Genomic DNA, 50,592 nt, shown 5'->3' with positions numbered 1-50,592 from the left:
CGTCTTGAGCAGTGACATGGCGTTGTACCGGAATCTTACCGGACACAGCGAGATTTTCTTTCGTACGCGGCGAAGGTCGGGCTGGCTGGAATGGACCATTCAACCGTTATTACTTTTCATTGTCACAGAGCAGAGCAGAGAATTCCAAGAACATCTTTCAAGGGTGCTTTACACCTGAACGTCACATGATTTGCAGATCTCACTTTAAAAACCTTCTTTTTATTTGTTCTGCATAAGCATTATTAGTGAAACATTTTGTCCTTAGACAGATCATGTGCTTCAATATTGGATTTTGGATAAAGAACTAGTAACAAAAATGGCGAAATTTTGATTTCGATCAGGAAAGAAAGGAAACATTGATTTACAAAATAATGCGACATCGGCATCAACATAAAAAGATGAGATACAAAGATGTGTATGAAAAACATCATGGTTCTGGTAATTACAATTCAGATTAACATTTACTTTTGAGTTTTAGAAATAGTTTAACATTATTCCTTAATTTATTTAAATTTAAGTTTTACACTAGAATTCAGCAGCCACAAATTTTCAGATGGAAAATTAAAAAAACAGTGCTTGAGCACTTCTGCACTACAAACAAATTTATCCGGAAAAACGGTTGAGTAAACTTAGAGAAAGTATTTACAGTATTGAGGTATAAATGTTTATAAAATATCACAGATTCTCTTTAAACTCTTGCGCTGTATATGTATTCTCATATGGTACTTTTCGAGTAATGTTGTGTTAAAGGGTTTAATCCTTTTTTTGTTTCGATAAACTATTATGAACCGAAAAAAACGATCCAGCACAGACTCCTTACCACCCACTTCTGTGAGGTGTTAAAGTGGGTGTTGCACTTCGTGTACGATAAGCCGTAAATTCCACTTCATCCACTCGGCCCATACTAATCGAAAGGGGGTTTGCTGCCGTTTGCCGGGGAAAAGCAGCGGACCCAACCAGCAGGCCCAAAAGTGATGGCCATAAAACTTAACCGAACGAGTCCGGTGCCGAACCGGTGAGGACCATAAATCATTCGCTATTCTGCGGCGAGCGTTACCATTCGTGTGTGTAAGACATTCAGCCCGCTTCCTGCCCCTGAAGGAGGTGCTTCATATTCGTTCGTTTTGCGGGGGGAAGGGAGATGGGAGGGAATATTGCAGAAAAGGAATAACAAACAAAAGCAAACGGCACAAAACGGCGGCAATTACACGCGGTCCCACACATGCCCAACACGCTGAAACCGAGTCGTTGAGTCAGTGTTTGGGTAATTCCTACAAGGAAGGAAAAAAAGAAGATTATCTTAGCCAAGTGATGTCGTGTCACAGGCAGGTCCTTTGGCCAGACGGTTGCCCCTGACAAAATTGCGCCAAAATCGTGCAACGACAAGCATCTCATCATCTGCCTCTATTGCCCTCCGTGAGCACGCGAGAATGGGCTAGCAGCACGTGGCAGATGCCGAGCGCATTCGAGAGAGAATGTCCCGATTATTTGAAGATATGATTTTTTTTCCTTTTGCTGTTATTGCGGTAAATAAACATCCTCCTCCTCCTTCGATTGTGGCCGACTCAGCGCGCGCACACCGACCACTGCCCTCTACTACCACCGCAGGCCACGGGCTACTAGCGTGCATAATTCGAGAGAAAACCACGAGCAGTCTTCGAGTGCATTCATTCACTCTGCTCTCCGGTCTTTCCTTTTTGTTTTGCTGTCCATCGGAGACGCAATCCCAACGAACACGGCTTGCTACGTATAAACGTTTTCCTTCTGTTTATTTTTCATTTTCGCGAAGGGTAGCATCTTCGGGCCGCATTCCCTAGCCCTTCCACCCCTGGCGCGGTTACCTTTGCAAAAGCGTGAACGTCGTGTTTCGGTTCGCTCGTACGTTCAGTTCAATCTGGTGCTCCGGCACGGACGCATCTCGTTTGGCGCGCAAACAGCATCCGTCACGTTTCCGTTACGCCCGGTTAGCCGTTACGTTACGACGCGCTCGAGATTTCACGAGATTCACATTTTGTTGTTCGGTTCGGTAGAAAACCGCTGCGTTGCCTCACGATCCCGCAGCAAGTGGTTTGGCAAGTTTGGCTTGCGTGGAACCAAACGTGGTTGATTCAAATCACCAATATTACCCGTTCGATAGGGGGTAGGGGATGAGTGTTTTGGGTGAAAGGGTGTTTAGTCCGGCCTAGACCTCCCCTTCGTAGGCCAGTGTACCGGCAGTGATGGACATCAATCAGTATTATGTTTAATTAGTGCGAGGACAGCTGTTCGCGTGTTTGTGAACTCAGCCCGAACGGGCGTGATCTATCTTTGCGTCCTTAGCTTGTTGGTCAAGTGGTGCTGGTTGGCTAAGGGAGGCCCCCAGAGCGAAATACTCTCAATATCGGTCAACAGCAGAGCCGGCGTAAGTTTCGGTCTTGTGGTGATTTTTATCTTTCTCTTCATCGGGTTTCATGGTTCGGGGTTGAAAGGTAACGAACGTTACCAGTTCACCCTTCAACTGAAACCCATACTCGAACGCCACCGTCGAGCACGTGTTCGAAGCATCCGAGAATGCGTTGAAAAGTGAACGAGCCAAAAAGCGGTGGTGGGCTACTTAGATAACATTGCCTAGGAAAGCCAAGTGCTGCAGCATTCCGTCGCATCGGTTGCGGACGGAAAACTTTGTGCGAAAGTTTGTGCCCCTCTTGAAAGCAGGTAAGCCACAGGCAGACACGAGGGGAGTCATTTCGTAATCTCGCAAACCAAGTGAGCAGGCATGTGTGTGAAAATCTGCATCACCGAGCGCCAATATTCGAAGGGCACCGGCCGTTCCGAGGCCGTTTATCAACTGTTGAGCGTCATGCGGATGTTTTCTCCAATTCCGAACCTCAAGCTTGTTCGAAGGGTTCGAGTTTCGGCATCGACAGCTTGCATATTTTCCTACACGCCCCGTGCAGCAGTGAACCACGGACGGTTGAGTTGGGGGGAAACAAGAATAAGAAAATTAAACACTTGCGAGTTGCAAACTTTCGTGTGAAGAAAAAGGCGTTGATTTATTCCTACCATGTGTGCGTGTGTGTGTATGATTGCACTTACCAGAGCATCTCCTTTTGTGAGCTCTCATATCGACGGTGGTCAAGGCTTGGAAATGGTATCCGTAGATTTCTTTCTTTTGTTTTCCTCTCCGCCTTTTCCCATTCCATCTTCACGAGCTCAATAAAAAGCAAAAACGTGGTAACATACACGTGCGCCTTTGATGCGGTGCGCCAAAGCGGTGCCCGAACGGTGGGAAGTACCGTGCAGGCTTGCCTCGGGCGTATAAATCATGTTTTCGACTCACCGGTCAAACTTGTGAACTGCGGAACGCAAACATGCCGTATAAGCGTGGCCGATGCGGATCGACAGCTTCCGGGTGCCCCGAAGGCTGCTGCACTGGGAAGCACAGGAAATGAAGAGGAAATACGGCTTTGCGGTAGATTGGTTGGCTCAATTGGCAACGCTGGGGCAGCTTGAGTTCAACCGTGTGACGTGCGATGGAGGCGCCTGGTGTTTGTTGCCAGTTTTCCATACCAGCCACCGGGCGTCTCCATAGGAATATTGAAGTAAATTAAAAGTTACAAAAACATAATAAAAGAAAACAGTAACGTGAATTTATTAGGTAAACTTGCATTTTATTGATTTGTTTTTTTTTCTACCAACTGTTGTTTAAAGGTAAATCAAGTAAACGGATGACCTATAGGAAGTGAGAAAATTCAATCGCTCATTTAAGATAGTTAAGATTTCGGTAACGTAATTGTGCATGTATTTGAGTTTCTTCCGTACATCTATTACTTTATACATTTCAAGTTATTATACATTTTTGTAGATTTAGTGGTACAAAATCAAATTGAAAATATAAAACTAAAAGCAAGATTAAAACTGTGTGTTGTGATTTAAATAATACGGCAATTTTGCACTATCGTGTAATTAATTGGTTGATTGACATCCCCTCCACCCCCTTTTACCCCTCTCAAGGATTCAAACCGCATAAGCCATAGACAAAGAATAAAATTGAAAGCAAAATAGCAATTTTAATCGAGACAAAACTACGGATTATCGAAAATTCTTTATTGCTTAGTGTTATTGCACTTATCGCAAACTATAGAACGAAACGCATTAAAAGATCATTTTGAACCAGCACTCGAATGGCTCAGCATAATTATTTTCTTATTCCTATTATGAGTATTTCATGTTAGTTCGCTGCTGATGACAATGCTCAACTCGTAGATCATTAACCAATCACCGGGCGCCTCCATTCGATTATTGGTGCACATGGAATCCTATGGGATTAAACAATATTTCGAGCAAAAATTAGCACATGGTATTTTTTATTACTTCCCGCATAACCATGCATTGATTATTTAATTTTAACGATTTGCTATACACGAGATGTACAAGTTAAATTTAGCGCAATTGTTATGTTTTTCCCATATGGTAGCAATAAAAACTCCATTCTATAAATATTCCACGAAGGAATCTCGGTTAAGCTTTGCTCCAAGCGATCCGGCTCGCAAATCGAAACAAGTGTTTCGCTTGGAATCCACTGTTTATCCGCAACAGCTAGGCGTAGGAGAATAATTACCGCTGCAACTAAACGTAGCTAAACATCGGCTCGTTGAGGGGCTGGGCAACTATAATGTTTTCAAATTTAAACAGATGGATGCGATATTCTTTTATTGCCGAACGGGCCGCATTCGAGCCCGGTGGTTGTTTATCCCACATTCCGGTGTTTGCAATGACGTGGTGCGTACAAAACTGCAGAATAGGAAATCTCTAATCCATCAGCCAATTCAGTTCCCTCCCCCTGGGTCAAGGGGGACCACAAGGCATCTGGTGGTTAAGCTACCCAGTGCAAGGTAGTATTTATTTGCACGCCACAGGAGTTTCTTCAAAACCAGAAACGAATCCCATCAAATGCCATATCCCATCCGGGACCGGATCTTGGAAGCTGTTTTTGAAAACGCTGACATTCAAAACCACCGACCAACCGCTCGACCAACTGGGACGAATAAAGTTTCATCCAAGTCCAAGTCGGTTTGTGGCTCCCGCACTGATGCTAGGATGCTGAACGACAAGAACAACTGAATCTGCACCGGATCGGATCATCGGGAATGGGAAAAATACGGACCGCCAGATGGTACTTTCCACTGAAAACGGCAAACCCAACGTCGAGCACCGAACGAGTTTGGTTTGTGCAGGAAGGCGGAACAAACAAATCATAAAACGTGCGACATGAATTGCAAATGTCAACCGGAACTGTGGCCAACTGTTGCACTGAAGTCGGGAGGTGTTTGTCCCCAAGCTCCACCCCACACAGTTGAACAATTTCTTATTTTCTTACCTACTTATTCTGACGGAAAAAAAGACTAGAATATGAAAAAAAGGTAACACGGTTCCGCGATCCAAACGCTTCGGCGATTCGGGTGCCGTTCGGTTATCTGGCTAATTAGCCTTTCGGCCACAGTTCATCGTCAAATTAAAGTCAAAAATATCCGCCCGCCCGCAACGCGACGACATTTGATTTACCATCTAAGTATAGAAACCTTCCTTTTTTTTTGTTATGTACGATGAAATCTGTCACTTGAACTCGGGCTTGTAAATTTCACAGCCTTGCCGCAAGGAATGCGAACAAGCAAAAGCGATCACCGATAGAACATCTGACGATGCGTTCGAATTTGATCTACCCTGTCTTTTAACTCTTTTCTGCGGCATTCGCCGAATTAAAATAGAACTACCGAAAAATGATTAAAAGACGAAAGTGTTTCCCACTGATCAGCGAGAATTAATGTGTTATAAAAAGATTTCTAAACACACAAGGTAAACGATCACTACACGGTCAACACTTGATCAACCTATCGTTCCTGTTTGTTTTTCTTCTTCGTCCAAACGCTTCCGTCAGCATCTTTCGTTTTCTTTCCTTCTTCTACGTCGAACGCACAAAGTGTGGTAGCGACGCTCGAAATAATTTTCATTCATAAATTTTGTGTCGGGGTTTTCCGCAATCCACACACCGGGTCGCGGTTTGCTTTGGCGTGGGGGTCTTGGTCGTTTGGTTCGTCGTTTGAAGGCCGTTTCGCTTTCGTTTCCGTCCAGTTCGGGGTGGCGGCCAAAACCGCCATGAACGACGCTTCCACACTTTCCCGTTTCCCGCGTGGGACGATTGGAATTGCCACCAGCACTTCTCCTCGCCACGATCCTCGATCTCCCATCATCATCGTCAGCATCATCTTGGAAGGATCATCCGTTGGTAATCTGAGACTACGATCTGGAATGGCAATCCTCCCCTCGGGGTCGAACATTTGCAACGGCGGCGATCGGGCTAAATAGCAAAGAAGTCTTCCTCCGTCGAACAAACACAGCTGTAAAGGAACTGGGCGGCCCAGCGTTGAACAAATAAATAAGGAACCCTCTCCACACGCTGCCGCCCGCCATGGTACGAAATAAACGAACTGCCAGGTTTTTGGCCGGCTAATGAAACAAATTGAAAAATGAACCGAAACATGTGTTTTGAGTATCTGGATGTATGTTTGCTACCCGTAAGCCCCTGGGGGTAGTTTTTTTTTGTTTTGCTTTTGTCGGCGTTGGCAATAATGAAAAAAAAAAACGGAAAGTAGCCTCAGGGAATTGATGGCGATGAGAGATTTCGTTCAATCTTCGCACTCATCAACTTTACACCGGGATCCGAATTTATTGCGATCAAATTGGAAAAGAACCGAATCTTCATGATGCACACAGGGAGACAAACGCACAAGACCACTCAAAGGTGCTTACACAGTGCAATTAGCTATTCTTTACCTTATTATCTAACCACCGGCAAACTCCCTGCGCCCGGGCGGCCTGAACCGAAGGGGAAAGCCATTTATATTTATTTATAGGATAATTGGTTTGAAATACAGTCCCTTTAAGATTGGGGCCCTTGTTGCCCCTTTCGAGAGGGAGGGGTCCGGCAAGACGTTGAATGACCACAACAGCTGAGTTCGTCATAAAACGCTCGCTCGGGACACACAAACGCCACCCGCGACGAATGCCAGCGTTTTTTTTGGTTTCCATTCTTCTCTTCCCGCCGCGTTTCCATTCTTCTGTTCTTAATGTTTATGTGTGCATATTTGCGGGCGCGTTGCAGTTGCAAAATACCAACCCCCCCCCCCCCCCCCCCCCCTTCGCTGTCGACCGAGTTTCAAACGAAAGGGCGACCTTTGCGAGACGGAGAAATTATGAGCCTTTGTCGTGCGGTGCTCGTATCGGGGGAAAAGTAAAGTACCGTAGGAACTTTAGAAGTTATTATGCTTGGGAGGATAAGTACATTTCGGTGTAATGAACTAAGACAATCTTTTGAACAGGGTTTACAGGGTGGTAATTTTACTTATGTAGAGAAAAACGAGTGGAACTGTTCCTTTCAAGTGAATAACATGTTTAGAAATAATAATGTTAACACTACTCGAATTCCTCTTGCCGTAACGTGCCGTGTGGGCTATAAATTTAGTTCTATTTAATAAAATCACCCCCAAATGGGCAGTGTCCATCGGAGCGGGTGGATGAATTATGATTCCGCTCGAATTTAGTGAGGATTTTGTTATTCGTTTTCATCCCTCGTGCTGTGCTGCCAAAGAAGAAATATTGAACCGTAACAGCGTTTTCTGCCACTCGCGATTACTTATGACGATGATGCGGTCTGTGGCCGTCGCCGCGGGTGGGGCGGAAGTCCACGATGACGAAGATGGGTCGGTTAGTAATTAAACCACTGTAGACTTCGCGTGGCCACCGACGCCGAAGACACACATGCGTCTATGTTTCGCGTGATGGTGTTTGGCCTGCTTTGCCATTTGTTGGCTGTGAATAATCGTCCCAGGCCGCCGCCAAAACAAGAGGGTGGGGTTTGTCTGTTTCTCTTTTATTTTTTAATCTTGAGTAAGGGACTTTCCTAGACCCTCGCCATCCTTGACACGATTGAATTGGACATCCGCGACGGTATATGCAAACGGTTCTTATGCTGTCTGAGTTGGGCTAAGATCCACCTGTGAGATGTGAGGTGAGCCGTGTGTGTGTGTGTGTTGGAGGTTGGTCGGGGGGGGGGTGGTCTCCTCCCCTCACACCGCGCTTCGGCTTTCATCTTGTGCCACCACCCAGCGCTTCCCGTTCGTAAATCCAAATTAACGATATTAGATTTGCTCTACCATTTGTTGGCGATATTTTTATTTGACCGCCTGAGAGCGGTCCCTCGGCGGCGCTTCGTGTGTGGTGTGGGCCGCCAACGACGCCGTTCCTTTTTCTCAACTTTATTCGCTTCTCATCCCAGCAAGTGATAGAGATTCCCCGTTTGACATTTAACGCCCATTTTGTTCTGTTTGTTTTTACACGTTTTCGAGGCGTACGTCATGGTCGTTATTAAACTATTTCTTGTTCCGTAAAAAACAACGCTTGACATTATTCATTGCAACATTGTAAGACCATAACGCTTGATGAAAGTTCTTACAATCCATAAATAAAAAAGGGGTTTTTTTTAATTTAATTTCCTGGTATTTTAAAATTACTTCCCTTTATTTGAACTTGAACGAAAAACAACAACTTGAATATTTAATACTTCGGAATCTGTACAATATGCATGAAACATTTTCGTAAAAGCTAACTTAGAAGGAGCACTTACAACTCGGAGCTGTAGCTGTTGTTTTATGTTGATTTTTATTTAATTTTAAACTATTTTTACCTTAAGCAATGATGCAATTATTCTTATTGCATGGTGCGATCTGCTTCATGCAGTTTTTTGCAACCCAAACACCAAAAGTTAGCTACCATTAACGTTTGCAACAAATACCAATTGCAATTGACTGTGCATCGGAATAGTACATTTTATAGAGGTGATCTTCTGATAAATTATGAAATATTATGAATATTAATATTACAGTTAAATTTAAACAACGAAACTAAACAACGTAATTATTGTAGGAGTGCCAAATAATTTTTTTCAGAATAATTATAAAATAACTATCAAGCATCCCAAGTACATGCAATACGATATCAAGTAAAAATAAATATCAAACAACTGGGTACAACCCCGTTTCGAACAGCACTGGGTAGGAATGATTTACAGCTTCGGAAAGTGATGGGATTTATTTTAAAATAAACCGTAATCCAAGGGATTCTCGAAGGTCTTATGCCTTCGCTGCCGATGCGATCGGTTCATTCGTTCATAATGGCGTGTAACAATATCTGCTTCATTGCTCCCCCTTACCTCTTACTTCCATATTTTCCCTCGCAGCTCCTCACGATTGTCCGCTCGGGCTTGACTTGCAACAGCAGTTCGATCATTCCGCTGCGCTTATGCAACTGCCAATCGGATCGAGCACAAGCGCGCTACCGAATCGCGGACACGTAACGATCTGCGACCGTGTACGTGTCCTCGGCCAAAAACGGGAAGCCAATGGTCCCCGCCTTGCCGCATCGCCGGCGATGCTCCCATTTTGTGACCGTTCAACCCGTTACTCATCTGTCCATCCGACCGACCAGAAGCTCCAATAACGCTCAAAAATGGGGATTTGGCAGTGGGTTCGGTGCGGGAAGAAGAAAGAAAACCCGTACCAATCGCCACTCTGTCGGTCCGGTTGCCGATGCGGTCAGCACAGCATTGCAGCTACTACACTTGGATTGAAGATTAAGTTGAAGGGTTCTTTCTTATGCCACCATTCTTTCCTTTCCAGCGTTTTCTCTCGTGCTGAAGAAACGAAACAGTTACTAAAGCCATCAAGAACGAAGTCCTCCTTTTCGCTGGAAGATGGCTCGTGCTCAATCATTCGGTCGCTATGATCTGTATTATTTTGAAAAAGGAATATTTAAAAAAGGGGGCCAATTGATGCCCCAGCTCAAGGAAAAGTATCCCCCGGGGATGGGGAGTATGCGAGATATGTTGCAGTAATTTTTGTTTTCTATTATTTGGGAAACGGAACGGCGCCAAGAAATCGCTCGCGATGTGGCGTCTTCGAAGGGTTTGCCAGTTGATAGGGGAAGATTTTTTCATTCTAATGATATGTTCGTGAGCTGTTGTGAGTTGTATCGATGCCAACATGCAGAAGCTGGTAAAAACTTAATAACGCCGATGTAGTTCGGGGTCAACTGTGAAGAAGGCAATTTATTTACTGCTTGATTATAGAACAGCGTTTTCTTTTTTATATCCCAGTTTGGAATGATCTCATCATGAATAAATCAATACACGTTAATTTATCTTAAAGTGATAACACATTATTAAATAGACTCATGTGAATTGTATTTGATCAACATTCTGCTTTTTTGAGCAATGCTTCTTTTTATCTCCATCACACATGTTCACGAGATATCCAAAATTGTGCTCATCAGCTTTATGGCCTAGAGCATGTCCATGTCTTGGCTCGTTGAGTTATCACCCAATTTCAACCGCGATGATAAGCAGAACCTTCCCTACCTTCCTTTCGACAAGCAAATAGTGCTGACATTTGAATTGATTATCTCCCCGCATCCAACTGGCATCGTCAGCTCCTATCGTTGCCGTTGTCTTTCCACTTGAAGTGACTCTTGTTTGTAAGTTTATGGTCAAGTTCCACCTTGGCTCGCAGAGGGGAGTTGGTAGCGATATATTTTCTTGCTGCTTTTTTTCCTTTTCTTTCGTCACTATCATAGGTATCATGCAACTCCACGATTGCATGCCGATAGCCGTGAGAATTGGGCCTGCAATCGTGGCCTGCAAACGCAACTCCATTTAGTTCCATTAAATCTGCTCAACCGTGCACCGTGCGGTTGTGGGATGGGATGGAAATTTTCCTTTCCTTTCCTTTCCTATCCGGGGGTGGTTTTCTTTGACCACGATTCGAATTTTGAAGCGTTTTGAAAGGTCTCAAGTGGAAATCAGTTCGGGCCTTCGGAACCGCATCGACCAGCAGGGGCTAATTGAAGGGGCCCGCCCGGCCTCCGGATAGGGAAACTTGAAGGGAAGTTTGTGTGTTTATTGCAATGCTAACAAATGGCGAATACATCCGCGAACCTGCCAACATTTCGTCCGTGAGCATTGCGCGCTAGCAAATGGGTAACAGGGATGGAGACGAAATAGAGGCAGTCATGTGGGGGGAGGGAGTACAAAAAAGGGTAAGGTTACACGGGAATTGATTGTTATAAATAAACCAACTAAACCGAACCCGTTCTTGGCGCGCGATTTTACTCCCACCGCGCACAGTGAATCGGTAGTGGGAAAGTGTTCCAATATGCCCCATAAAGGGATAGCCAAATTGTGCAATTTTGAAAATAAATAGAGCTTTGGTTGTGAATTTAGCAAATCTGTTTTATGTAAAAAAAACGGTGGGTCAGTTCACACCCTTACCACATTATCTTCAGAATAGGCTTTAGGACATTGTCATGTTCGTAGTGTAAATACGGTTTTGTGTTCATATCGCCTATTACTATTCCAATATTAAATATTAAATTTTCCCTAACATCGTAACAATGAAATTTTGGTTCTTATACCGCCTGTGTTATAACCACTTTTCATTCCTTTTTTTGCAGTGTTTCACCTGGATGTAACAAATTAGCCACCAGCCAGGCGAAGGCTAGGGCAACAAAGGGCAACACTCCAGCGCGGGACGGGTGTGGTGTACTAGTTTTTCTTTTCTTTTTAAATTAAATTTCAAATCATTCCTGCTCACCAAACGTACGATGGACTACGATTGCTGACATAAAACGAGCAAAAAAGGTGAGCGCTCGTAACGGAGCACGGAATAGGGACGACCCAGGCCATGCGCTCGACGATGACGGTGAAAAAGGACGAGCGGCACGAAGATGACATAAATTGGAAAATGTCAACCGAGCAACAGGTGACACCGGCCCCACCGACGGGGGGTGACGGTCGGGTGTTGGAGGGAGTGGTTGGGGCGCCACCAGCAGAAGAACCAGGAACAGCCGGTGTTGACAACCACGACGACGACGACGACGACGACGACGTCGACGACGATGCTGCTGCTCCGTTGGCCGTTGATGGCGAGAATAATCCAATAAAATCGTTGCGAAGGCAACGGCACTGTGATACTGGGCCCGCGGTGGCCAGCACTACTAGCACATCAATCACTGCTTCTACAATGCCAATTGCCAGCGACACGCCCGATCGGCACCGTTTGCGGCGAGTCGCAGCGATCGGATACGACGACGACGACGACGAAGACGGTTGTGGCGACGATCAACGGACCCCGGAGGGGGGAGGGTCGGTGCGGCGGGCGACGGTTTGCGTGAGTGATGGTAAAAATAGTCCCGGGCACGATACGACAAATAACAACCGATTCGATCCCCGCCGCATGCCAAGAAATTCTGGCGCCCCCGGGGACGGTGGTGGCGGGGACGCGGGTGGACGGGATACCATGGACGCGTTGGAGCAGAAGCAGCATAAAACGATCAACGCGCGGCGCCGGTGGAAGCTGCTGGCGAAGGCACTCCGGCACGACTCGAGCGAGGACGATCAGCTTCTCAAGTTCAACCTAATCGAGGCGGACCGGGCGGGCGACGAGAAGGATGAGAATGTGTACGTCTACCGGTTGTACGATCGGTACCGGTTGAAGATACGGCTGATCGGCCCGGAACGGCCCTGGACGGCGAGCGAGCTGATCGGGTTCAACAACACGGGCAACATCTGCGTGTGGCCCTCGGAGGAGGCGCTGGCGTACTACGTGCTCTCCCGCCTGGCGCAGTTCGAGGGAACGCGGGTGCTAGAGCTCGGTGGAGGCATGACGTGCCTGGCCGGGCTGGTGCTGGCCAAGTACGGCCAGCCGGCGTTCGTGCACGTGACCGACGGGAACGAGCTGTCGGTGGAGAACGTCCGCAAGTCGCTGGTGCTGAACAAGTTTAACTGCACGATCAAGTCATCCGTGCTCAAGTGGGAGCAGACGGGGGTGCTGGGGCCCCAGCCCGGCGACCACCGGTACCAGTTTATCCTGTCCGCCGACTGCCTATTCTTCGACGAGTCCCGTTCGCAGCTGATCGACGCCATCTGGATGCTGCTGGCCGACGAAGGTGTCGCACTCATCACAGCTCCCCGGCGGGGCCACACTCTCAGCCAATTTCTGGACGAATGCGTCGCCCGCGGTTTCCACTACGAGCTGCTGCAGTGCTATAACGAAGCCATCTGGGCCCGGCACCTCGAGCTGAAGCTGTCCGAGGGCTACGACGAGAACATCCACTATCCGCTGCTGGTGAAGATGTACAAGTATGCGCACGGGCCGGTGTTGCACCGGTTGTGAAGCACGCGCAAGACCCATTTTTCCAACAAGGAGACACCCTCTCTCCCGTTCCAGCATACCGCTACCTATCTAGTGTCTAGTTGTAACCAATTCCAGAGCGTCCTCAACACACACCATAACTCACGCACAAGCCAAAGAAACCGGAAACAGGATCTCGGACCAACATACCACCCTCATTAGCCCCTGCTCGTCATCGTACTTCTTTCCCAACTTTATGCAGATGCAAAACAGTTTTCTAGAACGAGAAAGAGGATGTGCTAGTTTCTTAAGTCACTACGTCCACTTTGTGCCAATTTGCTAGATGTAATTTAATTTAAAGTTCATCCCGTTGCATCTAACGTGGAATCCGGTAGGTAGTACTAGCCCTTAACAACACCACCCACCTGCCGTTTTCTGAGCTTTAACACAGAACAAACATACATTATATTGATGGAAACATGTTCTCGATATGAACATCATAAGAAGTCGAATACTTGTTAGGAATGAACTAGAATTAATTTTTGGCCATTTCAAAATGCAGTAAACGAACATAAAAGTCAGTTACAAGGTACGAATAACTATTACTGAACAAAGAACAATTAGTTAAATTGCAGTACAAAATTAGGTGAATCTGCTAGTCAGAAATTTTTCCTCATAGTGGAAATTTGGCTTTTGTCGGATTACAATATGGAAAGAAAAGGTAACCAATCCAGTGTTACAAGTTGCGTTCAAATAGCTCTACATACAATAAACATTGGGTTTTATTCGAAATCTGTAAATTTGTTCGAAAGACAAGTACCAAAAAGGGAAATCGCCAGACGAGCGTATGTAGAAGATATGAGCATATGTGGAAGTGTTTCATTTAAAAGATATTGTGCCATTGATAGGAAATGTTGTAGACAGGTATGGAAGCCTTCGAAAAGTATTTGTACGTTACGACAGTTGTTCACATAGACGCGAGTTCAGGTTGGTTAGATAGAAAAAAATGTTATTCTTATTAATTGCCAAAGCAAAACAGAAATGTTGTATCTTCCAAAGGAACCTTTCCTTATATAAACCATAATTAAATGTTATGTTAATAAGACGAATTGGGGTGAAAAGCCAAACACGGAAACCGTAGAGAAAAAAGTATTCGCTCGAATGATGTGTGTCGGTTGTAATCAGGCACACAATTTGTGATAAGCGTGTGGGTTTAGCCATCCTACATAAATTGCCCACAGCACGCCATTCGAAACTATAGTTAGCTTAAACAACCAATTAAACGCCCCCGTTGGCAGAGTTAACCCGCCGTCCCACTGGGTCGTTTTCGATGAGCTCCGTGGACCGGGAGGATGGCGGCATGTTTAGTCTGTTCTATCACGCGCGTGCAACCAACCATCCACGACACACGACGCATCGGGAGGTTGCGGGAGCGTATTAACCCCGATTTACGGGCTCCGGTCGGGAATTAGCGGCGTGTTGTTACAGCCTTTATTAATGAAACGTTAAGCCAATCATGTACAGGAACGTTGTTTATTTGGAAATTGTAGTTTTGAATGGAAGATTTGCCATTCAGTAACTGGCAGCGTAGTTTGCGTTCGACACACATGACCATCTAAATAGGGCTCCTTTATGACGGTAGTACAGCTAAATTTAGGATATATGTAATCAATTTAAATTTAAACCAATTAGGCCAAATTATTGTAATTCTAGTCATGGCTTACTAGTTTCCAAGAATAAGGAATTATTCTTAAATTAAATTTAAACTCTCCCAACATATTTTGAAAGTACGCCGTATACATATTCCGTATCATACATTGTTAGTGAATGAGCAAGTGAGACAGAACAGGTTGTTATTAAATTCGTTTGCAAACGGGATTATTTTTGTCACAGTTTTGATTGTTCCCCTACGGCACGTCGAAAGATAGTTATTAATTCCACAAAGAACAGTATCACAATCCTCCATTTGTAAACGCTTTCCGAGAAGAACCATCGTTTTGATTCGTAAGGTTAAACGCACCGTCTAAGACATGCTAGTTCATAAAAATGAAAAGATTCTCAAAAAAAGGCCACCATCGAGAGAAATGAAAGTAAAAGGAAACTCATGTTTATTTGAATGCGTAAATAAATAAAAAATACACCGAATGTAATGCTTGTTGTGATGAAACTGATGACATTTTCCTGACCATTGGGAACCGCTCAGTACGGGTGCAACCGCTGTGCCGGATGCATCTGGCTATGATGATAGGCAGGTTGTGGTGGAGGAGGCGGTGGCGGATGTGTCGGATGTGATGATGGGTGTGGCAACATTCCCAGCCCTACTCCAAGCGAACTGGAGCCTAATCCATGGGGCGCTAGAGCGATTGGCGTTTGTATTTGGGGCTGGTGGGGCGGCAGCAGGACCCCCGGAGGAACGACCGCGATTGAGCTGGACGGTACCACCGGTCCGTGGATTCGCATGTGCCCGTTGAGCGTGTCGACCGTGGCGAACACCTTGTGGCACTCGGGACATTTATAGCTTTCGTTGGATCGATCATTGAGATGAATTTTACGCTTGTGCGCCACCATGTCACGATTGCGGCTGAAGCTTTTGGCACAGATATCACAGTGGTAGTTCTTGATGCCCGAATGGGAGATCATGTGCCGCGTGAGGTCACCGGACGTGATGAAACCTTTGTTGCAGGACGGGCACACGTGGTCGCGCTCGTTGGTATGGATTTTCTTGTGCGCCTGAAAGTTTCCCAGGGCCGAAAACTGTTTGCTGCAGATTTCGCACTGATACGGTCGCTCTCCGGTATGCGTCCGAATGTGTATTGAGAGATTGTGTTTCTGGGCAAACCGACGAGTGCAGTAATTGCAGGCAAATGGTTTCTCCCCAGAATGTGTTCTGGAAATATTTCTACATATTATCATATATCAACATATACGGACAATTGTAGAATTGTCAAACGGTTTTTACCGTAAATGCATTTGCAACTGGGCAGCACATTTAAAGGTTTTGTGGCATTGGTAGCACGTCTGAGGAATTTTGGGCATCGGTTTCGGTCCTCGTTTTTTCCGCTCTTCAGGAAGTTTAGGTTTGTATCGTTTCCTACTGCCGTATTTTCTAAACGAAAAATCACGGAAGAGTATTATTACTTATATGACCATAATGTTGCGACTGTACACTTACTTTTTGGAACTTTTCTGGCCATCTCCCTTCTCCTCTGTGCCTGCTAGAAGCCACGATTCTTCAGTCATCGTTTCTTTATCCAACACGTTGCTGTACACACCGGTCATGAGTCCGATGTACTGGCGCAGTCTCATATCGGAATTTTCACACTGTTGTTTGAGATGAAATGCAACACCTAGCCGGTACATACAGTTATTGCAGATGGTACTGGGAAGGCCATCGTTCTTGGACACCTGCAAATGTGTGATGGTTTTGGGATTCTTTCTGGCAAAACATGATGAAACCGAAACCATCTGTATCCCTTCATACCTTTATGTTCGCACACATCACCAACATGTTTGCGGGAGCCATCGCAACCAGCTCGGTGCTGAAGATAGACGTGAAAACTCCTTCTTCCAGGCAAACCCGACAAAGTCTGCTAATGTTGTAATCCATTGTTTTGGGGAAAAAGTTCACAATTTAAGAAAAGTACAGCGAAAAGGTAAATTAATTCGATTACTGATGGGACCGCGGTTTGTTTACATTTCGTTTCGTGTTTGTGGCTAGAGTGGTGTGCCATTCGAAGGAAAACATAAGTCCGATCTGATCTCGTAAAGTATATGATTCACTGGCCATTGTATAGAGATTTTTAAATAAAGATAAACTTTTCAGTTTAATTACGTATTTCAAAATGCATTAGATTTGAAAACCAGTTGTTTTTTAAGATTGTTATATAAAGCATAGTTTAAATCTGGTTTGTGGTTCCGATCCGAACCCAGGAATCACTACCATGTAACGCTCTATTCAAACGACTGTCATAAACTGGAAAATGAAGGGGAAATTGAAAACCCTTTTTTGAAAAAACGAAAAAATTGCCTCATGGCGTTACCGCGTGGTCATAGTAACCGCTTCACACAGTTATTTATCACCGACGCTTACAATTTGCAGCTTCGCCGAAGGGTAGACATCGAAATTTGATACCAGGAAAAATGAACCCAGAAAGTGATCAAAATAGTATCAGCGTCCAGGCGGATGCTTTTAACGAATCCATTGCCGACCGGGTCGGTGTACTAGAAACGGATCACCCGCTGTTGGAAAGATTCCAGGCGGCTCTGAAGGCTCACCTGGTGAAGGTTAAAGATCAGTTGGAGGAGGAGGTGGCCGAGCTGAACCATCGTCTGGAGCAAAATGAAAAGGAATCCGAAGAGGTCGGCGCAGAACTGTACGATTTGCAGGAGGAAATCGATAACCAGAAGGAGCTTCTCGAAATTTACGGTAAAGAAATTTTGGAACTCTCCATTCGGCGTCAGGAGGAAGAAAAGCAAGCAGCCAAGTACCGGAAGGAGTACGAAGAGCACATGGTGACGATGAAGGAGTTTCACAGAACCCACAAGGAGCACCTGATGGAGCTGGAAAATCTGACCGTGCTGGAGAGTGAGTTCGCCAAATGGGCACAGGAGATCAAGGACGAGATTGCGGTGGCGAAACGGGTCGCTAGCAAGGACGCGAAAGATCGTCTCGCCGCGGCAGACGAGAAACGAAAGATGGATTTGCTCGTGCTCAACCTCGGCAACGAGGTCAAACGGAAGGACCACGAGTTAGAAGCGATCGAGGATCAAATCAAGGAGCAGGATGAAAAACGGGAGACGATTTGCCGCAGCCTTGCCGACGCCAATTCCGATCTCGAGGCGTTGCAGCACGAGCACAAGCGTGTATCCCAGGCATGGGGTGAAGTAATAGTGGCCATTCAGCAACGCGACCGGGTGCTGGTTAAGACCAAAGACGAACTGGAATCGATTTACGAGGAACATAAAGTGATTAGAAGCAAAACGGAAATCACCAAAAAGGCAGCCGCGAAGGAAATGGAGCAGAACGAAAAGTTGGCCGGATTCAAGAATCGCATCCAGGGCGATATCTTTTCACTGGAGAAGCAGGTACGCAAAGAGCAGGAGGACGAGGACAAGCTGAAGCGTGATCTCGACCACTACGCCCTGATTCTGGAGCAAACGGAAGCGGACATACTGAAAGCGCAGCAGGAAGGTTTGTTGATCGAGAATCACCTGAAGTCTCTTCGGCAAACGCTGGAGAAACAGAACCGCAAGAAGTTCGAGCTGGAGGAACAGATCCTTGAACTGCTGCAAGACCAGCTGACCACCGACAAGGCGGGGCAGTCGCAAGGAAAGCTTCTGCAGAGTACGAAAGAAAAGCGGGACGAACTTGACATCTCCATGACGAGCACGGAGAACCAGCTGTCGGAGGTGTTGTTGGAGTTGGAAAAATGGCGTGCAATCGTAGAAAACTCCAAGGAAGTCCTTAAGGAGGCAAAGGTAAGTCGACACGCTGGAGTGTATTGGGTGTGAATTATTCAATAAGCTTTTTCTGCTACCGGTTTCCTGTAGGAAGAACACGACAAAATGGATGCAGAGGCGAACAAGGTCAACGAAGATATCAAGCTGGTAAAGGAAACAATTGCGGCGAAGCTGCGCAAAATAGACACGCTGAACCGCGAACTGGAGCAGTTGATCACCAAAGCGGGCGGCCAGGAGATGAATCCGGACGAGTTGAAGCTGCTCGACGTCCAGCAAGACATCGTCGAGATGGACGGTAAGATCAAGGAGGCCGAAGCGTCATGGTTGAAGCTTCAATCGAGCGTAAAAGCGTTATCGGAGAAACGCTCGCAGCAGCTGGATGAGATTAATTACTCCAGAAAGAGTAAGTATACGGATGGAATCGGCATGTGTGCGTGTTTTGCGATAATCTTACCCCTCTCCTGCCCCTTCCAGAGCTGCTGCTCGCGGAACAGAAAGCGATCAAGATCGAGTCCCAGCTCGAGGAGGTGATGAATGAAAACCGGGAGATTGTGCGTTCACTAGCGGCTCTCAACACTCGGCTCGATAACGCCAGCCTGGATCTGTTCAAGACGCGCCGGGTGCACGAGAAAGAGGAACAGGAATGCGAGGTGGCGCACCATCAGGCGACGGAACGGCTGCGGGAAGCCGAGATGGCTGTGCTGAATCTGGAGCAGGAACTGAAGGACCTCGGCAAGGAGATCGACGAGTGCAAGCAGGAGGTACTGGAGAAACACCGCGAGGCACTGTCGTGGGAAACGAAGTGTAAAATGTCGGCCGAGGCTAAAAAGTTCCGCGACGAGGAAACAACACAAAACAGCGAGATCGGCATCATGAAGGCGGAAATTCATCGTATGCAGGTCCGCTTTGGGCAGCTGAAACGCCTGCAGGAGAAGCTGGTACATGACCTAGAGAACACGGTCCAGCACCGGGAAAACATCTTTGAGTCGGTCAACGCACGGGAGAAGGTGTTTGGAGGGAAGTTTAAGACTCGCTCCACCATGCAGCACAAGATCAACGAGTTGAAAAATAAAATGAAGGTCGTTTTTTCGGTAAGTGACGTCAACGTGATACACCCACCCCAAAAAAACTCTTCGTATTAATGCGTCTATTTGAATATCTTGCCATATCGCAGGAAATTTCCCAGGCGGAAAAGAGTCTTATCGAGATCGATACCGCCCAGAAGCTGCTGCAGGCTGAGATAGAAAACAAGAAGCACCAGATCGAGGAGGAAAAGCTGCAGACGAACCTCATCCGGGCGGAAACGGAACAGGCGTCGTTACTGAAGCAGGAAAATTTGGACTACATCGTCCGTCATCAGTACCGTGCGCGGCGCTATCGAGCCCTCGCGAACGCACAGCAACTTCCAAAGTTTCGCAACGAAATACTTATTCAGGCGGACTTGCAGCGTCAGCGAGAGGTGAACGAGAACATCGTGGCGGTAGTAGAAACGCTTCAGCAGGACTTTCCAGTGCAGAAGTTTAACCTCAATAAGATTCTTCAGTCGTTGAAGTGATAGAACTCGGGGGAAGTGGACAGGATTAGATTAACTCGTGTGTTCGTGTGAAAACTTGAAGTTTCGTATATGTGTGGCATTAAATAATCATATATTTTTACACATTTCTTGCTTCGTACGATGCGCAGTATGCTAGCCTAGTGGGTTGCTTTGTACACGAGTCTTCTTTGGTGGCCAAAGGCGGCCCGGGGAAACAAAACGGCCCCCCTGTTTAGTCGCCTAAGAACGGGTACCGATTGCTGGTGTCTTCCTCGTCGTTGGTGAGCAGATATTCGTTCAGCTTGGCGTAGTACCGAGTCCGTTCTTCCGGCACATGATCGTACAGGTCGTCCGTTAGTTCACCCATTTCGGCGCAGCAGACCGCTTCACTGAACGCACCGAGGGAGCGCAGAAACCGGTAGGTGTTCTGTTTGATGTGCTGCAGGTCTAGGTGATGGTCGGATGTTCGCTTGTGACCGGAGGGCATCGTCACGGAGTGTCCGGACGAAACGAGAGGTTGTTGCTGATGCGACTGCTGCTGCTGTACGGAAGCGATTAGCAGCTGATGTGGCTCGATGGATGTCGTGGCCCCGAGTTCGACTACGCTCGGATCGTCGAAGAACTTCATCGTGTAGGAGACAACAAGGAAACAAACGGCGTTCATAGGGAAGGCACGTAGGAGGGTGGAGGCGAGACCACGCGACAAGAATGATAGGCCCTCGGCGGCGTAACTTTTCTTGACACAGTCAACCAACCCGCTGTACTGCGGCTTGCCGGAAATTCCATCCGCCTGGAGGCGAGACTTCACGACATCCATAGGGAACGTCACCAACCAGGAGAAGGTTCCTGCCAGTCCACCGGCCATGAGGATGACAAACGGCGAAGGGTTTGCCACCGCCCGCACCATGTACTCGTAGGCCACGAAGTAGCTGGAGAACCCTGTCGGATAGCGAACGCGTTAGAGGTCTATCGTCCGAGGACATTACAGGTAATCATGCTTCCTACCTGGCATATCCCGAGCTGCTGTTATGCCCAACCCTCGGAAGATCCCTCGAAAGCCTTCCCGGCGCCAGATATGCCGGGTACAGTCCAGCGGTCCACTGAACCGCTGTGCCGCCTTCGGAAGGTTATCCTGCAGCTGCAGTCTCGTTTTGACCAGTTCCATCGGTGAGCAGACGAAACTTTGCGCCAATCCAGCGGCCGTTCCGGCGGCGAAGTGTGACATCAACGAGTTCGGATCGGACGTACGCCGCTGGATGTTACCGTACACACCGAACACGATCGCGTTCACCACGGCGACGCCCGCCATCGGGCTAGACATGCCCCGGTACAGCCCATGGATACCCTCGCGGACGACGATCTTCCGGAAGCAGTCGTAGGTACCGCGGTACAGTGGATTTTTGTGGTTTTGCGTTTGCAGGTGCACCTTAACCGTGTCGAACGGGAACCCGACCAGAACACCGGCGCAACCTGCGAGAGGGAAACGGGGTGTTTAAAGGCGTCGCTGATAATCACATCAGTACGATCGAAGATAAGATAATCGAATCGGATGATAAGATTACGTGAGTTATGGGACTGTTGTGGAAGCTGTTTTGCAACTGCTGGAATCGATTTGGATTTTAATCCTCGACGGGGCTTTGGGACGAACCTAAAGATGGCGATCACAACCGGGCGAGATGTTGACAAACTTCAACCGATCAACACCACGTTGTCAAGCCCGCTCCATGGGGGGGGGGGTTATCATCTTGAAGCATAAATAACGGATTCGCCCGTTTGTCCGTTAATGATCCGGTTTGGTGAAAGTGATAAGTAAACCGAGGGGGCTTGCGCGTTTATAGACACGGAACCCCATTCTTCTGCCATTATCATCTCGCACACCCTAGCACCGGCGATAGCACCGGTTGACCTATCCCGATTTGGATGTGATTACGGCTCCTGAATGGCTTTGTTTGTGTCGTTTCGGCTGCGGGACTATCGGAAATCAACCACCGGCGGAGGGTTTCCGAAAAATGGTACGATGTGAAAAGGGCCTCCGGAGTTATCAAAGTCGCTCGACGTAAACGTGAACATCACGCTAGGCCGGAGTGGGGCGCTAGTTGAACTTATGTCTAATGCACGTGCACAAGATGCGATCACATGTGCATTGGGAGGGAGTAGACTTACCGCCTAAGCAACCGGCAGCAAAGTCCAAAGCCATCGTCTACTGGGATGCTGACTGAAAATGTTCGGAAAAAGTGTTCACGAGCACGTTGGAAGGATGGCAAGAGTAGAGAGCAAAGGCGCTAGAGTAAGGAAAGGCAGGGAGATTTGGTATAATGTTAGGGGAGGGAAAAAAACGTTGGCGGGGAACAAAAATGGTGGTTCAATCGATGAGTTGACAGTTTCGTTGGCAGTTTGATTGTGCGGAAGATTCGACCAAGATGTAGTAGTTCCCTCCGCTTGTAGTAGTTGAACTTCGATAGTACAACAGTTCAATCGCGATCAGCCTGAGGATGTTGGGCGGCGATCTGGAAGGAAAAAGAAAAACATCGCAAAATCGCGTAAAAAAGGCATTAAAACGGAACGAAGCTGATCAATGTACAAAGCAAACTGAACAGATTATCAGCGGACCTGAACTGACGCAGCGTTTACTTATTGATAGTCGGTTTGGGGTTTTACATTTTCTCTCGTGATTAACGTTACATGGATCGCTCGCCGGGATCCGTTAGTGGTAGTGGTAGTGCGCCTTCGAGACGCATTCGCCAAGAACTTGGCCGATCTACACATGAATTGCGTTGTAGTTGATAACCACATCCTTGTTTTCTTTGCAACGACGGGGCCCATGTAAAGGGGCTGTCGCTTCCTGCTTTCGCTCGCTTCTTCAACGCACACGGCGTGCCAAACGATCTTTAGCTGATACGCCAGAGATCGGGAGAGGTGTGTGTTGCCGAGGGCATCATACAGATATTTGTTTTTGTTTGCCCCTTAAACAATCGGTATGACTTCGGGGAAGGTATTGGAGGAAGTTTTCGGCTCGTCTCCTGACCTCTCCCTTTCTGGTGGGGTCATTTACGCAAATATTTTTACTGATTAGAGCATCGCCTTCGTAGTGTTCCAGACGGTCCGGAAAAATACGATCGCCGGGAGCAGAGTCGGGAGTAGGAAGATTTTGGCTCGTGTTGTTTTGATAGTTCATTATATTTTTGAATGTTCTAGATGGTGCCTGAATTCAAACGTAACCTGTGTTTTGCGTATCAGGACTAGAAAAACGCATGCATCCATCCATCATGATGTGGTTTGGAGCCTTCACTTTGTGAACTAATACTATCGTAAATCATGACATGTTAAGTATGACACATAGCTAACACAGTTGTATTTCATACAGGAACCACGTGCAAAATCACTCAACTCCAACAAAAGTATGTTGCGAAAGCGTCATTCTATCGAGCATTTGTGGAGGCACTCCCGTTTGTTCGCCTTAAGGGATAACCTCCGTGAGCCTGCGCATGCTGATAAGCGCGAGTAATTGCGATTCAATAAAATCCAATATTTGCTTACTTGCTGCGGAAATAAAAAAAAACGTCTTCAAATCACTACCCACTGGGATGATCTATCACGCCATCGGACAATTTCACTAATTTCCGTAACATATGAAAAGTTTCGAACTTACCACAAGGATGGAAATTTTAAGCTGCGAAACTTGGGCTATACCGAGGCGAACTCAGTGTCATGAACTGTCTATAACGGGTATCGAGTCGAATGTGTCGTATTTGAGCACTAGCATTCTTGAGCAGCTTTCAGAACTCGTCCGCTACTCTAAAGTTTGCAACTTCACCGGTTAGCCTGAAACTCGACGTTTTTCACTTTCAGTAGCACTTTTTGGTTAGTTCTCTCTAGAGCCTGAAAACCACACACTGTTATGACGGTCTTATTTTGGAGGAGCTTCCGTTGGCTTCGTTCTTTGAGGACAATTTTTTATCCACCTACAAAACTATATTTTATATGTTGTTCCGAAAAATGGCTACATCGAAGGCAACTTCCGTTTTTCCAATCGCCCCGGCTGGACTATACGGTAGGTGGACACTGGGTATTTATTTGATAAAAAGAACCTCGCCGTAAACTTCCAGCCTATAATTTTTGTAAAGTGCTCCGCGAAATACCGTAACGGTGCGATCAACACTCCGGATTTGACTGTCCGAACGGTTTGATTGACGGGGCAGATCCAGTCCGCCCTGGGGTCTATAGCAGCCAGATGTACTATCAAACACGAAGCCGATCGAGCCAGTCGAAGGCAGAAACAATCGGCTGCTCATCCTGATAAGCCTTCGGGAGGATCATGGAGTGTCGATCGTGTTTCGCGAAAGCCAGACTCTCCTGTAGCTCTAGCAGGGAGTCCGCAAATGCCAGCCGTACAATCTCGGTGTTAGCGCTACGTCTTCGGTGCGCGACGATGCTTCAAAAGGCCTAATAAACGTTGAAGTCCTGCCGATGATCGGTACTTTTTGGTACGTTTCGGATGAAGCTAATCTGCTGAACTGCATGGACGCAGGTTATCACCGGCAAACTTATGTTTGTTCACGGCAACGGTGGGTCGGTTCAAGGCGGATTAATTTTCGGATCCCAAAACTCGAAACATAATACACAGCGGGATCGTGTTGCCTATTACTACCGGCAACTGTTTTATTATGTCAACAAATCAAAATTACATCTATTTCACAACATTTGTTTCGTCAATTTGCGTTTGGAAAAACATATGATGTTGATGCTTTAAGCGAAACCCGGAGTATGAAAGAAATAAAGTAAACATGGCGCAATACAGGGAAACATTAACACGTGTGTGGGCTACAGTGATTTTAATGCAATCAGCCAGCGATACGGTTATTAATCATCCCCGATCGGAAAGGAACTAGTTGTTTGCATGGGATGGTGTTCGATGTAACATTTAAATGAGTGGTGGAGTAGAAAGCGATCGATGTGATAAAGTTAATGGCTTTGTCCTTGATACAACTGATTAGAAGGTCAGTGAACCTAAGAGTTCGCTCGATGTTCGAACTATGGTAGGAAGCTTTGGTATATATTTTTTCCGTAGAAATCCGCCATTTTAATGAACATGGACGTACAACACTAGGTTTAGATAATAAACCAATCGAATTGAAATATAGAACATACATATCTTCAGTAAAATGCTCTCTATTGAAGAACGAAGGATTTTTCTTTCAATTAAGTCAGTATAATAGTTATTAGATAATTGTTAGTGATGAATCTTGTGTATTTTACTTTTATTTTTTTCCCCCAAAATTAAAACTTTATTTTTATTCACTTCTCCTTAAAATAAGTACCTTGTTGCTTTTAACAACCATAAATCATTGTTCGATGTTTTTGTCTCTTATGCACTTTTAGTTAATGAAGCATTATAAAATTACATTTCATTTTTTAACTGTCAACAGTAACCCGCCCTTTCGAAAAAATGTAAGTTTTTTCACACCCGTAGTGTGGGATATTTTCCCGCGTTCGTGACGCATGCGCAACCACGTGCTTGCTTCGAAAAATTTGCGTTCTGTCAGATTTTTCCTACGCGCGAGGTGAAAATATCCATTTTCCCGTTCAGTTGCCGTTTTTCACGAGTACGACGAAGGTCATTATTTGTGACATATTTGTGATGCGGTTCGTTGGATGAAAGAAGTCTAAATCGAGAAAGGGTTTTGCAGGGAAGAAGACTTTTCGTAACCGTAGCCGTAGACAACCCGTTGTCACTGGCAACGGCACGCTGCGAAAGGCAGAGGCAAACAGTCGATTGATTGGCGCTAATAGAAGCTAATTGCTTTGCGTTTCCCGCGAGAACTTACCGAGGGCTGCTTATGTGATTCGTTCGCGTACTGGTGGCGATCCGATACAGATACGACAGTGTGGCTGTGTAAGGTGGTGCGACGTAAGAATAGCTGCCGTCAGTCGACCGTCACCGTGAACCAGTTTGGCAGTGTATTACGGCGTAGCTAATGCCGAAGATAAATTCTGACGAAATTTCGTTATCGGATATCGACTGCCTACACCCTTATCGAATGTGATTGAATGTGTTTGTTGGCAGGGTCGACGGTGAACATCGTGCGGTGAAAGAAGAAAGAAACTATCCCAACCGTGTGAGATATCGTTACGTGGTGACCAGAGAGAAAAATAGCATCTTCCCTCCTGCTGCGACATCAGGGAAAGAAAGGAAAAATGAATCACCTTCAAATATCCACCGACCCGACGCTGCTCGGGGCGGACCTGCTGCCGGAGTCGCTAACAACGTCGCCCTCGGTATCGACGTTCCTGCCGGAGGAGGACGCTTCCACCTGTCTGCTGCTGCCGGAAACCCCCAGCCCACCGTTGGACTTTTCCCACCCGCTGACGCCGAGCATGGGCAACCCGGGGGACAATCTGCCGTGCGATTCGGTGACCGGCGGGGACGACCCGGCGGCCGAAACGAGCAGCTCGTCCGGCAGTTCCGGGATCGGTATGGTCGGGCCGGTAGGGGCCGCCGCTGGCAATCTGTTCAGCCACAACACCTACCAGCATCTGCGCAAGAAGAGTGACGTCGCGAAGGCAGGCCAGGACGGGTCGATGCATCACGCGGCCATTCTGGGCATCGCTGTGACGAAGGATATGCCCGGGTTCGTGCACTGGAACTGGCCGCTTATACGCAAGTGTACCTTCTTTGCGTTCCTCGCCGTGATTGTCGCCATGGTGGGCATCGTGGTGGCCATGATTGCGACCTTGCCGAAGTTCTGCAATCCAGAGTGAGTTGCTTTGATCCGTTACTCGTAGGCACGTTCTTGTTAGCCTTTCCTTTCCATTTCAGCACCGCTTGGTACAAGGGATCCGTGTTCTACGAGGTCTTTCCCGCCAGCTTTCAGGACACAAACGAGGACGGGTTGGGCGATATTCGGGGACTGATCGGGCGTGCGGAGTACTTCAAATCCCTCGGCATCGGTGCAGTCCGTTTGAACTCAATCTTTCCCTCCAAGCACTACCCGGACCACTTCCAGGAGATAACAACGCTGACGGACGTCGATGAGGTGCTGGGAAAGGTGGAGGACATCCAGAAGTTGGCCGCCACGCTGCACGAGCGTAACATTTCGCTCGTGCTGGATCTTCCCATCTATCCCTTCCTCGACCGGCTCAGTCGCTCGACGATCGACCTCGATCGTTTGCCGAATCGCACCGATGGCGATATGGTTACGAGCGAGTTCCTGCGACTTTCACGGTCGGTTGAAGCTCGCAGTGATGGAACAATCGTCTCCGATGTGGTACGCTTCTGGCTCACCCGGACCGGCGTCGATGGGTTCTACGTGAAGGGTCTGGAACACTTTGCCGAAGATCCGCTGTTGGTGGAGAACGTTAAGGAGTGGAAGTACCTGCTCGGACCGGAGCGTGTTTTGATCGTAGGCCAAAAGCTGGTGGAGAAGCTGCCGGAGAGTGTCGTCCATGACGTGCTGTCGCAGGTCGATTTGGTCGATGTGTATCTGGATGTGAGCAACGGAACGGATGGGATCGGCAAAACAGTGCAGGACGCTATAAAGGGTCGGCTGTTGCGTGGTGAGGATCATCCGTGGATCCACTGGAGCTTGGGTAGTGTTTCGGAGCGCCGGATGACGTCGGGTCTCAGCCCAAATGCGACACTTGCTGCCACCCTCATGGAACTAACCTTACCCGGTACACCCAGCATCTTCTATGGTGATGAAATTTCGCTCGAGGAAGTACACGACCCGAAGGGAGAGCACGGAGACTCGCAACATCTGCACCATTTGGCCACGATGGTATGGGATGGGTCACAGAATCAGTTTACGAGCCGTGCATCGCTACCGTGGATGCCACGCAGTGCGTCCGCTTCGCTGCACCACCTGGACTACGTGATCGAAGCGATCGCGCTCCGGAAACGGTCACCCTCGATCTATTTGAACGCGGTTGTGAAGGAGGGGAAGAGGCTACCGAACGCCGACGTGAAATCGAATCAGAACGAAATCCTCGTCGTACAGCGATGGTACCCGCGCCGGCACTCGTTCGCCACCATCGCCAATCTGGGCCAGAAGCGAGTCTCGCTCGATCTGACCGCCATGTTCTACAGTGGGGAAATCGTTGCCGGATCGTCGCTCAAACATGAGCGAGTATATTTCGACCACTTCGAGATAAACCCACTGGAGACGATCGTAGTGAAACTACACAAGTAAATCTGTAGGCCGACACTATGCGATGTTTGCCGCATCTGCTTCCTGCTGGTAGAAGGTGAGAATAATACGTTCATTTTTATCTGTATGGCATTTACATTCTTATTTCATTTCTTTCAGTGTCTTCTTTCGTTACGATTCATGGAATCGGGTAACTAACATCATGCTCCAAGGCTGTTGGCTTTGATAGAGAGTCATTGAAAAAACGAAGAAACAGTTTGTTTTGTATTGTTTCATTAGATCGCTAGGTTTTATTTTCATTTGCTGGTTGCCTACCTACACATAAACATATTAATCGTAATACAAAATTATAAATGGAAAGTTTGTTAATAAAAAATCAACAGACAGTTTGAGCCTGTAAAAAACAGAAGAAAAAAATATATCGCGGAACATCTTGATTCTTTCCTCCCAAAACCAAACCCATGAAAGTGAAAAAAAAGATGGCAGCTAGTAGGAGCTTGTCAAAGGCCATAACTCGATCCGAAGACAGATTCACTACGCGCGAGAAACAAGAGAGAAATATGGGGCCGGAAAATTTTGCCACATCTATCGATGATGAAACGATCCAAACGGTAAACGATAGAGAGTTGCCGTACGCTTAACGAAACTTAAAAGGGCGCCAAACTAACTACCCTAGCTAGCTATCCTACCTACCTATCTAACTAGCTAACTATCGACCTAACCTATAGGTAAAATTCTGTCTGCGCGCGTCTGCCTTACGATATACCCATGCGGAAAACGTTTAAATAGCTATTAAACCTACTAGTACCTCTATTATTTCTACCTTATCCTTCCTACGGAAGGATACGTTCATGTTGTTCCCCCGTTTGCGCACCTAAATCCTTTCACCCGTTCTAAAACTTTCAATTTTGATGCCCCAACCCAATAAAGAGAGAGAGAGAGAAAGAGAAAATATGGGAAAACCAAATTTCAACAACATTTTAAAACCCTACTATTCACCTTTTTTTACCTTTCTTAACGGTATCTTAAAACCGAAATAGTTTTTTGTTGCCATTTTTGCTTATGTACGTGTAGTAACTTTTTGTATTTGTTTGTTATAAAATTTACTGCATAATATTAAATGATCATTTTTGTTAAATTTTGAGCTATAATTTGTTTCGTTTAGTTTTAAACCTTTCCTAGCGAAAAACTGTTAACATGCGTGTCGGTTAGTGGTAAGCGAAGGAAACCCTAATGTTTTCGTTTCGATAACTCCTCCTGCTATGGCGACGTACGTATTTTTTCTATCGAATGGATTTCAAACAATTTTTTAAATTCCTGCTTTGTTTGTCTCAATCTGATCAGTAAGACATCAGATCCACCGTTTTCTCGTTACGAGCGAATTAGTCTTGTTCTCCATTGTTTTTTTTTTGTTCGTTTTTGTTTTAGGTTTTAATGCTGCTAGTCCTATATGCGTGCCTTTGTTTTGCCCTTTCTCTCCACTTTATTGTTCCGAACGATACTAACTTGGCACCAGCGCATGACACTCTCCGTCCTTCGGCTCCCCTATTTCTTACACCCTGCTTAAGCTACTAACTGCTACCTTTTCACCCTTTTTGCGGTCGAATTATTTACATAGTACATAGTTAAAATACTACCGATAATAGTTTTATAAAAACGAAAAAAACGCACAACCAGTACTCCTGTTTGCCGTTTGTGTGCACGAGCGGAAAACGAGATTTAATAATCCTGAGTAATTTTACGATATTTTACGCCGCACACGTGTTTTTTCTTCTCGTTTTCCCACGTTGATCTTTGCTTGTTTCAACGGTTCGCAGCATTCACCATTCAGTTTACCTCACCTACTCCCGCGACGGTGAGTGTTAGTCTGTTCCTACCTTTCGTTTCCCTTTTGTGTCCTTTTAAGGAATTTTATATGTATATTTTTGCGTGTTGAATAATAACACGATCGCGTTTAATATCATTACCGGCCTCTAAAATACTCCAAATAGAGGATCAAAAGAGATTGGAAGAAGAGAAACAAGTGGCAGAGAGCACGCCCCAGGTCGGTACGGTGTAAGCATGATGTGTATGGTTGGATGGAACAATGGAGGGTCAAATAAATACTACAATACTGTACTTCCGATGGAGATAGAATGTGAGAAGGATTCGGCTGCCGATTCCTAAAACCTCAGCCACAGACAGAGGGAATCCGTCCTGGTACGGATCATTCGGTGGGTTGGAAAAGAACGTTCGGGAAAAGGAGCCGAGAGGTCTAGGTCGTCCTTCTCGCCTCCCTAGGCACTGGGTTGTGATGAGCTGAAGCTCTTCTGCTTGATCGGCGTCGGCGTCGGGTCCATGACGTAGTTGTTACCCTCGGCCGTCGGTCCCGTCTGTCCCGGCAGCGGCGGAAGCTTATCGTTCGGATGGCGATGGCTGGCGGACGTTTTGCGTGGCTTCGCCAGCTGCGTCGTCGAAAGGCCCGACACCGGGTACTTGGCTTTGGGTGACTGACTGTTGTTGTTGTTGTTGTTACCGGGCTGATTAGCTCCCGGTGGTGAACCTCCACCAACACCACCACTGCCTCCGTTGGGGACACACGGCGTTGAATCACCGTTCATCGTTGCGGCGGAAGTGACCGTCGCCGAGGGACCGTTCGATCCAGCGGTTCCGTTTGCCAAGCGCGCCCCGTTGCCGTTCGTCTGCTTCGGATGCTTCGGCATGACGAAGGCACGCGTTTGCTTCAGCAGCGACTGATCGTGCATGAGGGCCGAGATGAGGGGCAGATCGAGATGTTTGCTCTTCTCGCGCAACGTTTTGATGTCGATCGAGGTGCGATCGGTTGCGGCAGCGCTCGAGCTAGAGCCCGTCAGCGTGCTGAGGTCGAAGTCCGGGTACTGCTTCTTCATCTGCGCCTGCAGCTTCGCACTCGGTCCACTCGGTTTCGGGGGTGTCGGTTTGGCGGGCACTGCGGACGAAAAAAGGAATTAGTTTCTTATCCCACTTCTGGGTGATTGGCGCAAGAGTGGGGGTGGGAGCCTTACCTTCCGGTGGTCGTTCGGGGTTAATAAACGATGTTTGTGATGGCGGGGGAATGGCAGCCGGTGGCTTCATGGCTAGCATGCCGGCGGTATGTGCCGGCGTCGGTGGGGGAGGCGCTTGCGTCGGCAGGGGCAACGGCAGCGGCGGCTTCCGGATGGCTTTCTTACTCTCGTACGGGGGTGGAGGGGGCGGCGGGGGATGCCGGCGTATCTTCGGCGTGCTTTCGACCGAGTTGAGAATGTTGTCGTCCGAGCGGGAGCGGGCGAAAAGGGCGGGGGAACCGGCCGCCAGCGGGACTCCGTGTCCGTTCGATGGGATCGACCCGGACGCCTTGGAGGAGGCGAGTGGCCGGGGACGCAACGGAGGCGGCGGCGGTGGGTCGTAGGACGAGCAGAGACTTGCCACCGACGGGCTGTAGAGGGGCGAGTAGGCGCCGGGCAGCTGGACGTACGTGTCGGAGAGGTTCTGCGTCGAGGCGTAGCGCGAGTTGGAGGACAGCGCCATCGAGAGGTACGGCGTGCTGCGGTAGATGGCGTGGTTTTTGCACGCGTCCCAGCTGCGATTGTGCGCCCGAACCGTGTGGTAGGCTAGGTAGGGCGGCGGCGGCGGGCTTTGGGCCATCGCGGCCAGGATCGAGCCCTGCTTGGCGTCGAGGTACTCCTGCTGGCTGATCGACGGGTCCTGGATCGGGTAGATCACGTAGTCGACGTCGCTGAACATTTGCCGCTGGAACAGCTCGATCTGGGACCGGGCCAGCTGGCTCGTGTAGACCGTGGCCTGCAAGTGCGGCGGTGGTGGAGGAGGCGGTTGCCGGGGCATCGTGGGAGGAGGTGGTGGATGGTACTGTCGAGGTTTGATTACGGGCAGCAGGACGCAAGCGGTGCGATGCTGTGGAGGCTTCGGCATCTCCGTATACGGCGGTGGTGGCGAGGTTATGGCTTTATGGTTAGGATGCAAGTTGTACGGCATACCGATACCGCTCGGCGGTGGTGGAGGGGCCGCAACGGGAGTTGGTTTCGGTTGCGGAGGTCCCGGAACTGGTGGCGGTGCGGCCTGCGACAAATTCCCGATGTTATTCACCGTCGGAGCGGCAAAACTTGGCTTCGGAGTCTCTCCCACGACGCTGGCGTGCGCTTTCAGTATGTTTATCTGCGGACGCGTCGTGATGAAGCGCGCCGGCACTTCCTCCGAGACGGGAGCGGCCGAAATCGGCGCCACCGGAGTCGTACGCATGGTGATCGGCTTCTGCGGGTATGGAGGTGGATCGCGCAGTGGGATCGCCGGGGCTTCCGGATCGGCGACGGAACTCCGAATGTCTGGTCCACGCAGTCCCGTCGTCTCGTGGTGCGCATTGTACGGTGGAGGTGGTGGTGGTGGGGAATCTTGCTGTTGTTGTTGCTGCTGTTGCTGCTGCAGCTGCTGACCCTTCGCCTGCTTCTGCTGCACCTGAGCCAGCAGTACCTGCGACGGTGGAGGAAGCTGAGGTGGCTGAGGACGCTGTACCGCCGCCATGTTGCTGTCGATCCGCTTCGGCGGTGCCGGCGGAAGCACCTCGTCATCGTCGAACTCATCCTCCGTTGGGGCCGTGTCTTCGCTGCCCTGCAGGTAGCTTTCCCCCTCCAGCGGAAGCGGCAGTGTCACGTAGTCGCAATCGGAGTCGAGTGTGTGGCTGACGGTTTTACGCGAGGGATACGTACCACGGCCGACGATCAGGTCCGTTAGCTCCTCCGCACTGAGCAGCGAGTGCTTATTGTCCGTCGGGTCACTGCCGTCCCCGCGGAAGGATCCGGCAGCACTGACGTTCGAGTCGGAGCGCATCCGAAACTCACTGTTCAGCCCACTGTCAAGCCGGGGCCGAAAGTCTCCATCGACCGAGTCGACCGGCTCTAGCGGATCTGCCATTTCGCTCTGACACGGCTGGAAGCAGCCATAGTGGGAGCTCTCGTGTGACTCCGACTCGGCGATCTCCGACGATTGGCCCGTCATCTCGCTGCTGTTCATTGTGTACACGCCACTCGTCTCTGTCGGCGGTACGTGCGCGATCGTGTACACCCCGGAGTGTGTCTCTTCCTCCTCCTCGTTGATGTCATGATCGAGGCAGGTGCTGGTCGCCACACTCAGCGTACTGTTCTGGGCCGTGTGACTGAAGCCGAGCACCAAGCTGCTGCAGGTGGACGTTTGACGCCGCTCCGGACTCGGAATCGGAGCGCCATGGTTGCTCACGGTGGTCGTTGTGCTGGTGGTGGTCGAGCTTCCCGGCGGCAGGCTGAGACAATCGGTAGCGACCACTACCGTCGAGCAGGTGGACGAACACTGCGAGCCGATGTTGTGCTGCGACGATGGTGAGGATTCGCATTCCTTCCGGCTTTCGGATGGTTTCGTCTCCGCCACGCTTCCACTGTCACTTCCAACGCTGGCCGAGCGGACGGGGCCCGCACCAGAACCGGCCGCCGTCCCCGCTCCCCGCCCGCCAGCGACCGATAGAGCCGCGAGCGTTCCCTCGAGATCCTTGAGGGACACCTGCCCGACGGACGACGTCTGCCGGGAGACACTGGGACAGTCGAGCAGATGGGCCAACGCGAGGCTCTCGGTGGACGGTGCGGCGAGCGTGGCGGTCGGCGGTGTGTTGATCATGATCTCCAGCTCGTCCTCCGAGTGCACCCGGTCGCTCACGATCCCCGACGTGGTGTTGGAGCTGGTGCTCGAGATCACCGAGATGCGCTGATCGCTCTTGCTCTTGTACGGCAGGTTGAGGGCGCGCGAGTACAGATACGGGTACCCGTGGATGCAGCTGCTCTCCTCCTCCTCGCGCTTGATCGCCTCCGTCAGGCGGGGCGCGATCTTCATCGAAAACTGGTGCGTCTCGCGGCACAACGCCAGTATCATCTTGTTCTTGTCGTCGTTGGTCGAGTAGAGCGTGATCTTGCTGTCGCCCGAGCATATGGCGAACTTCTTCCGATCGAAGCTCAGCTTGCCGATGTGCGGCCAGTGGAAGGTGGTCGCCGCCGAGCTGCTACCGCCGTCCGTCGCGATCCGTATACCCTTGGCGTAGATACTGAGCGTGACCGAGCCGAGCCCGGTTTCGTGCTTCGTTTGCCGCATCCGGAAGATGTGCGCGTTGATCGCCTCGTTCAGGTTGCACGCCTCCCGGATGTAGTGCGTTTCTGCGTCGGCCCGGGACAGGCCACGGTTCTCCCGGTGGCACGTACTTGCCGCCGCAACGCCCCACGCCGACCGGAGCGCTGGGTTGAGGTACTCATCCGCCCGGAAGTACTCCGCACCTCCGGTGGAGCCGGAAGCAGTGGCGTTTGGTGTGGCACCGGTTTGGCTGGCGTTTGTGGCCGTCGCGGCGGTGGTGTTGGTGGCTACCGACGACGCACAGGACGCTGATGAAGATGACCCGACGGCCGACGGGTTCGGCGACGAGGTGGATGTCGAGGTGGCGGTACTACTTTTGCTGGTGTTGGTGTTTCCACTGGTCGTGCTGCTGCTACTACTGCTGCTACTACTGCTGCTGCTGCTGCTGTTGCTGCTATTGCCGGAACTTATCGACGGAGCGGTCGCCGACGTGGAACATGAAGCTGCCGCAGGTGTTGCCGCCGCCGGTGGTACCTGTGACTGCGGCTGCACACTGACGGCCGATGTGGAGGCTGAGGCTGCCGCAGTCGACGTGGAGGAGGAGCCGGTTCCATCGTCCGGCACGCTGTCACCGAGGTCCGCCTGGAGCGACAGGCCGGAGAGCAGGAGCAGACTCTGCTCGGAGCACTCCTTCGGCAGCTCCCGGTTGACCGCGTTGTACTTGAGCTGCAGATAGTAGTTGTGCCGCGAGACCTCATCTCGCAGCATGAGCGGGCTCTCGATGTAGAACTGCACGCGAAAGTGTAGCTCCAGGAGAGGCTTCCCGTTGGCGTCCAGGCCCTAAAACGAGGGGGGATGAAGAAATAATTCAGCGATCAGCTAGAACTCTCATAAGGGCTCCTCCGTAAGGGCTCTGGTACTTACATGAGTGTGCGAGGAACGCCAGCTTTTGGGCCCATACTTGGACAGTTTGCTCTCGGGATCGGCGAACAGGTACTCGCCATCTGTTTTGGAAGGGAAGAAAGCAAACACAACACGATAAGTATATGCAGAAAACAAGGATTTGACTAATTTTGGATCAAGAAACTATAAGTTCAGATGATCAAGAATATTCAAGGAACGAAGTTCGCGCTCCTTTCGAACACCACTGCGGCCACTCACTAGATCACAACGACCAAGGTGAGTTTTCAAGGTTTTACACTCCCAGGGATGGATGGTGGTCCGATCACGATCACCAGCGCTACGACCATCCATATCGCCGCTATTTCTGCGGCCCTTTTTAATTACCCTGTAATCATTACGTCGCCAGATCGCGGTGGAATAATTCGTACCGAGGAACGATGGAGCGCAACGTTCCGTTCCGGGAAAACGACCACCTTTTCTTTCTTAATGGACAACCGATGTGTGGCGATGCCGTGCGTGGCATCAGCCGGCGCTGAACAATTGCAACAATGCACTAATTGTCGCCAAATGCCCGGACGTACGACACACGCCACCGGAGAACCACATGACGCGACGGTGGCGCGATGGCGCCAGCAGTAACCGTCCGCTCTGTCCCCCGCCCTCACCCTCAGCCCCCCAGGAAGGGAGTTAGTTCGCGCGTGTGAGGGACTTGATTGCAGGTACCAAACACCATATGGTTGCGTGCGCAAAGGGTCAAGTGCATGATGCAGAAGTAAAAAAAAAGCAAACCTCCGACAACAGAACGAAGCATGTCCGGATGAAGTCATCGATCGGAATGATGAGGAGGGGAAAAGCGGTGCCGCGGGGGGGGAGAGGGAGAAGAATTCCATCGACACGCAGTTTACTTGCGAGCAAGTTTATGAACCCTCATCGTTCGTCGAAGCGAAGGGGTGTCGTCACGGTCGATGGCCACCATAAAATGCGGGACATATGCCAGCGTGACAAGCTGGGGTATGTGCTGCCCGTTAGTGTCTTATTTTTTTCTCTTTTGTTGTAAGGGTTTTTGTTTTTGCTTCCGTTCCTCCCGAACCTCGATGGTGATCATATATCATCGCGCTTTCGGTACGTCGTCGTCGTCGTCGTCGTCGTGCGGCATTTAAAGGCAGGCGAAGCGTTCGCTGAGAGTTCGATCGGAACCCGCAGCATAGATATCATAATCATTCAGGGGATTTGAGGGTTTTTTTTTGTATCCAATCGAAGGGAGCAAAGATCTAGGTTTACATTTTTGGGAAACTTGCGGGATTTACAGCTCCCCTTTAAAGTCCCACTCCCATCTTCATCCCCCAAAACCGACGCGTATCGGAATGTGTGTGCGCGCGTAATATGAACTTTTTAAAGTGGGCCACAACGAGCTGGGGCGCGCATCGAGACATTGAAAAAATGGGTAGCGTGAAAGACACAAAAAAATGAAATAAAAATAGCGAGCATACAAGCGCACTTCTCGCAAAAGCGGAATAAAAGGGAACATCACCTTTAGTGGGACAAATACTACACATGGGCCCATCCGAAATTGTTTGTAGGACGCGACAGTGCGGGAGAGGGTGCGAAAGACGCTTGATGGGACGGGCATGAAGAATGTTTTAACTACAAAAAAAGGCACACACACACATAAACAAAACAATGAAAATAACATGATGGGAGGGAGGTAAAAAACAGGCCATCCGAGGTGGAGACTCTCTCGAGCCGGCATCTCGATCGCGACGTCGTCTCCGAAGGAATGGCAAATAATAAAAAAAAAAACCCGGGCAGCTCGCGATCACCGGCAGCGAGACACAAACACATATGCTCGCGGGATGCCAAGAGCATGACCACGTTCAACTGAACCGGACCGGGGCGTGCGTTTCTTCTGGCGGAATCCGCACCCATACAAGCGGCCGGCGAACCCACGAGATGGAGCTGGAATCGAATCGAATCGCTCATCGGAATGAATTCGCGTCCACATCGACGCTCGTGGCGACCAAGGGAGAGTGGGGCGAGGGAAGGCTGGGGGAGATCCGGCAGCGGAATCTGGTTGGGGTTGGTGTGGCCAAGCGAGCGATGAAGAGAATACGCTGGAATTCGGATCAACCGGCTCTGAATGAATCCCAAACACACCAACACCGAGTCGGGGGGACGGGAGGTGGGGGTCGGGAATGCGACACTCGCAGCGTGAAGCTGGTGGGGCAGGCTGGGAGGGTAGGAAATTCCAGTTTTACGGCGAGATCGACGGAGCCGAGCAGTGAGCGACCGGAGGAAGTTATGCGATCGCGAACCGATCGAAAGCGCGGAGAAAAACAGATGCCGCATGCCGCAGAAAGTCAAGAGCTCCACTCGTCGTCGTCGTCGTCGTCGTCGTCGTCGTGATCGTCATCATCATCATCTTCTTCTTCTTCTTTGTCGCCGTCTGCCAACTCTTAAATTCCCTTTCCCCTCATTTCAACCCTCGCCTTTGTAGCTCGCACCTCACGGAAGCCACCCTTGAATATGCTTCGACGATCGGAAGAAGGAAGGCAAAACAAAAATACACTATACTACTAAAATTAAGCGTCTTTTAGCCCAAACACTACCGAGGGAGTTTCCCCTAAAGCCCTACCCTACCCAGCGTCAAATACCGGGAGACGATGGCGTGCGATGGTGGCAGCCATTTTGCTGCGGTGCGATCGGTCACGTGTTGCACGAATATCTTTCACGCCACACTTTGGCCACTCGCGTTGGGGGAAAGGCCGGCTAAGTAGTTCAACGAAACTGCGGTCTAATGGTGAGAAGGCAGCACCAAAGCTGTCCGCATTTCTTGGGCGTCGGAAGACCTCCTTCTTTGGTGGCTTAAATAATGTAGGATTTAAATGTTTGAAGCAAAATATGTTCGATTATTTCAATACACCCTGGAGCAGCACAACCCTCGGGATGTGGTTGGGAGCTTGTTCGAAGAACTATCATTCAAACGACATCGATGCGAGCACAAACGACGAGCGTGCACGAACACCGAAACATAACCCCAACCGTCACGTTACTCCGGAGCAGTTTTTCGTCCTGTCTGTAGCGAACAAGTAATGGAGCGCGATACACCGATTTCAACGAGCGAAAGAATGAAAAAATCAATGTCCAAAAGCAAAATTGATGATGACAAATACAAATCGATTATGTAAATCGGATTTTCATTCTTTCACCCCTTTTTCTCCCCCCAACGTGTCATGGTTGGTTCGATTCGCATTTCGTTCGTTTCAACAATTGACTCGAGAAGCTAAAGGGTTTTTCGGTTTGTATGTTCATTTTTGCGACAGCTTTAAATTCAGCCTGTTTCCTGTGTCACTTTTTTCTCCCGCCGTCTCTTTCCCTCTATCGCTGTTTGTTTTATCTTACCAAACCAAAGAAAAAACAACCAAAAGTCAGCGAAATAAAACGAAACACTATAAATAAAGGCATACAGGCGGTCATCCTTCACCCGCAGCCACAATCGGGGCTCCCTTCGGAGGGGTGGAGCGGTAGGGTGGGTTGTTTCGGCTTTAAATTGGCTTTTTTTGGTTGCTTCTTCCAAGGGACCAAGGCACAGAATTTTTGTGTGTGCCCAAATTTGCATAATGGTGCGAAGGTATTACACAGGCTGACACGAAAACTCCCTCTTGAATAAAGAAGAATTTTCACCAACAGACACCCATATACACGTACACTTGGAGTCGCGCCAAAGGGACATGATAGTTGACTATTCCAAAACTTTATCTCCGGTTCTCTAATCGGAATCATTAAGGCACTCGTTTGATGGATCTTTTGGAGGATTTATGACGGGGAGCGAATACTTTTAAAATGTCACGTCGGATAAAAAACATCAAGCCGCGATCCTCGTTTTTATCGTATGCATTGGAAGGTAAGTAGCATCATTACGAAAGATGAGTAATATTTAATTTCATTTATACAATTCGTTTACGAAAAGAATGAAATGACTGATGATTTCATTTAAAAAGCCGAAAAAACCTTGCCAATAAAACGAAAAGCTTCATCCCTGTGTAAACCCCTCCCAGGGAAACGAGGAATAATTATAAAAGAAAACTTAACACGAGACAAACGCAATCGAGCGCGCGGAGGTTTCAGCAGCAGCAGTCCAAACCAGGGAGGCTTAAAATGAGATCGATCGAGCAGAATCAAACGAAAAAGAAAACGAAAAACGGGAAAAGAAGAAGAGTGAGAAGGCATGAGAAGAACAGCACGAAGGAGGAAAACCAGGAAGGAAAAACAAAACAAAACACAAACTGCGAAAGCACACTCGGCGATGATCGCCTACTGAGCACGAAAGAGAAAACGACGCGATGCTGCGCGCTGTCGTTGTGTCGTGGTCGTCGTCGTCGTCGTCGTCATGGACAGGAAACCTGCTTCGGGACATTAACGGCAGCAGCATCAGCAACATTTTCGAAAGGGAGGATGCCGGGAAGTGGCCAAGGGTGTGCCAGAGGTAGGTAAAAGGAAGATTACGATGTTATTGTGTGTACGAATCTGCACACACAGCCACACACCGCAAGCAACCAGGTACACGGAAAGGTATCGGGAGGGGTTTTTTTTTACGATACCTCAAAGGTATGCAGATGACGATGTTGGCCATGCTGCTGTTGCAAAGTTTATGGCAAGGGATCGAGCGCTCGGAGGATGCTGGGATACGATTTCACGCGAGCCGGCGAACGGGCAGGCTGGAGGCGGTGAAGCTTTTCTTTTTGATCGTCTTCTTCAACAACACACGGAGGACAGCCCCACCGAGGGTCGTCCGTGGAAAAAGGACAACGCAGGAGGAGAAGCCCGAGTGGCAAACGAAAAACTAAAAATAAAAGCGCGCGCGAAAGAGAAAGACTCACAAGCGTGAGGCAGGTGAGAGGAGCGGGCGCGAGCGATGCGGCGAAGGGGAAGGATAAAAACGGGAAGAGGCAGAAAGCAGAGCCAAGACAAACGGCCACGAGGAATTTCATTTTTGTAGGCTCCGAAAGACATAGGACGCGTGTTTCAGTAATTCAGGTAGCTGCGTCGTCGACCCGCTCCGTGGTTCGGGACGTGGACGAGGGGATGCTGTACGGTGATGTGATCCGCGTGTGTGTGTGTTTGTGTACCGCAATAGCGCGATCGGTTCGATCCTCCTTCTTGGCGGCTCTGCCGTTTTCTTCCGTCTTTCACTGGCCGCTCGCGGTTCGGGAGACGTTCGTTCTGGCGCGATCTGACCGCTCGGCGCGGGAGATTCTTTGCGCAGCGTTTTAATTTGTGTGCCCATTTCTGGACGGCGCGCGCGGGGGGTAGTGGCGGCGGTCGGTCCAGCAGGACACACTCGTTCGATTTGGAAAAGATTTCTTTTACATTTGCATTTTTTCGGGGCTTTTATTTGCTTTCCATAACACTGCACACTGATCCTATTGTTTGCCGCCCGGCAGATGTGGCTTTTAAAAATTCACTGAACATTTTGTGAGGGCTCCACATCACCCCCCCCGGCCCTTCCCTACTCCAAAAGGCATTTAATAATGAGTCAACACTTTTTGCGCCATTTTCAATTTGTTTTCCAATCGAATTTTTCCATCGATTTTTGTTTAGGTTTTTTTAAAGAAGGAAATTGAATAGGCAATTGGCGTTCAATTGAATTCATTTACATTTCATTTCAAACTCCTTCGGCTTTGGTTGAAGGGGAATTAAAAGGAGAGATTTTTTCTGGGGTTTTTTTGGAAGTTTTATATGCCGAAACACATCTGACGTGGCATGGTAGTGGCCGCACCGAAGCCGGTGGCTGCTTTCGAGATTTTAATTAATGGCGGCGCGAGATATCAAATTTTATGACATCGCGATCTGTAAGGTAGGAGAGGACTGGCGGGCCTGTTGTCGAATCGATTTCGATGAAGCGTTTGTTTTGTTGTCCACCACATTTTACCTCGGTATCGAAACAATGCCTTTCGGATCACCTCGACCCGAAAACAACCACTCCCACCGCGGAGGTTGCCGCTTGTAAGATCGATCAACGGCTGGAAGGAGATCGCCATCCAGCAGCCGCCACCGACGAGTGCCGGAATGTGCGTCCCGGTGCGATCGTGAGCCCGTTGGCGATAGTGTTGGCATGGAATGTGCTTTCATGGATAGAAGGAAAAATACACACACACACACACACACACATACACTAGCTGCACCATGCCCATTTCCTCGCGATGGCCAACTGATGCCGGGATCTGCTGGACACTCCCGTTTTCCTCCACCCTAGCGACGCTCCGATTGCGTCCATCAGCTTGGGCTGGGAGGACTTTACATTATTTTTTTCTTCCCGCTCCCTAATGGCAAACCGTTCCGTTCTGGACCGATCAGAGCAGAAGGGCCCGGGGCGGGCCGGGTTGCGAGTCCGGGAAACGATTAATTATCGCTGTGCCCGGCGGGGGCTGGAACGACCCCATCCCCACCACCACTTAAAAGCAGCCATTTCCAACCCCTGAACTTACCTATTAGTACGGCCAGACCGAACAGCTCCGTGTCCAGCATGCCTTGCTTCGAGAAGTGATGGCATGTTTGTGCGTACACTTCGCGTACGCGACTTTTTGCTTCGACTAGGAAGTAGAGTGTGCGTGGCTGCGGCGTTCCCAATAATCTGGAATGGCAAGAGGGAGAGAGAGAAGAAGAAAAAAAAAGGTTTAGTTACAAATTAATGAAAAAAGAAACCCCCGCCAACAACTGGGACGATGGTGGGTGCGACACGTAACAGGCGTAAGAAGAAAACGGAAGGGGAAAAAAATAGTCTCAAAATAACTAAACTAAACTAAAACCCCGCGAAGGAGAGATGATGTTGCGGCCGCAACCGTTCTCGTCATCTTCGTGGAAAGGAGAAAGGCACCAAAAATGTGGCCTCATAGCGTACGCGCGAAACCCGGCCAAGAATACGCATTCCGGGGCGCGCGGGCCAGACGGACGAAACAAAAACAAAAGCAAAAACTAAAAAAAAAAAAAGGAAGGAAAAACATCACGAGTGAAGGCATATAATTTCGGGCTAAACGGTAGGTGGGTGATTTATGATGGTCATAGCGATTTAATGGGGTCATTGAGATGGAATTTTAATTAATTCGATTATGCTGACCGCAGTCCAACGTTGGCCTGCTGGTGTGTGTGTGTGTGTGTGTGTGTGTGTGTGTGAAATCGGGGTGAGGCGAGGGGACAAACGCACCGGTGCCGGTCACTAATTGACCCTCTCTCGGTCGGGGAAGGTGCTCTGTTTGCAGGAAGGCTTAGAAATTGGGAAGGCAACACCGGCCACTTTCCCAAAACGTGCGTTCAATTTGACCGCCCGGATCGTTTTGTCCTATTTTTTATGGATGTTGTCCTCCACTGGGGCTATGATTAAATGGGACCGAACGCACACGATCCTACCACGGTTTCCGCTGGGATAAGGATATTGACCACAAGAACGGATCCCGAAAATCGGGACGGAATCACAGAGCGACGGCTTCCGGGTTTGACCGATCAGGCGAGGTCGAATTAAAGGTCGCCCAAGAACATGCGCTCCGACACAAGCAGAATGTGGCCCGAACGTGGAAGCATACATACATTTCCCCCTCCGTTTCGAGGGTCAAATTAAGGGCGGCATCCGATCGGCCGCCGTTGTCGACGATGGCGCCGTGCTTGAGCGTGGCCTTCCGCGGCGAAGGTCGTACAAGGGGTATCATTTTGATTGGAATTTTCGGCCCCCCGTTCGACGAGCCGCCATTTTCGAGGTGAAACGACAGAAAAATGCTTCCTGCCCGTCGCGACGGCGAAAAAATGCTTCTAATCGGATTACCCAAAAAAAAAAAAAAATAAAGTTCCCTCGAGCTTACAGGGGGACTGGCCAAGCATTTTTTGGAGTTCAATTTTGAAAGCAGCACTTAACGACGGCCGGCAGCCCATCCGAAGAGTTTAAGCCCTCGCAGGTGCACGTAGCTTAAGCCGAGCGTGGGCATTTCAACATTAAACCCTCTTGAAGGTCATCAAATGTGTTCGAGTAGTCGGTATCACAAATGTTTTCAACATTATTTAACTTGTGAACTGATCTATTGATGATACAAATTCTTCTAAATTGCCGATATTGCCTTTATAGTCACATTTTAGGAAACTAAGATTATTTTATTGTTTACTCGTCGGAGTCTGCATTTTATTAGGGTCTTATCAGACCACAGGAATTACAAATCAACATACTGATTTATACTTACTTTAAAGCTAGAAATCTGGTACCCGGAGGTAGAGGTCGGGAAGGTGGTGCGCAAACCTCTAAGGGTGCGCTGACGGTGCAAAAAGCTCGCATGCTGCATCGTTACCATCTGCAGTAACCTTTACGAAATATTTCCTATAATTGGAAAGAAAGAGAGAAGAAGAGAAAAATTAGAATATGAAACATAGTATTAGCATCATTAAATTAGATTTTAGAACCGTGTTTCAGCGAACATCAACCCATTCTTAATGGATAAAGGATATCTGAGGTTAAACACAATTTTCCCAGGATGAATGTGCTACAATGTGCCTGATTTTGCAACAAAGTCATTGCACAGCTTGCCCTTGGTCGTTCGCTTGGTCGTCAAGGGCTGGAGGTAGCATGCGGAGAAAAAAGGGTGTCATTAAAAAGCAACCTTCATCAAGGTAGGACCGAAAACCAGGGGGATGGACCTGGCGGCACCACCAAGCTTCCTTGTGGGGCTGTTTTGAACATTTTAAACAGGGACAGAGAAACATTGAAGTGCAGGATCTCGTCGTGAGGAGGGGAGTGGGGAACTGTGCAAATAATGACTTTTCTTGTGGCATCGATTTCAGGAAAACCCCATTCAGCGAACAGTATAATTGCCTTGGTGGATTCGGTGTTTGTCCAGAGTCTTTCGCTTTCCTCGGAATTGAATTTCGAACTAGAACGAGCCTAAAACCCTTTCATCGTGGGGCGGCCCTTAGGGTTTCTAAAAAAAAACGGGAGCATCGTCACTCAAAACCCGCAAGATAACTGCCGGTTTCAAGTGTCCCGAGTGAATGCCGGGAATGTGTGGATGAAATTTCGGGAAAGCTCACGAATCACGAGCCTTAAAAATGCGTGCCTCCCCGGGACGAACGCGGAACAGATGCACGACGACGGTCTGCGCGCCGTAAGGTAAAACCCAGGGACGATCCCAAAGAGAAATGTTTTTTGTTACCTTTTCCTCCCGTTTTTTTTTCCCCCGTTTTGGTTATCCTCCGCGCCGTACGAACGTCATTTTCAAGCGATCGAAACTTCAACTTAAACGCTATCTCGTGCATGCACATCCCCCCGGAGAGCCCGAAAACTACGATCATCATCCCGGCATCCTAACGTGTTCCTTTCCTCTCACGACCGTGGCCCAAAACACCGTCTGCACCCTCCGTCCCTGCACCTTGTGACCATCATCATCATCATCATCGCCATCATCATCTTCATCATCGTGTATATACTTATTTTATCCCTTCGGGTTATAAAACCGGTGATGGAATGTGGATCCGTTTCGTTCCGTTTTGTTCAGACGTTTCTCTTTTTTACCTCGATCATCATCAGCCTCTCCCCCCCCCCCCCCCCCCCCCCCCGGCCAAACGTTCCCCTTCGCACTACACCGCGCGCGTTGTCCCGGGATGGTGCTGGCTGGCATCTCCTTTGGGTGGATTTTTTCCCTCCCTCTCGGTTTCATCGCTTTTCTATGTTCCCGTGACTCGGGCTGGAGTTTCTGTTTTGCGTCAGCGTCGTCTCGCGAACGCAATTTCGAACGCGGCACGGAACGGCACACGATGCTGGCGACGGCGATCGAAGGTGGAGTAATGGCCCCGCCAACTGCCACCGCCGCCAACAACGCCACCGACGCTGGAGCTGGAGCTGACGACGACGAGAAAGCCTCGTGATCGGTTGGCCGCGTTGGCTCGCGCGATTGACTGCTCGCGAGTCGGCAATTTGAGGCGCAAAGTCCAACCAACCAACAAAACCGAATGGGCGTTTTGATCGAAGTCCCGCCGCAAACACGTCGACCCAAAACCAGCGTTGTTCCCTTTTTCCCTCCCTTCCTCGTCTGTTGGGGGGATGAAACCGAGATTCGGCGTCGGGAGTGAAATGCATCGCCTGGCGATGGCAATAACCGCGCGCCAAAACTAAGCAGTATCGCGTCGGGAGCATCGCGAGAAGAAAAATATGACCAGCCGTAAAAATAAATAATTTCGTACGATGTATCCTGGTGTGCCGGCGAGGGAGAAAGAGCGAGAAGGAGCTCACGTTGGATGGTAGTTTTCGTAATTGTTGTGTTATTTCACTCCGTTCACCGAGAGCGTCAAGCGAGCTCCTCGCCTAAACTATCGCCCAAGTCTTTCGTTGTGCGTTGGTCAAGATTTCGATGCACGTACCGTGCAGCAATTTGACAACATGACCTGTCTGTGCTGCGATGCTTGTGCATGTCTACAAAAGACGATGTATAGTGGTCTACTATAGAGAAAAATTGTCATTAAAAGGAAAATATGTTCGACGAAGGAAGCAAGCAGGCAAGAAGTGGTCGGCAGAATGATCTTTAAAAAAGTATTTCTATCAAATACAATATTTCAAAAATGTATTTCAATGAAATAAAGTTCTATGAAACAGATGATTTTGAAGGCCTTTTTTTTTTGCTAAATAAACTTTTAAGAGATGTTTTTAAGCAGTTTAAAACGTCTCCACTATTTCCCCTGTTGTATACGAACAAAACAGCCTGAAAAAAGCATGGAAAAGCGTTCTTTGCCCTGGGCTGATGGTAATGGTCAATAAAATCAAAATGTCGCCAAAAAACATACTCCAGCATCCCAGTGTGCCGAGAACTAAACCCGGAGTAAAAAACGGGCACCATTCTCGGTGGTGAAGTACCGCAGGAGAAGATAAAACAGCTACCACCATCAGAAGACAACGAGAACAACGGAGCGAGGGCCGAGTTGGGCGTGCCGAATTTCATGTCCGTGGCTCCCTCCGGTCACCGTTCGCCCCCCCGAGCGTCCCGCGTGTCGATGCCACGCAGCTTGAGCAGCACACCAAAGAACAGAACGTTCGCGCCATCTTGAAGAAGGGGCGCGCTGATCCTGCACCGCGCACCGCGACAGAATCGAGAAATGGAAAATCGAAGCAAAGCGTGGTGGGCTTCTGCAGGCGGATGATGTGGGTTTTTCGCGGCGTATGCCAAACGGGTAGCTCGGTAGCCCTCGAACATGTCGACGGCGATGAGATGTGTGTGCCCACATGTGGCCAAGGGTTCCCGGTCCCTTGCGGCGATGGTTAAGAAGGCAGGAGAACACGAAGCCCAAAAACAAAAAATGAACAAAGAAAAAAAAAAACGCGGGAAGAATCGGAGACGACTGTCGGCCGATTGACTTAATGCTAATAACAACCTGTTATACGTGTCGTGTCGCGAGCAAAGGCGGGGACGACGAGCGAAGGCATGGGGAGGGTGCGAGCGCGCGGGTGATCAAGAATGTGTGCGTGTATCTGATTGTATTTTTACGAAGTAATCTTCCCCGCGAGAGTGATTATAGCCACGCAACGGGGTGGCTGGCTGACGACGACGGCGATGGGCGCAAAACCTTTGGAATTGTCTTCGTTTCTCCCTTTATCGCTCGCGCATCTCTTCCCCGGTTCGTCTTGGGCTTGTTGTTGTTTTTCCTGCAGCTTCCGTGTTGACCGTCCGATGCAGCATCTGCGCTCGCCAGAGCCCCGGGCTCGGTGGAAAGCCACCGGCCATCCCGTCGTCCCGTGAACGGCCGTACACAAAACAGGGACAGACAATATAATTTTCAAATTCCAGTAGCCAAATGTAATTACACGTGCGCGCTTGTGTTCGGGGAGTTGTTTTATTTTATCTACTTGTTTTTTCATATGTCCAGCCTTCATTTTCTCTCGCCCTGTCGATGCTTCATGGGTGCTCTTTTTAAATTGGTTTGTTTTTATTACCCTAACGATCTATCTCGATAGGATTTAAATTAAAAAAAACATGCTTTTATTTAACTTATTCCTCTCGTTAGAAACTAAGAAACAGGTTCCTGGAACCAAAATAATATTATAATAATATATTCTCTACGCTTTTCATTGATGGTATACTTGTGGTACAATCGTCTTTGCAAAAGAAAACCCCTATTATCAGAGAATGGAACTCGTTGGTGGAAAAATGTATCAGCGCTTACGTACGTGTAAAATTGTACTTCCGATAATGGCGCACAACGAACCAGACACAATGCAGCTGAATGGTAATCTAAACAAAAAAAAAGTGGAAATTGTTTGCATTCATTCAATTCTGTTACTTTAGTTCTACTGAACCTGTGCGACAGGGCAGTACGGTTTGGTCGCGTTCTACTTGATGCGATAGTTGGGAGAGAAAAGGAAAAATGAAACTCTTATCACAAAAGTGCAACATTCCACCATTCACGGACCACGACATTGCGCAATAGCACACGCCCTCTCCGTGTGGGTGGGTAGTCTTTTTTTTCGTTCATTTTCTATTCACATGCGTGATATAAAGTTACGTGGGTTAGTTGAAGAAAAAACCCCTCGAGAAACTGGAACGCAACGATAACCCTCCTCACCGTTGAACACAAAAGACGATAGGAAGTATGCACTTTTGCAAACCCCGCGCTGGAAGTGATTATCGCACCGCGTACTATAGCATAAGCGGAATCGAAATGCAGTTGGTGCATTCCGGTTGTCGGTCTCGCGAGGCAAACGTGATAGCATTGTGCGTGTGGGATGTGTACAAGGGTGGGCTTTGTGCGTGAGTTTTCTTTTCTTCATCCAAGGACGGTTCCATAGACAACGAAAACTAAACAGAAAAGAATTGTACGTGAAACCGCGGTTGAACAATAATGTGTTTTCCTTTGGTGGATATTTTACATGCATGTAAGCGTAAATGTCTTCCTCGTTGAGAGCTCGGTAGAATTCCGCCCGAAGCCTTGTTTTATCCAACCGCCCAAAGCCTTGAAATATTTCCTTAAATTTGTTTGCTTGCAGTGAGATAAATAATTCGATGTTCAAGAACCGATCGTATTCCAGCCAAAATAGATTTTTAATCTAAAACATTTCGAAACAGAAGTATCAGATGTCTAAGATATTCCTTTCCCAGGTCGGACAAACAAACAAGGTGTGCCTTTACTATTAAATTTCTCCTAACGACGCTGCTGATGACGCACGAAGCTTTGGAACAATTTCGTGATGTTGATTTAATATGTTTGATTTTCTGGTTCTTTTTTATTTGGGGTGAAAAATATCGCTCCAAATTAAACCGTCATTAGAGACCCGGACAGTCAAATGTTTCTTTCTCACTAGCCAAAGTCCCCCTTCGCGTCCATTGCCAAGACGTAGACAAGAGTCGTGCCCGCTGGTGATGATCGAGCTCCACATTCCAACGAGCTTCCAGAAAGCGATGAGGTTCTGCCTTTGGGCAAGCGTAAGATTAATTGTTTCGCTTCCCCGAAGCACGTTGTGTGTTGTTAGATCGTCCGGATTGCGATTGCGGTTGCCACTGGTGGAAACCGGGCAAGGTCACGCCATGCCATGTTTGATTTCATCCGTTTGTTTTTTCGCCTCCTCGCTCCTCTCGCTGCCGCAAACCGATCGAAAAAAAAGCATGCAAAACACACCGGAACGATCGCGTTGATAAGCTCGCGGGTGCTCGCGCTCGCTCATAAATCAAAATCAATCGAAAATTATTTTCAATCAATATAAATACCCCTCAGACACCTTACTTCTTCTTCTTCTCGGCCATCGCTTTCTTTTTTCGTTCGCCTTAGACATCGACGCTCTCGGATCGCCGTTTTTGTATCGAATGTAACGAACTTTTCTTTTCAAATCAAACGTTCTTCGTTACCTGCACCTTTCATTTTCTCAACCATTGTTAATGGTACGGCCAGAACCTGATTTCACTTCACGTTCTTCTTGAGCGAGAATGCCGTGTGCGAAGGCTGCCCCTAGAGACTTGCCAGCTCTTTTCATCTTGGCTGGAAGAGTTTACACTTTTTTTCTACTTCCACCGCTTAACCTCAGTTTTCCAATCACACCGCTTCGTTTTCCCCCGGTTCCACGATTTGTTTTCTTGCTTCCCGAAAACACATTCAGACGCTCAGAGCAACAAGGGGTTGTGGGAGAAGGGCAAAAAGAAAAAAAAACGAAAAGAATCGAAAACATCCCAAAACGAACCCAACGCAAACCGAGGAAACGCAATACGAAGCGAAACCAAAACGAAAACGAAAAAGAAAACTAACCCTTTCAGACGGTGCCAGGTGTGTGCCCGCTTGTTTGAAGAGGATCCGAAAGGGAACACGCCCTTGCGCCCCGCACACCCTTGACCCAAGGACCCAAAAAAAAACACGCGCGTCCCATCGCCAGCAAAGGGTATACTTAAGTGTGCGCGTCTTCGGGGCTCGAGGAAAAGAAAGGAGAACAAAACAAAAAAAAAAACGGCACACAGCATTGATGTCCGAGGAGACGCGGGATCTGATTGTAATAATGTGGTTTTGACGACTTTGGACAGGTGAGCCGAACGGGTTGTTCGGGGGTTTGGGAGAAGATGACGGTCGCCGTTCGTCCTTAACACGTATGGTTAAGGGAAGATAAATTGTACCCTCGGACGGATGGTGAGCTTCGGTGGCAGAAAGGTGGGAAATCAATGGAAAAATAGTTTCGAACGCACCACTTCTAACTCTACGGACGCGTTATTATTGGTGGGGCGGAGCGGGAATCCTCCTGCCAGGAATCGGTCGGAAATTCAATCCCACCAATCGATGACAGTAATTTTGTTTAAGTTTGTACCACGCCAGAAGGTACGAGATGATGATCGGAGTCTCAAACTGAAACACATACACACACACACACACATAGCAACTAAAGACAAGAGTGATGCTTTCCAGCCAGCGATGATCTAAGGTGCGTCAGTTGTTGGGATGGGAGGAAAAATATTCCCCGCCGAAGACATCCTTGAATATTAAACCCACCCGGCCCATCCCGATGCTGGACCGATGGGAAGGTCATCGGTGGGCGGGGAAAGAGAAAGAGGCACCGGGGGAGGGGATGCCGGGGCGCACGCTGCTACCACCGATGATAAATGGCCGAATGGTGAAGTGGTTATAAGCTCGAACGGCGAACAGCACCAACAGAACGAAGACGATCGGGGCGGAAAGAAAACCCCGAACCGCAAGGCAAGGGCGAATGGGGTGGTGGCGATGGAGCGGGGAGCGGGGAACG

General features: G+C 48.7%; 6 protein-coding genes across 6 annotated transcripts; 3 read left to right on the top strand and 3 right to left on the bottom strand.

The window, feature by feature from the left end:
- The first annotated feature begins 11,783 nt into the window (after positions 1-11,783).
- Positions 11,784-13,262, top strand: LOC131262482 (calmodulin-lysine N-methyltransferase). Its single transcript, XM_058264494.1, has 2 exons — positions 11,784-11,934; positions 12,001-13,262. The coding sequence occupies exons 1-2, from the start codon at positions 11,784-11,786 to the stop codon at positions 13,260-13,262; spliced, it is 1,413 nt and encodes a 470-aa protein (XP_058120477.1).
- Positions 13,263-15,305: 2,043 nt separating this feature from the next.
- Positions 15,306-16,827, bottom strand: LOC131262742 (zinc finger protein 771-like). Its single transcript, XM_058264808.1, has 4 exons — positions 16,702-16,827; positions 16,393-16,625; positions 16,180-16,326; positions 15,306-16,107 (listed from the first exon to the last, which is right to left on the bottom strand). Exons 1-4 carry the CDS (start codon positions 16,825-16,827, stop codon positions 15,420-15,422), a joined length of 1,194 nt encoding a protein of 397 aa, XP_058120791.1. The 3' UTR covers positions 15,306-15,419.
- A 533-nt stretch (positions 16,828-17,360) lies between these two features.
- Positions 17,361-20,235, top strand: LOC131262740 (coiled-coil domain-containing protein 40-like). Its single transcript, XM_058264806.1, has 4 exons — positions 17,361-18,698; positions 18,771-19,083; positions 19,155-19,771; positions 19,855-20,235. The coding sequence occupies exons 1-4, from the start codon at positions 17,361-17,363 to the stop codon at positions 20,233-20,235; spliced, it is 2,649 nt and encodes an 882-aa protein (XP_058120789.1).
- A 79-nt stretch (positions 20,236-20,314) lies between these two features.
- On the bottom strand, positions 20,315-22,469 carry LOC131262741 (mitochondrial basic amino acids transporter). Its single transcript, XM_058264807.1, has 3 exons — positions 22,378-22,469; positions 21,220-21,684; positions 20,315-21,153 (listed from the first exon to the last, which is right to left on the bottom strand). Exons 1-3 carry the CDS (start codon positions 22,409-22,411, stop codon positions 20,447-20,449), a joined length of 1,206 nt encoding a protein of 401 aa, XP_058120790.1. The 5' UTR covers positions 22,412-22,469; the 3' UTR covers positions 20,315-20,446.
- Positions 22,470-26,409: 3,940 nt separating this feature from the next.
- Positions 26,410-29,263, top strand: LOC131266907 (neutral and basic amino acid transport protein rBAT-like). Its single transcript, XM_058269596.1, has 3 exons — positions 26,410-26,969; positions 27,032-28,455; positions 28,518-29,263. The coding sequence occupies exons 1-2, from the start codon at positions 26,410-26,412 to the stop codon at positions 28,398-28,400; spliced, it is 1,929 nt and encodes a 642-aa protein (XP_058125579.1). The 3' UTR covers positions 28,401-28,455; positions 28,518-29,263.
- A 1,371-nt stretch (positions 29,264-30,634) lies between these two features.
- On the bottom strand, positions 30,635-43,674 carry LOC131266906 (protein expanded). The gene is made up of 6 exons (XM_058269595.1): positions 43,583-43,674; positions 41,846-41,991; positions 35,382-35,461; positions 32,883-35,297; positions 31,382-32,813; positions 30,635-31,305 (listed from the first exon to the last, which is right to left on the bottom strand). Exons 1-6 carry the CDS (start codon positions 43,672-43,674, stop codon positions 30,635-30,637), a joined length of 4,836 nt encoding a protein of 1,611 aa, XP_058125578.1.
- Positions 43,675-50,592: the final 6,918 nt, after the last annotated feature.

The sequence above is a fragment of the Anopheles coustani genome, chromosome 2 (genome assembly GCF_943734705.1).
Source record: "Anopheles coustani chromosome 2, idAnoCousDA_361_x.2, whole genome shotgun sequence".
In the NCBI taxonomy this organism is placed as follows: Eukaryota; Metazoa; Arthropoda; class Insecta; order Diptera; family Culicidae; genus Anopheles; species Anopheles coustani.
This window is presented reverse-complemented; position numbering and strand designations above follow the sequence as displayed.

Excerpts from the sequence above, each read along its gene's own strand:
- LOC131262482 (XM_058264494.1), top strand. The coding sequence starts at position 11,784 with ATGACGGTGAAAAAGGACGAGCGGCACGAAGATGACATAAATTGGAAA. Across the intron at positions 11,935-12,000 it reads AGCAGAAGAACCAGGAACAG|TGGCCGTTGATGGCGAGAAT; the intron begins CCGGTGTTGACA and ends CTGCTGCTCCGT.
- LOC131262742 (XM_058264808.1), bottom strand. The coding sequence starts at position 16,827 with ATGGATTACAACATTAGCAGACTTTGTCGGGTTTGCCTGGAAGAAGGA. Across the intron at positions 16,626-16,701 it reads TGATGTGTGCGAACATAAAG|GTGTCCAAGAACGATGGCCT; the intron begins GTATGAAGGGAT and ends ACACATTTGCAG. Across the intron at positions 16,108-16,179 it reads CAGTTGCAAATGCATTTACG|AACACATTCTGGGGAGAAAC; the intron begins GTAAAAACCGTT and ends AAATATTTCCAG.
- LOC131262740 (XM_058264806.1), top strand. The coding sequence starts at position 17,361 with ATGAACCCAGAAAGTGATCAAAATAGTATCAGCGTCCAGGCGGATGCT. Across the intron at positions 19,084-19,154 it reads GATTAATTACTCCAGAAAGA|AGCTGCTGCTCGCGGAACAG; the intron begins GTAAGTATACGG and ends TGCCCCTTCCAG. Across the intron at positions 19,772-19,854 it reads AAATGAAGGTCGTTTTTTCG|GAAATTTCCCAGGCGGAAAA; the intron begins GTAAGTGACGTC and ends GCCATATCGCAG.
- LOC131262741 (XM_058264807.1), bottom strand. The coding sequence starts at position 22,411 with ATGGCTTTGGACTTTGCTGCCGGTTGCTTAGGCG. Across the intron at positions 21,685-22,377 it reads TGCTGCCGGTTGCTTAGGCG|GTTGCGCCGGTGTTCTGGTC; the intron begins GTAAGTCTACTC and ends TCCCTCTCGCAG. Across the intron at positions 21,154-21,219 it reads AGCAGCTCGGGATATGCCAG|GGTTCTCCAGCTACTTCGTG; the intron begins GTAGGAAGCATG and ends GCTATCCGACAG.
- LOC131266907 (XM_058269596.1), top strand. The coding sequence starts at position 26,410 with ATGAATCACCTTCAAATATCCACCGACCCGACGCTGCTCGGGGCGGAC. Across the intron at positions 26,970-27,031 it reads CCGAAGTTCTGCAATCCAGA|CACCGCTTGGTACAAGGGAT; the intron begins GTGAGTTGCTTT and ends TTTCCATTTCAG.
- LOC131266906 (XM_058269595.1), bottom strand. The coding sequence starts at position 43,674 with ATGCGAGCTTTTTGCACCGTCAGCGCACCCTTAGAGGTTTGCGCACCA. Across the intron at positions 32,814-32,882 it reads TCGACAGCAACATGGCGGCG|CAGGCGAAGGGTCAGCAGCT; the intron begins GTACAGCGTCCT and ends GTGCAGCAGAAG. Across the intron at positions 31,306-31,381 it reads CCCCGAACGACCACCGGAAG|TGCCCGCCAAACCGACACCC; the intron begins GTAAGGCTCCCA and ends TTTCGTCCGCAG.